The following is a 72,089-nucleotide window of genomic DNA, read 5'->3' as shown; positions in this document are numbered from 1 at the left end:
CTGACTTTAGTCCTGGCACTTAGTTGCACAAGTGTCACGGTCAGCAGCGGTGTTGTTATTTGATGCAGCGCGGCAGGAGCAAGGTCAAGATATTTCGGCGTGTCATGTGTCCTTTCCTGCTCAGGACTCTAAACAGGTGAGCAGTGACATGGGCAGAGCGCCATGCTGTATTCAGCGCGGGGTGGTAATGCGTGTGTAATTAAGGCGCGGCACAGCACATGACCTGCAGAATTTCTTGCATCCTCCAGTGACCACCTAGACACCGGCACGCCCATCCCTTTCCTTCCATTACCTCCCCTAGTGCTGCACCACAAGATGAGGGTAAGGCGAGGGGTGGATTATATCCATGGACGCCATGACAGAAGGGGGTGAACCATGCAGCACCCACTTCACGGGGGGGGCTCATCTTTGCAGGCTACCCTGCATGGTTTGCTGACTTTAGGTTGGCAGGAAGCTGTATCTGGCGGTATGGTACACTCAGGCCTCTAATTAGAAGGAGCAGGGAATCTTCCACTGCTGGGCAGTATACGATGAGCGGTTTGAACCCCCAACGCTTGGGAATCTCTTGGTACCGCACATGGTCATCACTCAACATCCAAAGTTGTATTGACCAGAGCAAGGGGGTGGCTATCATGTCATGGCCAAGACAGCAGGACATTTTCACCATCTCCCACTATCGGGAGCCCCCAGGGGGAAAACAGTGGGGGGGCTCGCTATTGAAGCAGAGGACCGGAGCACTGGCACAGGGAGGGCAGCAGCACAAAGAGCAAAGGCTGCAAGTTATTGGACATTGGGCATTCCCATGGTTTGTAAGGGCAGGCTACTGCTTGTATGGTTCTCTCCACTCCTGTAGCTTTTCTACACACAGGCCTGCTTCCAGGACACGTCAGCTGGAGTCTTACCCGGGGCCTACACCACGTTAGGGTGGGGACCTGGGCCAGCAAATGGGGACGACTTGCTCGGCATGCCCCCTGCACATGTTTTCACTGACTTTAGTGAGGCGGGGAAAGGTTGCAAGCATGCGCCGAGGGATGGGTCATTCGACACCATCCATTATGTTAACCTGGTTAGTATTCAGGCCAAGGAGCGAAGGCACGACCCCCGGGGGCCGGAGAGGGATTTGGGGTGGCAGGCTTTCCCTAAGCTTGCACAGGGTTGCTTGCACAGAGTTTGGGGGCAGGTTAGCAGGCCTCAGCTTTTCGCTGCGGGCTTGAGGTGTCTGTCGGGTCATTTGACCGAGTACAAATAGGCTCTATTCAGGCAGCTGGGGCGGGAGTTTGCCATTCCCAAAAGGGTGCTCTTGACCCACTAGTGCTGAAATAGAGGGTTAGGATCACATAGACCGACAACTGTCAGCACATTTTGCATTCATAGTTAAGAGGGTACAGGTACATCGCTCACAGGTTTACTCCATGTCCTCAGATACAGGTTGCTTGAGGAAGCTTAATATCCTTGGGAGTGGTCAGCTATCAAGGGGACTACTGTCCCAAGTTATGGCCAGGAATGCGGGCCGGGGTGGTACTCCCTTACTGGGGTGTTTGAAGAAGAGCAAACTCCAACCAGGCTCGGTTGAAGGGTATTCTGGTTGCACCAAGCTGGGGGATAGATGGATGGCCCAGTGGGTCTGGATGCCCTCTACTTGGCCCCTCACCCTTCGGGAGAGGGTTACTCTCTGGGTCATGCTGACACAAGCCCCTCACTAAATTGGGGATGAACGGGTACGGAAAGCATGATTAAGATGTCAGGCAATCCAGGCCCTGGCAGCACACCCTGTGTTCAGGGCGGACTGTCAGTGGAGCGCATCATGCCGGGGGACGATGGGAATCCCAATGTGTTAAAAGGCATCCGCCCGCAGCTACCCATGGGAGTGGCCAGACGACAGATCCGGTGTTTTATGTACAAGCAAATGTTGAGTAGACCAGAGGCACCCCTGTGAGAAACCTGAGGTTTGTTGGGGTGCAGTGGTAATAGGTAACTTATGTGCAAGCGGGACTAGTTGTATAGAATGGGGAGCTGTGCTCAACAAAGGGTGTTTAGCAACCTAGCATTTCTCGGCCTCGCGTAGGAGTGTTAACAGCGCCATGCCTAAATCTAGAGGGTGTTTTGAGGAATATGGGATACACCTGTCCAGAGTGGGAATGGACCTGTTCTTGCTTGATCTGGGGGAGGCCTTGGAATCAGCAGGGTGTAGGTAACTAAGCTTATCGTAGTGGGGGAGCACTGGGGTGACAGTGTCCACACCCAGTGCTGTGGCAGAGTTACAGAGCAATCCAGAGGCTGTAAGGTACAGAGGGGTGCCCTCTGCACGTGCACCACAAAAGTGCAAAGGCCAAATATCCACAGGGACGTCCTCGCGTTGGACCCTGGAGGAGCGACGGCACCCCGTTAGTCCTACGGGCGGTTGTGGACCTGAGCAACTGGGGCGTGAGTAAGGGGGTGGACTGGCGGTCCACCGGTGGGAGGGGCTATCCCCTCCCCCAAATCTGACAAACACCGGTTGGCTAGGGCCACGGTGTCATTTGGCTCATCAGGTGGGCAGGTGGAGAGGGGCTGCCTGCCCTGGGATCACCCGTATGATAACCCACCATGTTGGCATATTTGTTATGCAAATAAACCTGCAGCAATTGTCTCCACAAAGAATGTGTCTTGTATGATTATTTCTCTAGGATATTGCTGTTGCCGATATTGGCACTATACTCTTTGGCCTGTGGAACAGCCACGTGCATCTGAAGACACCCGGTGCTGTTCCCGTAGTGTTGCCTGACTCAGGGAAGAAACCTGTAGACATGTCCCACCTGCTCTGAGCGTCATTGGAATAGCTGAAGGGGGTTGGGAGGAGTTCATTTAGGTGGCGGGGGTTGGGGTTGACTTGATCAAGTCTGGGGCTTCACTGCCTAAACTCCTTTTCTGCTGCAGGGGCGGGGATGGGCTACGCTCCTGCCTGTTGCGTTGTGGCTCCTCCCCGGAACCCGGCACTTAGTTGGTGGGGGCCTTAACTAACGCTCGACCACGCAGCGTTAACAAAATGACAAGAGGACACAGGAGATCGGGTCTCGCAGCCGTCGCCGTACGTGAACAACCACGTCACATCCCGCCGGCTGCCTTTTATTTGCTAAGGTCACGTGGGGCAGTAAGGACCACCCTCCGGACAGCAGAAAGGAGGGGGCTAGCATGGGGCAGTGCGGACCACCCTTCCAACAGCAGAAAGAAGGGGGCTAGCATGGGGTAGTGCAGACCACCCTCCGGACAGCAGAAAGGAGGGGACTAGCATGGGGCAGTGCGGACCACCCTCCGGACAGCAGAAAGGAGGGGGCTAGCATGGGGCAGTGCGGACCACCCTCCGGACAGCAGAAAGAAGGGGGCTAGCACGACAACTCACCTTCCCCTGACGGGAAGCCTGAAGGATCGCACAAGTCACCCCTGTTACGTCACAGGGGCGACATTACATTCCTTCCCAAAACAAATCTCAAAACCCACGAGGCAATAACGGATACCAATAACATGCAGGCTAGGGAGTGGACCCCCCTCTCGGGCCGTGGCACTTGAGTCCCAGCAGCCAGATATACAACATGGGCAAAGCTAGGTAACAACAAGGAAACGTCCTACATTAAATGGTCCTTCAATCTGCAGGACGGTTCAGGATTCTGGCGAAGCCCATACGGGGTGCAGGAACGATGCCCCGATGGGTTACTGGAAGGCACCTCCGCAGAATCTCCCACCGTGGGAGCAGGGGCATCTGGAACCTCTGGCTCGATGATGGGTGTCATTGGTGACTCACTCATATAGCAGTCTCTCTCCCCAGGGTTTAGAGTGTCACTCAACACGGGTCGACTGATACCCCCTTCGTAGAGAGCTCCCTTGGAAGGTGAAATCTCTTGATGAAAGACATGTTCCTGGTGAGAGTCTCTAGACCTCGCTGGATGGTGAGTCTCGTACCCTTTTGATGAGTGATGGTACAAGGCTCTTGTTTGAATGGCACGTGAAACTTGCTACTAGCATGACAATTCTGCATTAACACTGCGTAGCCCACTTAGAGACTGGACAGCCGCGCTACGCGCTGGTGACTCGCCTGATCGTTTCTGTGCAGACTATGGGCCTGAACTCAACTTTCATCCACCCCATCCGGTTGCAATAGCGAATGATCCATGATCACTCAGCCCATGGACAGCTGCCCTGGGGCTCTTCTGGTTGTGGAGTGGGGTGTCTGGCGATATATTCGGAGGAAAGAAAAGATAGCCAGTTCCAGGAATTGCTGGCGGGCATGTGCAATGCGAATGACTTTGTTTAATGTTCGCATAAACCTCTCGGCCTTGTGAGTGATGCTGAGCGAGGACAGATAACTGGCCAATTCCTGGAAGGGTGGCCCTGTGCCAGTTTTCAGTTCTTCTATTAATCCATGGGTGGCCATTACTTTCTCTGGCTTCGGGATCACATCCCCAGCACTCAGTGATGGGATAATTTCTACTTCTGGATATTTTGAGTGGTCATCTATTAATACAAACATGTACTTCCTGTCAAGGAGGCTCCCAAAATCAAGGCTGGCGCATGCCCATGGGCGACGCAGCCGTGGTTCAGTTATCACTGGCACTGGTTCCCTGGCTTGACACCACCCGCAGGATCTCACCGCTTCCTGCACTTTCTCGTCTATAAGAGGAAACCACACCTTGGTCCTCAATCTCCTCTTTGTTTTCACCATCCTCTGGCGCCCCACATGGGTGAGTTCTATTACTCGGGATGTTGGGATAGTGGGGATGACCAGGCGATGGCCTCTGAGGAAACATCCTGTGGCATCCTCATTCAACTCTTGTTGAACGTGATATAAACCTTCCATTATCCGGTGAGCCTCTGGTGTGAGAGCGTCCTATCCCTTCTTGGCTTTTTGCCATTGATTGTGTTTCATGATTGTCACTGCCCTCTGGGGGCATTCGTCTCGCTGGGCTTCTTCTCGCAAGACATCCATGGACAGTGGAAGAGGACATGATCGGGCCATCACATAGCTGACATATGCCTCAGTGTCTTCAGCATCCTCTTCCTCCTCCTGCGTGGCTGCTCGTGGGTGCCGTGACAAGTAATCTGCAGGATTCTGCGACCCAGGTTGGTACTCCACCCGACAGTTGTACTCTTGCAACTGGAGCATCCATTTTTCAATCCTCGGGCAGTTTACTGGCAGTGCCAGCGAACAGTGGGAGAAGGGGCTTTTGGTCAATTGCTACGACAAAAGGGTGTCCATACACATACAGATGGTAGTGTCGACAGCCACAACGGATTACAACAGCCTTTTTTTTCAATCTGGGAATACCTCTGCTCCGTATCAGTTAGAGAGCGACTGGAAAATGCCACTGGGGTCCAGTCTTCCTCTCCTTCTCCTCTCTGCAGTAAGACAGCATCTAATCCCTTCGGGCCAGCATCTACGGCAATCATGGTGGTCTTCCGGGGGTCAAAGTAGGCCAAGGTGGTGTTGGACGATAGGGTATCCTTGATCGTTTGAAACGCTGCTTCTTGTTCAGGACCCCAAGACCACAGGACAGACCCCTTAGTTAGCTCTCGTAAGGGCTGGATGAGCGTGATGACGTCTTGAATAAACCGGCCACGGTAGTTGACAATTCCTAAAAAGCTTCAGACCGCCATCACAGTGGTAGGAGCGGGCGCTCCCTTTATGTCTTCTCTGGGTCAGGCGTCACACCAGATGCCGAGAAGACATATCCGAAGAACTGGAGCTTCTGTTTGAGGAATTCGCATTTGTTTCAGTGTAAGGTAAGTCCCGCCTCCTGAATCCTTTAGAGCACCTTGTTCAATCGAGCATTATGCTCGGCAATGGTCTTTGCGTGAATCAGGATGTCGTCACTGATGTTGACAATTCCTGGTAGGTCTGTTAACAGTTCCTGAATGGTGTTTTGGAACACCTCAGCGGAGCGCGATACACCGAAGTTGAGATGGGTCTATCTTCGCAGGCCCACATGGGTGGAGAAAGTCGTGATGTATCTTAATTCATCATCTAGCTGGTGGTATCCCGACCGGAGGTCAAGTTTCGAGAACCAGCATGCTCCGCTCAGCTCCCCTATGAGATCGTCCATCGTGGGCGTTAGATATCCTTCTCTCTTTATGGTGGCATTGGCCAGCCACATATCGACACAGATTCTCACCTCTCTTGGTGGCTTCAATCAATCAATCAATCAATCAATCAAGGAATTTATATCGCGCACTACTCACCCGGAAGGGTCTCAAGGCGCTTGGGGGAGGGGGTCTGCTACTGCTCGAACAGCCAGGTCTTGAGCTGTTGCCTGAAGGCGAGGTGGTTCTGGGTCAGCCGTAGGTGGACGGGCAGGGAGTTCCATGTCTTAGCCGCCAGGTAGGAGAAGGATCTTCCCCCGGCGGTGGCTCTCTTGATGCGAGGGACGACGGCGTGGGCGAGGTTCGCGGATCGTAGCTGGCGGGTGGGCGTGTAGAAGGTCAGGCGGTCGTTGAGGTACCTTGGGCCCAGGTTGTGGAGGGATTTGTGTGCGTGGGTGAGGAGTCTGAAGGTGATCCTCTTGTTGACAGGGAGCCAGTGCAGGTCTCTCAGGTGGCATGAGATGTGGCTGCGTCGGGGTACGTCCAGGATGAGTCGGGCGGAGGCGTTCTGGATACGCTGAAGTCTTTTCTGAAGCTTGGCTGTGGTACCGGCGTAGAGGGTGTTTCCGTAGTCTAGTCTGCTGGTGACGAGGGCCTGGGTGACCGTCTTCCTGGTCTCGGTCGGGATCCATCGGAAGATCTTACGGAGCATGCGGAGGTTGAGGAAGCAAGTTGACGAGACGGCGTTGACTTGTCTGGTCATCGATAGGGAGGAGTCAAGGATGACGCCCAAGTTGCGTGCATGGTCCGTAGGCTTGGGTGCGGTGCCTAGGGCCGGGGCCACCAGGAGTCGTCCCATGCGGAGGGCGACGGTCCCAGGATGAGGACTTCAGTCTTGTCCGTGTTCAGTTTCAGGCGGCTGATGTCCATCCATTTGGCGACGTCTTTCATCCCTTCGTGTAGGCTGGTTTTGGCGGTGTCGGGCTCTCTGGTGAGGGAGAGAATCAGCTGGGTGTCATCGGCGTAGGAGATGATGTTGAGGTTGTGTTGTCGTGCGATGGCAGCGAGGGGTTTCATGTAGATGTTGAAGAGAGTGGGGCTGAGCGATGATCCTTGCGGGACGCCGCAGATGACTCCGGTGGCTTCAGAGAGGAATGGAGGGAGGCGTACTCTCTGTGTTCTGCCGGAGAGGTATGAGATGATCCATTCCAGGGCCTTCCCTTGGATGCCAGTGTCGTTGAGGCGTTGGACTAGGGTGCGGTGGCAGACAGTGTCAAATGCTGCGGAGAGGTCTAGGAGGATGAGTGCCGCTGTTTCACCGTTGTCGAGCAGGGCTCGGATGTCGTCGGTGGCTGCGATAAGGGCGGTCTCGGTGCTGTGGTTGGCTCTGAATCCGGACTGTGATGGGTCGAGGGATCCGTTCGTCTCGAGGAAGGCGGTCAGTTGCTTGTTGACGATCTTCTCGATGACTTTGGCAGGGAAGGGAAGGAGCGAGATGGGGCGGAAGTTCTTGAGGTCGGTTCGGTTCGGTTCGGTTCGGTTTCTGGGTGACAACAATGGGGGAAACCTTCTTCATAATCCCTGCTGTCTCCAGCTTGGCCAGTTCCTTTTCCACCAAAGGCCTCAGGTGGAATGTTATCCACCTGTGATTTAAGGTGTTGGGGTCAATGTGCAGGTGTATTTCCTTCCCTTTCAACTTTCTGATGCCCTCGAAGACAGTTGGGAATTTGGCCAGGGTGTGCTGCACACTTTCTTGGTGTATTCCGAAGGTGAAGGTTATGATCCCGAGGTCTTCCGCAGCTCGACATCCCAACAGCATGCCATGCCCTTACTCTGTGACGTAGATCTGGGACACTATGGAGTTCGAACCATATGAGAGGTTGATCTTGGCCGTAAGCAAATACCTTGATAGTTGCGGCATCCAGGGGTGGAGCCGGCTTCAAGCTCTAATAGGTTTTCACTGACATGATATTAATGGTTGCTCCCGTGTCCATGACAGCAGTGTTATCTTGTTCCCACACGCACACCTGGCATTGTGGGAGGTGATTCACTGATTGGGCAGCTGTGCCTATGGTGAAGGCCGAATGGACAGTGTGCTCTCCTGCCTCATCATCGTCCATGTCGCTGTTTCCGCCCCTGACTTCTGGGATAATATTGACTGTGGGCCGGGAACCCCGACTTCTCCTGGATTGGCATACTCGCACAAAGTGGTTCATCTTGCCACATCCTGTGCACTTCTTTCCCTGCGCTGGGCATTCCGCTGGGCCATGAGGGATTCCTCCCCAATATTCGCACATCCGGACGTTCATGTTGTCCTTCCTGTGGGATTTGATCCCTGATTGGGTAATAACGGCTTTGACCGGCTTTGTCTTTACCGGGACGTGTAAGGCGGCTTCCATGTGGGCTGCTCGGGCCCGCGATAACTCCTTCATGCAACCTAGTGTCAGAATGTCTGCAAGGGGCTTTCCAAACTCTTCTAGAATTCTCTCCCAGAACTTGGCAGAGGCGCACCCTTGTATGATTTGCCCACGTATCTCCTTGTTTTCATCATGAAACCCGCAGGTGCTTGCGAGGTCCTTGAGGCGAGCATGAAACACATCTATTGACCCCTTGCTGGAGCGCTTGGCGAAATACGAAGTGTTCTTTCGTAGTCCTGGTTCGCCATAGGCTCAACGTGTGCAGAGAGCACCTCGATTAAGGTAAGATGGGTCTCGGGGGCTGCTTCGGTGAAGTCCTTTGTCCCGAGGTGTAGAAGCATTGCTCTCTTCTGTTCATTGGCTTCCTTGGTGGCTTTGATGAACAGAATAGGCCACTCTGCCCATTCCTTCCATCGGGGTGCTTGCGCTGAGGGGCCCTTCCACTATGAATGGTTCAAGGGGTGGTATGGTAGCCATGGTTTACACTCTGTTCACCTCGGGTGCCTTCGGTATCGACTGTTCTGTCCCCCATGTGCTGGGTCTCAGCTGTGAGCTTGCATTGTGGTGGTGGTGCAGCTGTGGTGGTATCTTGTTGTCCTCCCCTCGTGTGCACTGATGGCTGCTTGTGTCAGGCTGCAGGCGTCTCCTTCCCTTGCAGCAGTGAGCCCTGTGGGGGCAGGTGTCTCTCCCCGGGATGTGAGAGGTGCCCTAGGGGCAGTGAGGCTGAGCATCGGTACTGCTGGCAATCAGCTCGTCTCACTGCTGTGCCTTGCTTCTTCTGGGAAGACATGGCTTGGCAGTTCGGGCTGGACTGTTCCCATGAGGCACAGGGTCAGACTGATTTGCATATGGCCATGTCTGAGCTGGGGTGGTGTAGTGGGCAAAAGAACGATGGATTTAACCCAGATCTCTTGACTGGGGGAGAATGTCTGCATTGTCAGCATTCCGTCCATCATTTGTTTGTTGTAACGCTTTTCGCCCTAAGTGGGATGGGTATGCCCAGACGTGGGTCCCGTGCTCACTACGCCACTGGAATCAAGCTATCCTGGCTGATGACGGCTGATAGCCAGAAACCGGTCCTAGGATGCTAGATTCCGGTCCAGGGAAGACATGGCTTGGCAGTTCGGGCTGGACTGTTCCCATGAGGCACAGGGTCAAGACTGATTTGCATATGGCCATGTCTGAACTGGGGTGGCGTAGTGGGCAAAAGAACGATGGATTTAACCCCGATCTCTTGACTGGGGGAGAATGTCTGCATTGTCAGCATTCCGTCCATCATTTGTTTGTTGTACCGCTTCTTCTGGTGTCCTATAAGAGGCCCACCTGCTGCAGCTGTTCGGCGTGCTGATTCCTGGGCACGTGGGGGCGTGGGCTCCTCCACAAGCACCGTGGCACGAGCCACGCCTGCAGTGGACGAGCACGTGCGGCGCCACGGAGCCAGACTGGTGGTTTCACGCGACCACCCTTGTCACCAAGGCCGCATCGCGGCTCCGCTCCGGAGTCCGACGCTAAGCTGGTGGGGGCCTTAAATAATGCCCGACCATGCAGCGTTAATACAATGACAAGAGGACACAGGAGATCTGGACCTGCAGCCATCGCCGGACGTGAACAACCACGTCACGTCTGCCCGGCTGCCTTTTATTTGCAAAGGTCATATGGGGCAGTGCGGACCACCCTCCGCTAGCATGCCAACTGACGGGAAGCCTGAAGGATCACGCAAGTCACCCCTGTTACATCACGGGGGCGACATTACACCGCCCTCACCTCTTGCAGCTGCAGCTTGTAACAGGTCTGCTGTCTCTGGGCCAGAACTATCGGGTCTGGTGATTGTGGCCCCAGTCACTCCAGAGACACTTGTGAGTGCATGCATCAGAAATGGAAGCAGAGTTTTCACTCCAGCTACAATACCGCCACTCGTTGGAGTATTAGTGCAGCAAGGTCCCCCCTAGCACTTAGTGCAGTCTTGGGCAGTTTCTGCAGACAGACACTGTGCAGCGCGTATACTGAGGTGAGGGGCACAGGAAGGGATGGGTGGAATGCTTGACTTTATCTCAGTCACTGGTAGGAGGGGCTAGACTGTGAGAGATGCTCAGGTGTGAGAGCTGAAAGAGACATTTCTGAACTGGACAGTCATTTCTGGACTGAGACAGTCAGTGAATGCCTCATTTTCTGCAGACTGAGACCTTCACAGGGAGAGAGGAGGCAGCCAGCCAATGCCTCAGTTCCTGCAGACTGAGACCTCCACAGAAAGAGAGGAGGCAGCTAGTGAATGCCTCAGTTCCTGCAGACTGAGACCTCCACAGAAAGAGAGGAGGCAGCTAGTGAATGCCTCAGTTCCTGCAGACTGAGACCTCCCCCAAGGGAATAGAGACCAACGAATGCCTCAGTTCCTGCAGACTGAGGCTTTCACAAGGAGAGAGGAGGCAGCCAGCGAATGCCTCAGTTCCTGCAGACTGAAGCTTTCACAAGGAGAGAGGAGGCAGCCAGCGAATGCCTCAGTTCCTGCAGACTGAGACCTCCACAGAGAGAGAGGAGGCAGCCAGTGAATGCCTCAGTTCCTGCAGACTGAGACCTCCCCCAAGGGAATAGAGACCAACGAATGCCTCAGTTCCTGCAGATTTAGATCCCCACAAGGAGAGAGGAGGCAGCCAGCGAAAGCCTCAGTTCCTGCAGACTGAGGCTTTCACAAGGAGAGAGGAGGCAGCCAGCGAATGCCTCAGTTCCTGCAGACTGTGACCTCCACAGAAAGAGAGGAGGCAGCTAGTGAATGCCTCAGTTCCTGCAGACTGAGACCTCCCCCAAGAGAATAGAGACCAACGAATGCCTCAGTTCCTGCAGATTTAGATCCCCACAAGGAGAGAGGAGGCAGCCAGCGAATGCCTCAGTTCCTGCAGACTGAGACCTCCACAGAGAGAGAGGAGGCAGCCAGTGAATGCCTCAGTTCCTGCAGACTGAGACCTCTCCCAAGAGAATAGAGACCAACGAATGCCTCAGTTCCTGCAGACTGAGGCTTTCACAAGGAGAGAGGAGGCAGCCAGCGAATGCCTCAGTTCCTGCAGACTGAGACCTCCACAGAAAGAGAGGAGGCAGCTAGTGAATGCCTCAGTTCCTGCAGACTGAGACCTCCCCCAAGGGAATAGAGACCAACGAATGCCTCAGTTCCTGCAGATTTAGATCCCCACAAGGAGAGAGGAGGCAGCCAGCGAAAGCCTCAGTTCCTGCAGACTGAGGCTTTCACAAGGAGAGAGGAGGCAGCCAGCGAATGCCTCAGTTCCTGCAGACTGAAGCTTTCACAAGGAGAGAGGAGGCAGCCAGCGAATGCCTCAGTTCCTGCAGACTGAGACCTCCACAGAAAGAGAGGAGGCAGCTAGTGAATGCCTCAGTTCCTGCAGACTGAGATCTCCCCCAAGAGAATAGAGACCAACGAATGCCTCAGTTCCTGCAGATTTAGATCCCCACAAGGAGAGAGGAGGCAGCCAGCGAATGCCTCAGTTCCTGCAGACTGAGCCCTCCACAGAGAGAGAGGAGGCAGCAAGTGAATGCCTCAGTTCCTGCAGATTTAGACCTCCACAAGGAGAGAGGAGGCAGCCAGTGAATGCCTCAGTTCCTGGAGACTGAGACCACCACAGGAAGAGAGGAGGCAGCCAGCCAATGCTTCAGTTCCTGCAGATTGAGACCTCCACAGAGAGAGAGGAGGTAGCCAGCGAATGCCTCAGTTCCTGCAGACTGAGACCTCCACAGAGAGAGCGGAGGCAGCCAGTGAATGCCTCAGTTCCTGCAGACTGAGACCTCCCCCAAGAGAATAGGGACCAACGAATGCCTCAGTTCCTGCAGATTTAGATCTCCACAAGGAGAGAGGAGGCAGCCAGTGAATGCCTCAGTTCCTGGAGACTGAGACCACCACAGGAAGAGAGGAGGCAGCCAGCCAATGCTTCAGTTCCTGCAGATTGAGACCTCCACAGAGAGAGAGGAGGAAGCCAGCGAAAGCCTCAGTTCCTGCAGACTGAGGCTTTCACAAGGAGAGAGGAGGCAGCCAGCGAATGCCTCAGTTCCTGCAGACTGAGACCTCCACAGAGAGAGAGGAAGCAGCCAGTGAATGCCTCAGTTCCTGCAGACTGAGACCTCCCCCAAGAGAATAGAGACCAACAAATGCCTCAGTTCCTGCAGATTGAGACCTCCACAGAGAGAGAGGAGGAAGCCAGCGAAAGCCTCAGTTCCTGCAGACTGAGGCTTTCACAAGGAGAGAGGAGGCAGCCAGCGAATGCCTCAGTTCCTGCAGACTCAGACCTCCACAGAGAGAGAGGAGGCAGCCAGTGAATGCCTCAGTTCCTGCAGACTGAGACCTCCCCCAAGAGAATAGGGACCAACGAATGCCTCAGTTCCTGCAGATTTAGATCCCCACAAGGAGAGAGGAGGCAGCCAGCGAAAGCCTCAGTTCCTGCAGACTGAGGCTTTCACAAGGAGAGAGGAGGCAGCCAGCGAATGCCTCAGTTCCTGCAGACTGAGACCTCCACAGAGAGAGAGGAGGCAGCCAGTGAATGCCTCAGTTCCTGCAGACTGAGACCTCCCCCAAGAGAATAGGGACCAACGAATGCCTCAGTTCCTGCAGATTTAGATCTCCACAAGGAGAGAGGAGGCAGCCAGTGAATGCCTCAGTTCCTGGAGACTGAGACCACCACAGGAAGAGAGGAGGCAGCCAGCCAATGCTTCAGTTCCTGCAGATTGAGGCCTCCACAGAGAGAGAGGAGGAAGCCAGCGAAAGCCTCAGTTCCTGCAGACTGAGGCTTTCACAAGGAGAGAGGAGGCAGCCAGCGAATGCCTCAGTTCCTGCAGACTGAGACCTCCACAGAGAGAGAGGAGGCAGCCAGTGAATGCCTCAGTTCCTGCAGACTGAGACCTCCACAGAGAGAGAGGAGGCAGCCAGCGAGAGCCTCAGTTCCTGCAGACTGAGACCTCCACAGAGAGAGAGGAGGCAGCCAGCGAGAGCCTCAGTTCCTGCAGACTGAGACCTCCACAGAGAGAGAGGAGGCAGCCAGCGAGAGCCTCAGTTCCTGCAGACTGAGGCTTTCACAAGGAGAGAGGAGGCAGCTAGTGAATGCCTCAGTTCCTGCAGACTGAGACCTCCCCCAAGAGAATAGAGACCAACGAATGCCTCAGTTCCTGCAGACTGAGGCTTTCACAAGGAGAGAGGAGGCAGCCAGCGAATGCCTCAGTTCCTGCAGACTGAGACCTCCACAGAAAGAGAGGAGGCAGCTAGTGAATGCCTCAGTTCCTGCAGACTGAGACCTCCCCCAAGGGAATAGAGACCAACGAATGCCTCAGTTCCTGCAGATTTAGATCCCCACAAGGAGAGAGGAGGCAGCCAGCGAAAGCCTCAGTTCCTGCAGACTGAGGCTTTCACAAGGAGAGAGGAGGCAGCCAGCGAATGCCTCAGTTCCTGCAGACTGAGACCTCCACAGAGAGAGAGGAGGCAGCCAGCGAGAGCCTCAGTTCCTGCAGACTGAGACCTCCCCCAAGAGAATAGGGACCAACGAATGCCTCAGTTCCTGCAGATTTAGATCCCCACAAGGAGAGAGGAGGCAGCCAGCGAAAGCCTCAGTTCCTGCAGACTGAGGCTTTCACAAGGAGAGAGGAGGCAGCCAGCGAATGCCTCAGTTCCTGCAGACTGAGACCTCCACAGAGAGAGAGGAGGCAGCCAGTGAATGCCTCAGTTCCTGCAGACTGAGACCTCCCCCAAGAGAATAGGGACCAACGAATGCCTCAGTTCCTGCAGATTTAGATCTCCACAAGGAGAGAGGAGGCAGCCAGTGAATGCCTCAGTTCCTGGAGACTGAGACCACCACAGGAAGAGAGGAGGCAGCCAGCCAATGCTTCAGTTCCTGCAGATTGAGGCCTCCACAGAGAGAGAGGAGGAAGCCAGCGAAAGCCTCAGTTCCTGCAGACTGAGGCTTTCACAAGGAGAGAGGAGGCAGCCAGCGAATGCCTCAGTTCCTGCAGACTGAGACCTCCACAGAGAGAGAGGAGGCAGCCAGTGAATGCCTCAGTTCCTGCAGACTGAGACCTCCACAGAGAGAGAGGAGGCAGCCAGCGAGAGCCTCAGTTCCTGCAGACTGAGACCTCCACAGAGAGAGAGGAGGCAGCCAGCGAGAGCCTCAGTTCCTGCAGACTGAGACCTCCACAGAGAGAGAGGAGGCAGCCAGCGAGAGCCTCAGTTCCTGCAGACTGAGGCTTTCACAAGGAGAGAGGAGGCAGCTAGTGAATGCCTCAGTTCCTGCAGACTGAGACCTCCCCCAAGAGAATAGAGACCAACGAATGCCTCAGTTCCTGCAGACTGAGGCTTTCACAAGGAGAGAGGAGGCAGCCAGCGAATGCCTCAGTTCCTGCAGACTGAGACCTCCACAGAAAGAGAGGAGGCAGCTAGTGAATGCCTCAGTTCCTGCAGACTGAGACCTCCCCCAAGGGAATAGAGACCAACGAATGCCTCAGTTCCTGCAGATTTAGATCCCCACAAGGAGAGAGGAGGCAGCCAGCGAAAGCCTCAGTTCCTGCAGACTGAGGCTTTCACAAGGAGAGAGGAGGCAGCCAGCGAATGCCTCAGTTCCTGCAGACTGAGACCTCCACAGAGAGAGAGGAGGCAGCCAGTGAATGCCTCAGTTCCTGCAGACTGAGACCTCCCCCAAGAGAATAGGGACCAACGAATGCCTCAGTTCCTGCAGATTTAGATCTCCACAAGGAGAGAGGAGGCAGCCAGCGAATGCCTCAGTTCCTGCAGACTGAGACCTCCACAGAGAGAGAGGAGGCAGCTAGTGAATGCCTCAGTTCCTGCAGATTTAGACCTCCACAAGGAGAGAGGAGGCAGCCAGTGAATGCCTCAGTTCCTGGAGACTGAGACCACCACAGGAAGAGAGGAGGCAGCCAGCCAATGCTTCAGTTCCTGCAGATTGAGACCTCCACAGAGAGAGAGGAGGCAGCCAGCGAATGCCTCAGTTCCTGCAGACTGAGACCTCCACAGAGAGAGAGGAGGCAGCCAGTGAATGCCTCAGTTCCTGCAGACTGAGACCTCCCCCAAGAGAATAGGGACCAACGAATGCCTCAGTTCCTGCAGATTTAGATCTCCACAAGGAGAGAGGAGGCAGCCAGTGAATGCCTCAGTTCCTGGAGACTGAGACCACCACAGGAAGAGAGGAGGCAGCCAGCCAATGCTTCTGTTCCTGCAGATTGAGACCTCCACAGAGAGAGAGGAGGAAGCCAGCGAAAGCCTCAGCTCCTGCAGACTGAGACTTTCACAAGGAGAGAGGAGGCAGCCAGCGAATGCCTCAGTTCCTGCAGACTGAGACCTCCACAGAAAGAGAGGAGGCAGCTAGTGAATGCCTCAGTTCCTGCAGACTGAGATCTCCCCCAAGAGAATAGAGACCAACGAATGCCTCAGTTCCTGCAGATTTAGATCCCCACAAGGAGAGAGGAGGCAGCCAGCGAATGCCTCAGTTCCTGCAGACTGAGCCCTCCACAGAGAGAGAGGAGGCAGCAAGTGAATGCCTCAGTTCCTGCAGATTTAGACCTCCACAAGGAGAGAGGAGGCAGCCAGTGAATGCCTCAGTTCCTGGAGACTGAGACCACCACAGGAAGAGAGGAGGCAGCCAGCCAATGCTTCAGTTCCTGCAGATTGAGACCTCCACAGAGAGAGAGGAGGTAGCCAGCGAATGCCTCAGTTCCTGCAGACTGAGACCTCCACAGAGAGAGAGGAGGCAGCCAGTGAATGCCTCAGTTCCTGCAGACTGAGACCTCCCCCAAGAGAATAGGGACCAACGAATGCCTCAGTTCCTGCAGATTTAGATCTCCACAAGGAGAGAGGAGGCAGCCAGTGAATGCCTCAGTTCCTGGAGACTGAGACCACCACAGGAAGAGAGGAGGCAGCCAGCCAATGCTTCAGTTCCTGCAGATTGAGACCTCCACAGAGAGAGAGGAGGAAGCCAGCGAAAGCCTCAGTTCCTGCAGACTGAGGCTTTCACAAGGAGAGAGGAGGCAGCCAGCGAATGCCTCAGTTCCTGCAGACTGAGACCTCCACAGAGAGAGAGGAAGCAGCCAGTGAATGCCTCAGTTCCTGCAGACTGAGACCTCCCCCAAGAGAATAGAGACCAACAAATGCCTCAGTTCCTGCAGATTGAGACCTCCACAGAGAGAGAGGAGGAAGCCAGCGAAAGCCTCAGTTCCTGCAGACTGAGGCTTTCACAAGGAGAGAGGAGGCAGCCAGCGAATGCCTCAGTTCCTGCAGACTCAGACCTCCACAGAGAGAGAGGAGGCAGCCAGTGAATGCCTCAGTTCCTGCAGACTGAGACCTCCCCCAAGAGAATAGGGACTAACGAATGCCTCAGTTCCTGCAGATTTAGATCTCCACAAGGAGAGAGGAGGCAGCCAGTGAATGCCTCAGTTCCTGGAGACTGAGACCACCACAGGAAGAGAGGAGGCAGCCAGCCAATGCTTCTGTTCCTGCAGATTGAGACCTCCACAGAGAGAGAGGAGGAAGCCAGCGAAAGCCTCAGCTCCTGCAGACTGAGACTTTCACAAGGAGAGAGGAGGCAGCCAGCGAATGCCTCAGTTCCTGCAGACTGAGACCTCCACAGAGAGAGAGGAGGCAGCCAGCGAGAGCCTCAGTTCCTGCAGACTGAGACCTCCACAGAGAGAGAGGAGGCAGCCAGCGAGAGCCTCAGTTCCTGCAGACTGAGACCTCCACAGAGAGAGAGGAGGCAGCCAGCGAGAGCCTCAGTTCCTGCAGACTGAGACCTCCACAGAGAGAGAGGAGGCAGCCAGCGAGAGCCTCAGTTCCTGCAGACTGAGGCTTTCACAAGGAGAGAGGAGGCAGCTAGTGAATGCCTCAGTTCCTGCAGACTGAGACCTCCCCCAAGAGAATAGAGACCAACGAATGCCTCAGTTCCTGCAGACTGAGGCTTTCACAAGGAGAGAGGAGGCAGCCAGCGAATGCCTCAGTTCCTGCAGACTGAGACCTCCACAGAAAGAGAGGAGGCAGCTAGTGAATGCCTCAGTTCCTGCAGACTGAGACCTCCCCCAAGGGAATAGAGACCAACGAATGCCTCAGTTCCTGCAGATTTAGATCCCCACAAGGAGAGAGGAGGCAGCCAGCGAAAGCCTCAGTTCCTGCAGACTGAGGCTTTCACAAGGAGAGAGGAGGCAGCCAGCGAATGCCTCAGTTCCTGCAGACTGAAGCTTTCACAAGGAGAGAGGAGGCAGCCAGCGAATTCCTCAGTTCCTGCAGACTGAGACCTCCACAGAAAGAGAGGAGGCAGCTAGTGAATGCCTCAGTTCCTGCAGACTGAGATCTCCCCCAAGAGAATAGAGACCAACGAATGCCTCAGTTCCTGCAGATTTAGATCCCCACAAGGAGAGAGGAGGCAGCCAGCGAATGCCTCAGTTCCTGCAGACTGAGACCTCCACAGAGAGAGAGGAGGCAGCTAGTGAATGCCTCAGTTCCTGCAGATTTAGACCTCCACAAGGAGAGAGGAGGCAGCCAGTGAATGCCTCAGTTCCTGGAGACTGAGACCACCACAGGAAGAGAGGAGGCAGCCAGCCAATGCTTCAGTTCCTGCAGATTGAGACCTCCACAGAGAGAGAGGATGCAGCCAGCGAATGCCTCAGTTCCTGCAGACTGAGACCTCCACAGAGAGAGAGGAGGCAGCCAGTGAATACCTCAGTTCCTGTAGACTGAGACCTCCCCCAAGAGAATAGGGACCAACGAATGCCTCAGTTCCTGCAGATTTAGATCTCCACAAGGAGAGAGGAGGCAGCCAGTGAATGCCTCAGTTCCTGGAGACTGAGACCACCACAGGAAGAGAGGAGGCAGCCAGCCAATGCTTCAGTTCCTGCAGATTGAGACCTCCACAGAGAGAGAGGAGGAAGCCAGCGAAAGCCTCAGTTCCTGCAGACTGAGGCTTTCACAAGGAGAGAGGAGGCAGCCAGCGAATGCCTCAGTTCCTGCAGACTGAGACCTCCACAGAGAGAGAGGAGGCAGCCAGTGAATGCCTCAGTTCCTGCAGACTGAGACCTCCCCCAAGAGAATAGAGACCAACGAATGCCTCAGTTCCTGCAGATTGAGACCTCCACAGAGAGAGAGGAGGAAGCCAGCGAAAGCCTCAGTTCCTGCAGACTGAGGCTTTCACAAGGAGAGAGGAGGCAGCCAGCGAATGCCTCAGTTCCTGCAGACTGAGACCTCCACAGAGAGAGAGGAGGCAGCCAGCGAGAGCCTCAGTTCCTGCAGACTGAGACCTCCACAGAGAGAGAGGAGGCAGCCAGCGAGAGCCTCAGTTCCTGCAGACTGAGACCTCCACAGAGAGAGAGGAGGCAGCCAGCGAGAGCCTCAGTTCCTGCAGACTGAGGCTTTCACAAGGAGAGAGGAGGCAGCTAGTGAATGCCTCAGTTCCTGCAGACTGAGACCTCCCCCAAGAGAATAGAGACCAACGAATGCCTCAGTTCCTGCAGACTGAGGCTTTCACAAGGAGAGAGGAGGCAGCCAGCGAATGCCTCAGTTCCTGCAGACTGAGACCTCCACAGAAAGAGAGGAGGCAGCTAGTGAATGCCTCAGTTCCTGCAGACTGAGACCTCCCCCAAGGGAATAGAGACCAACGAATGCCTCAGTTCCTGCAGATTTAGATCCCCACAAGGAGAGAGGAGGCAGCCAGCGAAAGCCTCAGTTCCTGCAGACTGAGGCTTTCACAAGGAGAGAGGAGGCAGCCAGCGAATGCCTCAGTTCCTGCAGACTGAAGCTTTCACAAGGAGAGAGGAGGCAGCCAGCGAATGCCTCAGTTCCTGCAGACTGAGACCTCCACAGAAAGAGAGGAGGCAGCTAGTGAATGCCTCAGTTCCTGCAGACTGAGATCTCCCCCAAGAGAATAGAGACCAACGAATGCCTCAGTTCCTGCAGATTTAGATCCCCACAAGGAGAGAGGAGGCAGCCAGCGAATGCCTCAGTTCCTGCAGACTGAGACCTCCACAGAGAGAGAGGAGGCAGCTAGTGAATGCCTCAGTTCCTGCAGATTTAGACCTCCACAAGGAGAGAGGAGGCAGCCAGTGAATGCCTCAGTTCCTGGAGACTGAGACCACCACAGGAAGAGAGGAGGCAGCCAGCCAATGCTTCAGTTCCTGCAGATTGAGACCTCCACAGAGAGAGAGGAGGCAGCCAGCGAATGCCTCAGTTCCTGCAGACTGAGACCTCCACAGAGAGAGAGGAGGCAGCCAGTGAATGCCTCAGTTCCTGCAGACTGAGACCTCCCCCAAGAGAATAGGGACCAACGAATGCCTCAGTTCCTGCAGATTTAGATCTCCACAAGGAGAGAGGAGGCAGCCAGTGAATGCCTCAGTTCCTGGAGACTGAGACCACCACAGGAAGAGAGGAGGCAGCCAGCCAATGCTTCAGTTCCTGCAGATTGAGGCCTCCACAGAGAGAGAGGAGGAAGCCAGCGAAAGCCTCAGTTCCTGCAGACTGAGGCTTTCACAAGGAGAGAGGAGGCAGCCAGCGAATGCCTCAGTTCCTGCAGACTGAGACCTCCACAGAGAGAGAGGAGGCAGCCAGTGAATGCCTCAGTTCCTGCAGACTGAGGCTTTCACAAGGAGAGAGGAGGCAGCCAGCGAATGCCTCAGTTCCTGCAGACTGAGACCTCCACAGAGAGAGAGGAGGCAGCCAGCGAGAGCCTCAGTTCCTGCAGACTGAGACCTCCCCCAAGAGAATAGGGACCAACGAATGCCTCAGTTCCTGCAGATTTAGATCCCCACAAGGAGAGAGGAGGCAGCCAGCGAAAGCCTCAGTTCCTGCAGACTGAGGCTTTCACAAGGAGAGAGGAGGCAGCCAGCGAATGCCTCAGTTCCTGCAGACTGAGACCTCCACAGAGAGAGAGGAGGCAGCCAGTGAATGCCTCAGTTCCTGCAGACTGAGACCTCCCCCAAGAGAATAGGGACCAACGAATGCCTCAGTTCCTGCAGATTTAGATCTCCACAAGGAGAGAGGAGGCAGCCAGTGAATGCCTCAGTTCCTGGAGACTGAGACCACCACAGGAAGAGAGGAGGCAGCCAGCCAATGCTTCAGTTCCTGCAGATTGAGGCCTCCACAGAGAGAGAGGAGGAAGCCAGCGAAAGCCTCAGTTCCTGCAGACTGAGGCTTTCACAAGGAGAGAGGAGGCAGCCAGCGAATGCCTCAGTTCCTGCAGACTGAGACCTCCACAGAGAGAGAGGAGGCAGCCAGTGAATGCCTCAGTTCCTGCAGACTGAGACCTCCACAGAGAGAGAGGAGGCAGCCAGCGAGAGCCTCAGTTCCTGCAGACTGAGACCTCCACAGAGAGAGAGGAGGCAGCCAGCGAGAGCCTCAGTTCCTGCAGACTGAGACCTCCACAGAGAGAGAGGAGGCAGCCAGCGAGAGCCTCAGTTCCTGCAGACTGAAGCTTTCACAAGGAGAGAGGAGGCAGCTAGTGAATGCCTCAGTTCCTGCAGACTGAGACCTCCCCCAAGAGAATAGAGACCAACGAATGCCTCAGTTCCTGCAGACTGAGGCTTTCACAAGGAGAGAGGAGGCAGCCAGCGAATGCCTCAGTTCCTGCAGACTGAGACCTCCACAGAAAGAGAGGAGGCAGCTAGTGAATGCCTCAGTTCCTGCAGACTGAGACCTCCCCCAAGGGAATAGAGACCAACGAATGCCTCAGTTCCTGCAGATTTAGATCCCCACAAGGAGAGAGGAGGCAGCCAGCGAAAGCCTCAGTTCCTGCAGACTGAGGCTTTCACAAGGAGAGAGGAGGCAGCCAGCGAATGCCTCAGTTCCTGCAGACTGAGACCTCCACAGAGAGAGAGGAGGCAGCCAGTGAATGCCTCAGTTCCTGCAGACTGAGACCTCCCCCAAGAGAATAGGGACCAACGAATGCCTCAGTTCCTGCAGATTTAGATCTCCACAAGGAGAGAGGAGGCAGCCAGCGAATGCCTCAGTTCCTGCAGACTGAGACCTCCACAGAGAGAGAGGAGGCAGCTAGTGAATGCCTCAGTTCCTGCAGATTTAGACCTCCACAAGGAGAGAGGAGGCAGCCAGTGAATGCCTCAGTTCCTGGAGACTGAGACCACCACAGGAAGAGAGGAGGCAGCCAGCCAATGCTTCAGTTCCTGCAGATTGAGACCTCCACAGAGAGAGAGGAGGCAGCCAGCGAATGCCTCAGTTCCTGCAGACTGAGACCTCCACAGAGAGAGAGGAGGCAGCCAGTGAATGCCTCAGTTCCTGCAGACTGAGACCTCCCCCAAGAGAATAGGGACCAACGAATGCCTCAGTTCCTGCAGATTTAGATCTCCACAAGGAGAGAGGAGGCAGCCAGTGAATGCCTCAGTTCCTGGAGACTGAGACCACCACAGGAAGAGAGGAGGCAGCCAGCCAATGCTTCAGTTCCTGCAGATTGAGGCCTCCACAGAGAGAGAGGAGGAAGCCAGCGAAAGCCTCAGTTCCTGCAGACTGAGGCTTTCACAAGGAGAGAGGAGGCAGCCAGCGAATGCCTCAGTTCCTGCAGACTGAGACCTCCACAGAGAGAGAGGAGGCAGCCAGCGAGAGCCTCAGTTCCTGCAGACTGAGGCTTTCACAAGGAGAGAGGAGGCAGCTAGTGAATGCCTCAGTTCCTGCAGACTGAGACCTCCCCCAAGAGAATAGAGACCAACGAATGCCTCAGTTCCTGCAGACTGAGGCTTTCACAAGGAGAGAGGAGGCAGCCAGCGAATGCCTCAGTTCCTGCAGACTGAGACCTCCACAGAAAGAGAGGAGGCAGCTAGTGAATGCCTCAGTTCCTGCAGACTGAGACCTCCCCCAAGGGAATAGAGACCAACGAATGCCTCAGTTCCTGCAGATTTAGATCCCCACAAGGAGAGAGGAGGCAGCCAGCGAAAGCCTCAGTTCCTGCAGACTGAGGCTTTCACAAGGAGAGAGGAGGCAGCCAGCGAATGCCTCAGTTCCTGCAGACTGAAGCTTTCACTAGGAGAGAGGAGGCAGCCAGCGAATGCCTCAGTTCCTGCAGACTGAGACCTCCACAGAAAGAGAGGAGGCAGCTAGTGAATGCCTCAGTTCCTGCAGACTGAGATCTCCCCCAAGAGAATAGAGACCAACGAATGCCTCAGTTCCTGCAGATTTAGATCCCCACAAGGAGAGAGGAGGCAGCCAGCGAATGCCTCAGTTCCTGCAGACTGAGACCTCCACAGAGAGAGAGGAGGCAGCTAGTGAATGCCTCAGTTCCTGCAGATTTAGACCTCCACAAGGAGAGAGGAGGCAGCCAGTGAATGCCTCAGTTCCTGGAGACTGAGACCACCACAGGAAGAGAGGAGGCAGCCAGCCAATGCTTCAGTTCCTGCAGATTGAGACCTCCACAGAGAGAGAGGAGGCAGCCAGCGAATGCCTCAGTTCCTGCAGACTGAGACCTCCACAGAGAGAGAGGAGGCAGCCAGTGAATGCCTCAGTTCCTGCAGACTGAGACCTCCCCCAAGAGAATAGGGACCAACGAATGCCTCAGTTCCTGCAGATTTAGATCTCCACAAGGAGAGAGGAGGCAGCCAGTGAATGCCTCAGTTCCTGGAGACTGAGACCACCACAGGAAGAGAGGAGGCAGCCAGCCAATGCTTCAGTTCCTGCAGATTGAGGCCTCCACAGAGAGAGAGGAGGAAGCCAGCGAAAGCCTCAGTTCCTGCAGACTGAGGCTTTCACAAGGAGAGAGGAGGCAGCCAGCGAATGCCTCAGTTCCTGCAGACTGAGACCTCCACAGAGAGAGAGGAGGCAGCCAGTGAATGCCTCAGTTCCTGCAGACTGAGGCTTTCACAAGGAGAGAGGAGGCAGCCAGCGAATGCCTCAGTTCCTGCAGACTGAGACCTCCACAGAGAGAGAGGAGGCAGCCAGCGAGAGCCTCAGTTCCTGCAGACTGAGACCTCCACAGAGAGAGAGGAGGCAGCCAGCGAGAGCCTCAGTTCCTGCAGACTGAGACCTCCAGAGAGAGAGAGGAGGCAGCCAGCGAGAGCCTCAGTTCCTGCAGACTGAGGCTTTCACAAGGAGAGAGGAGGCAGCTAGTGAATGCCTCAGTTCCTGCAGACTGAGACCTCCCCCAAGAGAATAGAGACCAACGAATGCCTCAGTTCCTGCAGACTGAGGCTTTCACAAGGAGAGAGGAGGCAGCCAGCGAATGCCTCAGTTCCTGCAGACTGAGACCTCCACAGAAAGAGAGGAGGCAGCTAGTGAATGCCTCAGTTCCTGCAGACTGAGACCTCCCCCAAGGGAATAGAGACCAACGAATGCCTCAGTTCCTGCAGATTTAGATCCCCACAAGGAGAGAGGAGGCAGCCAGCGAAAGCCTCAGTTCCTGCAGACTGAGGCTTTCACAAGGAGAGAGGAGGCAGCCAGCGAATGCCTCAGTTCCTGCAGACTGAAGCTTTCACAAGGAGAGAGGAGGCAGCCAGCGAATGCCTCAGTTCCTGCAGACTGAGACCTCCACAGAAAGAGAGGAGGCAGCTAGTGAATGCCTCAGTTCCTGCAGACTGAGATCTCCCCCAAGAGAATAGAGACCAACGAATGCCTCAGTTCCTGCAGATTTAGATCCCCACAAGGAGAGAGGAGGCAGCCAGCGAATGCCTCAGTTCCTGCAGACTGAGACCTCCACAGAGAGAGAGGAGGCAGCTAGTGAATGCCTCAGTTCCTGCAGATTTAGACCTCCACAAGGAGAGAGGAGGCAGCCAGTGAATGCCTCAGTTCCTGGAGACTGAGACCACCACAGGAAGAGAGGAGGCAGCCAGCCAATGCTTCAGTTCCTGCAGATTGAGACCTCCACAGAGAGAGAGGAGGCAGCCAGCGAATGCCTCAGTTCCTGCAGACTGAGACCTCCACAGAGAGAGAGGAGGCAGCCAGTGAATGCCTCAGTTCCTGCAGACTGAGACCTCCCCCAAGAGAATAGGGACCAACGAATGCCTCAGTTCCTGCAGATTTAGATCTCCACAAGGAGAGAGGAGGCAGCCAGTGAATGCCTCAGTTCCTGGAGACTGAGACCACCACAGGAAGAGAGGAGGCAGCCAGCCAATGCTTCAGTTCCTGCAGATTGAGGCCTCCACAGAGAGAGAGGAGGAAGCCAGCGAAAGCCTCAGTTCCTGCAGACTGAGGCTTTCACAAGGAGAGAGGAGGCAGCCAGCGAATGCCTCAGTTCCTGCAGACTGAGACCTCCACAGAGAGAGAGGAGGCAGCCAGTGAATGCCTCAGTTCCTGCAGACTGAGACCTCCCCCAAGAGAATAGAGACCAACGAATGCCTCAGTTCCTGCAGATTGAGACCTCCACAGAGAGAGAGGAGGAAGCCAGCGAAAGCCTCAGTTCCTGCAGACTGAGGCTTTCACAAGGAGAGAGGAGGCAGCCAGCGAATGCCTCAGTTCCTGCAGACTCAGACCTCCACAGAGAGAGAGGAGGCAGCCAGTGAATGCCTCAGTTCCTGCAGACTGAGACCTCCCCCAAGAGAATAGGGACCAACGAATGCCTCAGTTCCTGCAGATTTAGATCTCCACAAGGAGAGAGGAGGCAGCCAGTGAATGCCTCAGTTCCTGGAGACTGAGACCACCACAGGAAGAGAGGAGGCAGCCAGCCAATGCTTCAGTTCCTGCAGATTGAGACCTCCACAGAGAGAGAGGAGGAAGCCAGCGAAAGCCTCAGCTCCTGCAGACTGAGACTTTCACAAGGAGAGAGGAGGCAGCCAGCGAATGCCTCAGTTCCTGCAGACTGAGACCTCCACAGAGAGAGAGGAGGCAGCCAGCGAGAGCCTCAGTTCCTGCAGACTGAGACCTCCACAGAGAGAGAGGAGGCAGCCAGCGAGAGCCTCAGTTCCTGCAGACTGAGACCTCCACAGAGAGAGAGGAGGCAGCCAGCAAGAGCCTCAGTTCCTGCAGACTGAGGCTTTCACAAGGAGAGAGGAGGCAGCTAGTGAATGCCTCAGTTCCTGCAGACTGAGACCTCCCCCAAGAGAATAGAGACCAACGAATGCCTCAGTTCCTGCAGACTGAGGCTTTCACAAGGAGAGAGGAGGCAGCCAGCGAATGCCTCAGTTCCTGCAGACTGAGACCTCCACAGAAAGAGAGGAGGCAGCTAGTGAATGCCTCAGTTCCTGCAGACTGAGACCTCCCCCAAGGGAATAGAGACCAACGAATGCCTCAGTTCCTGCAGATTTAGATCCCCACAAGGAGAGAGGAGGCAGCCAGCGAAAGCCTCAGTTTCTGCAGACTGAGGCTTTCACAAGGAGAGAGGAGGCAGCCAGCGAATGCCTCAGTTCCTGCAGACTGAAGCTTTCACAAGGAGAGAGGAGGCAGCCAGCGAATGCCTCAGTTCCTGCAGACTGAGACCTCCACAGAAAGAGAGGAGGCAGCTAGTGAATGCCTCAGTTCCTGCAGACTGAGATCTCCCCCAAGAGAATAGAGACCAACGAATGCCTCAGTTCCTGCAGATTTAGATTCCCACAAGGAGAGAGGAGGCAGCCAGCGAATGACTCAGTTCCTGCAGACTGAGACCTCCACAGAGAGAGAGGAGGCAGCTAGTGAATGCCTCAGTTCCTGCAGATTTAGACCTCCACAAGGAGAGAGGAGGCAGCCAGTGAATGCCTCAGTTCCTGGAGACTGAGACCACCACAGGAAGAGAGGAGGCAGCCAGCCAATGCTTCAGTTCCTGCAGATTGAGACCTCCACAGAGAGAGAGGAGGCAGCCAGCGAATGCCTCAGTTCCTGCAGACTGAGACCTCCACAGAGAGAGAGGAGGCAGCCAGTGAATGCCTCAGTTCCTGCAGACTGAGACCTCCCCCAAGAGAATAGGGACCAACGAATGCCTCAGTTCCTGCAGATTTAAATCTCCACAAGGAGAGAGGAGGCAGCCAGTGAATGCCTCAGTTCCTGGAGACTGATACCACCACAGGAAGAGAGGAGGCAGCCAGCCAATGCTTCAGTTCCTGCAGATTGAGACCTCCACAGAGAGAGAGGAGGAAGCCAGCGAATGCCTCAGTTCCTGCAGACTGAGGCTTTCCCAAGGAGAGAGGAGGCAGCCAGCGAATGCCTCAGTTCCTGCAGACTGAGACCTCCACAGAAAGAGAGGAGGCAGCTAGTGAATGCCTCAGTTCCTGCAGACTGAGACCTCCCCCAAGGGAATAGAGACCAACGAATGCCTCAGTTCCTGCAGATTTAGATCCCCACAAGGAGACAGGAGGCAGCCAGCGAAAGCCTCAGTTCCTGCAGACTGAGGCTTTCACAAGGAGAGAGGAGGCAGCCAGCGAATGCCTCAGTTCCTGCAGACTGAAGCTTTCACAAGGAGAGAGGAGGCAGCCAGCGAATGCCTCAGTTCCTGCAGACTGAGACCTCCACAGAAAGAGAGGAGGCAGCTAGTGAATGCCTCAGTTCCTGCAGACTGAGATCTCCCCCAAGAGAATAGAGACCAACGAATGCCTCAGTTCCTGCAGATTTAGATCCCCACAAGGAGAGAGGAGGCAGCCAGCGAATGCCTCAGTTCCTGCAGACTGAGACCTCCACAGAGAGAGAGGAGGCAGCTAGTGAATGCCTCAGTTCCTGCAGATTTAGACCTCCACAAGGAGAGAGGAGGCAGCCAGTGAATGCCTCAGTTCCTGGAGACTGAGACCACCACAGGAAGAGAGGAGGCAGCCAGCCAATGCTTCAGTTCCTGCAGATTGAGACCTCCACAGAGAGAGAGGAGGCAGCCAGCGAATGCCTCAGTTCCTGCAGACTGAGACCTCCACAGAGAGAGAGGAGGCAGCCAGTGAATGCCTCAGTTCCTGCAGACTGAGACCTCCCCCAAGAGAATAGGGACCAACGAATGCCTCAGTTCCTGCAGATTTAGATCTCCACAAGGAGAGAGGAGGCAGCCAGTGAATGCCTCAGTTCCTGGAGACTGAGACCACCACAGGAAGAGAGGAGGCAGCCAGCCAATGCTTCAGTTCCTGCAGATTGAGACCTCCACAGAGAGAGAGGAGGAAGCCAGCGAAAGCCTCAGTTCCTGCAGACTGAGGCTTTCACAAGGAGAGAGGAGGCAGCCAGCGAATGCCTCAGTTCCTGCAGACTGAGACCTCCACAGAGAGAGAGGAGGCAGCCAGTGATTGCCTCAGTTCCTGCAGACTGAGACCTCCCCCAAGAGAATAGAGACCAACGAATGCCTCAGTTCCTGCAGATTGAGACCTCCACAGAGAGAGAGGAGGAAGCCAGCGAAAGCCTCAGTTCCTGCAGACTGAGGCTTTCACAAGGAGAGAGGAGGCAGCCAGCGAATGCCTCAGTTCCTGCAGACTGAGACCTCAACAGAGAGAGAGGAGGCAGCCAGCGAGAGCCTCAGTTCCTGCAGACTGAGACCTCCACAGAGAGAGAGGAGGCAGCCAGCGAGAGCCTCAGTTCCTGCAGACTGAGACCTCCACAGAGAGAGAGGAGGCAGCCAGCGAGAGCCTCAGTTCCTGCAGACTGAGGCTTTCACAAGGAGAGAGGAGGCAGCTAGTGAATGCCTCAGTTCCTGCAGACTGAGACCTCCCCCAAGAGAATAGAGACCAACGAATGCCTCAGTTCCTGCAGACTGAGGCTTTCACAAGGAGAGAGGAGGCAGCCAGCGAATGCCTCAGTTCCTGCAGACTGAGACCTCCACAGAAAGAGAGGAGGCAGCTAGTGAATGCCTCAGTTCCTGCAGACTGAGTCCTCCCCCAAGGGAATAGAGACCAACGAATGCCTGAGTTCCTGCAGATTTAGATCCCCACAAGGAGAGAGGAGGCAGCCAGCGAAAGCCTCAGTTCCTGCAGACTGAGGCTTTCACAAGGAGAGAGGAGGCAGCCAGCGAATGCCTCAGTTCCTGCAGACTGAAGCTTTCACAAGGAGAGAGGAGGCAGCCAGCGAATGCCTCAGTTCCTGCAGACTGAGACCTCCACAGAAAGAGAGGAGGCAGCTAGTGAATGCCTCAGTTCCTGCAGACTGAGATCTCCCCCAAGAGAATAGAGACCAACGAATGCCTCAGTTCCTGCAGATTTAGATCCCCACAAGGAGAGAGGAGGCAGCCAGCGAATGCCTCAGTTCCTGCAGACTGAGACCTCCACAGAGAGAGAGGAGGCAGCTAGTGAATGCCTCAGTTCCTGCAGATTTAGACCTCCACAAGGAGAGAGGAGGCAGCCAGTGAATGCCTCAGTTCCTGGAGACTGAGACCACCACAGGAAGAGAGGAGGCAGCCAGCCAATGCTTCAGTTCCTGCAGATTGAGACCTCCACAGAGAGAGAGGAGGCAGCCAGCGAATGCCTCAGTTCCTGCAGACTGAGACCTCCACAGAGAGAGAGGAGGCAGCCAGTGAATGCCTCAGTTCCTGCAGACTGAGACCTCCCCCAAGAGAATAGGGACCAACGAATGCCTCAGTTCCTGCAGATTTAGATCTCCACAAGGAGAGAGGAGGCAGCCAGTGAATGCCTCAGTTCCTGGAGACTGAGACCACCACAGGAAGAGAGGAGGCAGCCAGCCAATGCTTCAGTTCCTGCAGATTGAGACCTCCACAGAGAGAGAGGAGGAAGCCAGCTAAAGCCTCAGTTCCTGCAGACTGAGGCTTTCACAAGGACAGAGGAGGCAGCCAGCGAATGCCTCAGTTCCTGCAGACTGAGACCTCCACAGAGAGAGAGGAGGCAGCCAGTGAATGCCTCAGTTCCTGCAGACTGAGACCTCCCCCAAGAGAATAGAGACCAACGAATGCCTCAGTTCCTGCAGATTGAGACCTCCACAGAGAGAGAGGAGGAAGCCAGCGAAAGCCTCAGTTCCTGCAGACTGAGGCTTTCACAAGGAGAGAGGAGGCAGCCAGCGAATGCCTCAGTTCCTGCAGACTCAGACCTCCACAGAGAGAGAGGAGGCAGCCAGTGAATGCCTCAGTTCCTGCAGACTGAGACCTCCCCCAAGAGAATAGGGACCAACGAATGCCTCAGTTCCTGCAGATTTAGATCTCCACAAGGAGAGAGGAGGCAGCCAGTGAATGCCTCAGTTCCTGGAGACTGAGACCACCACAGGAAGAGAGGAGGCAGCCAGCCAATGCTTCAGTTCCTGCAGATTGAGACCTCCACAGAGAGAGAGGAGGAAGCCAGCGAAAGCCTCAGTTCCTGCAGACTGAGGCTTTCACAAGGAGAGAGGAGGCAGCCAGCGAATGCCTCAGTTCCTGCAGACTGAGACCTCCACAGAGAGAGAGGAGGCAGCCAGCGAGAGCCTCAGTTCCTGCAGACTGAGACCTCCACAGAGAGAGAGGAGGCAGCCAGCGAGAGCCTCAGTTCCTGCAGACTGAGGCTTTCACAAGGAGAGAGGAGGCAGCCAGCGAATGCCTCAGTTCCTGCAGACTGAGACCTCCACAGAGAGAGAGGAGGCAGCCAGTGAATGCCTCAGTTCCTGCAGACTGAGACCTCCCCCAAGAGAATAGGGACCAACGAATGCCTCAGTTCCTGCAGATTTAGATCTCCACAAGGAGAGAGGAGGCAGCCAGTGAATGCCTCAGTTCCTGGAGACTGAGACCACCACAGGAAGAGAGGAGGCAGCCAGCCAATGCTTCAGTTCCTGCAGATTGAGACCTCCACAGAGAGAGAGGAGGCAGCTAGTGAATGCCTCAGTTCCTGGAGACTGAAGCTTTCACAAGGAGGGAGGAGGCAGCCAGCGAGAGCCTCAGTTCCTGCAGACTGAGACCTCCACAGAGAGAGAGGAGGCAGCCAGCGAGAGCCTCAGTTCCTGCAGACTGAGACCTCCACAGAGAGAGAGGAGGCAGCCAGCCAATGCTTCAGTTCCTGTAGATTGAGACCTCCACAGAGAGAGAGGAGGCAGCCAGCCAATGCTTCAGTTCCTGCAGACTGAGACCTCCACAGAGAGAGAGGAGGCAGCCAGCGAGAGCCACAGTTCCTGCAGACTGAGACCTCCACAGAGAGAGAGGAGGCAGCCAGCGAGAGCCTCAGTTCCTGCAGACTGAGACCTCCACAGAGAGAGAGGAGGCAGCCAGCGAGAGCCACAGTTCCTGCAGACTGAGACCTCCACAGAGAGAGAGGAGGCAGCCAGCGAGAGCCTCAGTTCCTGCAGACTGAGACCTCCACAGAGAGAGAGGAGGCAGCCAGCGAGAGCCTCAGTTCCTGCAGACTGAGGCTTTCACAAGGAGGGAGGAGGCAGCCAGCGAGAGCCTCGGTTCCTGCAGACTGAGACCTCCACAGAGAGAGAGGAGGCAGCCAGCGAGAGCCTCAGTTCCTGCAGACTGAGACCTCCACAGAGAGAGAGGAGGCAGCCAGCGAGAGCCACAGTTCCTGCAGACTGAGACCTCCACAGAGAGAGAGGAGGCAGCCAGCGAGAGCCTCAGTTCCTGCAGACTGAGACCTCCACAGAGAGAGAGGAGGCAGCCAGCGAGAGCCTCAGTTCCTGGAGACTGAGACCACCACAGGAAGAGAGGAGGCAGCCAGCCAATGCTTCAGTTCCTGTAGATTGAGACCTCGACAGAGAGAGAGGAGGCAGCTAGTGAATGCCTCAGTTCCTGCAGATTTAGATCTCCACAAGGAGAGAGGAGGCAGCCAGTGAATGCCTCAGTTCCTGCAGACTGAAACCTCCCCCAAGAGAATAGGGACCAACGAATGCCTCAGTTCCTGCAGATTTAGATCTCCACAAGGAGAGAGGAGGCAGCCAGTGAATGCCTCAGTTCCTGCAGACTGAGACCTCCCCCAAGAGAATAGGGACCAACAAATGCCTCAGTTCCTGCAGATTTAGATCTCCACAAGGAGAGAGGAGGCAGCCAGCGAATGCCTCAGTTCCTGCAGACTGAGACCTCCACAGAGAGAGAGGAGGCAGCTAGTGAATGCCTCAGTTCCTGCAGATTTAGATCTCCACAAGGAGAGAGGAGGCAGCCAGTGAATGCCTCAGTTCCTGGAGACTGAAGCTTTCACAAGGAGGGAGGAGGCAGCCAGCGAGAGCCTCAGTTCCTGCAGATTGAGACCTCCACAGAGAGAGAGGAGGCAGCTAGTGGATGCCTCAGTTCCTGGAGACTGAAGCTTTCACAAGGAGGGAGGAGGCAGCCAGCGAGAGCCTCAGTTCCTGCAGACTGAGACCTCCACAGAGAGAGAGGAGGCAGCCAACGAATGCCTCAGTTCCTGGAGACTGAGACCACCACAGGAAGAGAGGAGGCAGCCAGCCAATGCTTCAGTTCCTGCAGATTGAGACCTCCACAGAGAGAGAGGAGGAAGCCAGCGAAAGCCTCAGCTCCTGCAGACTGAGACTTTCACAAGGAGAGAGGAGGCAGCCAGCGAATGCCTCAGTTCCTGGAGACTGAGACCACCACAGGAAGAGAGGAGGCAGCCAGCCAATGCTTCAGTTCCTGTAGATTGAGACCTCCACAGAGAGAGAGGAGGCAGTCAGCGAAAGCCTCAGTTCCTGCAGACTGAGGCTTTCACAAGGAGGGAGGAGGCAGCCAGCGAGAGCCTCGGTTCCTGCAGACTGAGACCTCCACAGAGAGAGAGGAGGCAGCCAGCGAGAGCCTCAGTTCCTGCAGACTGAGACCTCCACAGAGAGAGAGGAGGCAGCCAGCGAGAGCCTCAGTTCCTGGAGACTGAGACCACCACAGGAAGAGAGGAGGCAGCCAGCCAATGCTTCAGTTCCTGTAGATTGAGACCTCCACAGAGAGAGAGAGGAGGCAGCCAGCGAAAGCCTCAGTTCCTGCAGACTGAGGCTTTCACAAGGAGGGAGGAGGCAGCCAGCGAATTCTTGAATCCCAGCAGAGTGACACAGCTCAAGAGTTTGAGACTAATTGTGGGATATTATACTATGCTCTGCCTCAGGACTGCCTCAGTCTCATGTGCTTGAGGGATTCCAAGGAGAGGAGCTCAGCTGAGATCTGGAAGGGGGACATGGGGGCTTATTTAGAAGCCTCTTGCGCTGTGTTACTTTTTCCCACATTAAAAGTGACGCACCGGCGGCGCAAGGGCTTGTAAATAAGTCCTGTGGTCTTGTTCGTGTGGCACCCTTCACTCTTCTGTGGGTCTCTCATATGCTATCCTAAAATGGTGCCGTTGTGAGGCCATATTAAGGAGATTTATGCCTCCAGTCTGCACACAACGTCTGGCTCGCGTCCTGAGAACAAGCAGAACTCTTTGAAAGATAAGTATCTCGACTTCCAACATACTTAAAATAATCCCTTTAATCAGAAATTCAGGTTATTTCTGAAGGTGTGTTTATGCCTTATTGAGGGAACAGAAGTGCTGCTGATGTGCACTGAAGTCAAGAAGAAACAAGCATTTGCAGTACAATAGGTCTCGCATTTACGTGTTTGAGCAATTGGCATTGTAAATGACAATGCCTTTTATAACGGATAAATAAAAGGCATTGTCATTTTTACAATGCCAATAGCTTAAACTCTCGCAAATGCGAGACCTATAGCTATTTGAAAAAGTAGTGCTCGGAGGCTGTAATTAAAGCCTACCGAACAACAACACTCGTAACAGTGGGTGTCCTCATGGGAGGTTACAAAATGAGACAAGGCGGTACTAAAGCGGGACTACTAAGCCTATTGACCAATGAAAAGCCACAGTTTACAGTGGGCAATGACAGAAGCCAATGAACAATATGGGCGGAGAGTGGGCAGAGCTTCAAGTCCCTACTTGAATACAGCATGCCCACGCTCAACCTAGAAACTGGTGACATTTCCATACAGTGAGAGTCCGTAAGAGACTGTGTACTGCCATACAGTCACAAAGCACTAAGGGGTATATTCACAAGAACGTGTGATAACTACCGCAAGAGTAGCGTAATGCAACTTTCAATATCGCAGCCCATCGCGGGAAAATAACCCTGTGACAATGTGGAATTCACAACAAGGCAGTAGCATGTGATAGTCTGCCGAAACCGCGGACAATGTCTGCGATAAAACCACCTCGAATGGAGATAAAAATACAAACCACAACACCAAAAAAACCTGCAATGGGCCAAAGCGCAATGAGGAAATCAGCGATAAGCAGCGCCAGGCCTGCAACACACACCTGGCGGGTGGGGAAAATCCGCATAAAAGCAAACACCCACACACAAACTGACCTACACCCAAGCACCATGGAGGCAGCCGGAACAGGCGCAGAGGACGAGCGCAACCCCACAAGCACCCTGGACGACCAACCTGGGACCTCGGGGACAGGGAAGGGCAAGCACAAGAAGACAAGGAAGACAAAGTTTAGCCCGCAGGCGAACAGGATCATAGTCACGGAGGTGATGGAACACCATCAACAACTCTTCGTCACCGCCAACGTGTCACTGGGTATCAAAATTGCAATATGGCTAGACATCGTCGACATGGTGAATGCCGTCGGAGAGCCCAAGATGACAATGGACGAGGTCAAGAGGTGATGGAATGACATCAAACGGAAGACCAAGGAGAAACTTTCCGCCAACCAGAAGGCAGCAATGTAGACTGGAGGTGGGGGCCCAGCGCCACAGCTCGAGCTGGATGACATGGAGGAGCTGGTAACAACAGTCATCAGTGTGGAGACTGTGGCTGGAGTCGGGGGACCAGACACTGCTCGACAGGACACAACACAACCGCAACAGCGTGAGTGACCACTAGGTACTGGGGGGACGGGTGGAGATGGGCACAATGGCACACATGCACAATCAAGCAAAGCACAGTGCACACCCACAGTTACTCAGGGTCATCGCCCAGATCTACAGACTGTCACAATGTACAATGCCATGCTGTCTGAATGTCAACCTGTACCATGCGTCTACACACATGTGGACACATTGTAATACACCATCTCCCCATCACATCGCAGGGGCACCGTCAACACCTCCTGCAGAGCAGTCCCAGCCACTCTTCACGGATGATGAGGAGGAAAACGCCAGCATCGACACCCAAACCATCCAAGACATCATTGACCTCATCCGCCACTCACCTCCAGGCTCAGGGCAGCCCAGCTACATCGATGAGACCTCACCCACCTCCCAAACCACCCAGCAGGAGGCACCCACAGCCCCTGCACCCTCCCAAGACCTCCAGGAACAACACATGGCCTTCCAACGCCGTGTGCTCGAGTGCCAGATGGAGACGGCTGAGCAGGTGCGGGTGGGCTTCGGCATCATGGCTGCCAAACTGGACGCCATCCTTGGGCGTCTATGTCCGCCCCATGGTCTCCAACGAGCCCTGACTGACATCGCTAGAGTCCTGACGTGGAGAGAAGAACACCTGTTCCCTCAGAGTGGCTCCAGCGATGCCAGCCATGAGCTGGCACACATACAGAGGCTGAAACCAGTTCTTTCAAAAGCATCTGCTGCACTATAAACAAGACAGGACAACACTTGACCACACGTCGGCGGTGCCTATGATTCCGAGCATTTGGGGTAAAACACGATTTTTGGCCCAATTTCCATTAAAAGTCAATACAAGTGGTGGAGACCATCAAGCTTTTACTGCAGCCTAGGCTTGTGCTCAAAGTCACCCCGAGACTGAGCGGTCATGTCACTCCCAGAAAACAACATGAGTCCCTCACCAGCCTATTATTGTCCTGGTTCTGTAGCAAGGACCATGACGAGGAGCAGCTAACTCCGGATCGCATTTAGAACCCACTTTGGAAGTGAAATATAAAGGTCGTCATAGTCTGTATGATTTAAAAGAGCTGGTATGAAAACAATTACACTTGCGTCACAATCGGTATGCCAGCATCCGTACCTGTATATCTGTGTTATTCACCTGGAGTGTACGCTCCACCCCATGAAGAGAAAGCTGTGGATGTGTAAGGTTAGTGTGTGGGCACCTCCGCCTATGGGTTATATCGCGTCAGCGTCACACTTCACCATCCTGAGAAGTTAAGGACTAAACACGCAAGGACATTTTACGTTGCTAGAAAACAACATCACATCTTCTGTGTTAACACTCCACTGGATTCAGCGTAATAAGACCGGACAGGACAAAAAGAGCGCTGGCCGTTTGGCCTCTCTTGCTTATCTCCTGGTGGGCAGCAGGCCTTAGGTCTACTTTCACGGCAGCATGGACTGCCATGACCCAAACATGCCCCCATGTCCCCATTTTACCCATCTCTTCCTGCAGGGTGGGGCAGACGTTAGTTTTCAGTCCACTCTGAATGTATGGCCAACTTGTGGAAGAGTTTGTGCGTACCCTTGTGTAGAACCAAGATCATGTGTTCAGGAGGAAATCCACACAGACATGAAAGACCAGTACAATGAATGAGATGAAATCATCCCCCTCATATATAGTGATGAACTGCGTAACCACAGAATGGTTTGTGAATGGTCTCAGAGTGAGCGGTGAAAGTTTGCCCATTTGTTGTTGTCCTTATCCAGCCTCATCATTTAAATCCCCAGATCTGTGTTCTCAATCTAGATTTTAGATATGTTGTATATAGGCATTTAATGTTGATTTTTGTCTGGACTTCCACTTTTGTATTATGGGCCATTTGAAATCCTCATTTGAATGGCCATAAAGTTACCAAAAGTGTGACAAAAAAGATTTGACTAGCTTAGAGCATCAGAAACTAAGGCTCCTCTTCTACTTCCCTGTTGCGCCTCTACATGTTAAATAACAGGAACACAGTGGTACACGGATTGTGTTTTCGCTACTGTAGTTAGTAATCATGTTTTGTTCCTATGGAGTTACCAGATCTAATAGATTTTTAGGTCTCTCCTACTAGATCGTCTGCACTGTCTGTTGCAAGGCGTATTGTCCACTTACAACTGGTTTAGAACCCGCCCATTGCTTACCATTGTTTGGCTTCATTGTCCCTCTCAGGCTTAGAGCCCGCCCATTGCTTACCATTGTTTGGCTTCATTGTCACTCTCAGGCTTAGAGCCCGCCCATTGCTTACCATTGTTTGGCTCCATTGTCACTCTCAGGCTTAGAGCCTGCCCATTGCTTACCATTGATTGGCTTCATTGTCACTCTCATTTACTTTCTTATTTGCTAACTTGTGAGGGCTTTACTTCCTATTTGTGCATCTTTCCCTCCCCCAGGAGCATGGACAAATTACTTATGTTCTTCTAGTGCTTCCTTTTCAGTCACTACTTTTTACTCTTTGTTTAAGTGCTCCATAAGAGTTCATGTGTTTTCCAGCTGGCTCCCTCATGAACTTCCCTCTCTGCTTGGGTAGCTTTTCCTCCACCCATGTGCATCTCCACACCCCCTCTATTATGTACTTGCCATTGTGTGCTTCGCCCTTTGCATTTCCTTCTCACCCATGTGCTTCTCTCCCAGCTCCAAGTTGCCCTCTCGACAGTTTACTCTCTCTCTCTCTCTCTCTCTCTCTCTCTCTCTCTCTCTCGGTGTGAATCCCCATGCCCTCAGTGTTGCTCCCCCACCCACATCCTCCATATTGCTTACCCACCCATTCTTGCTTGCCAGTGTTGCTTCCTCCAGCGACCCTTCGTTGACTGGCTCCTGCCATCTTGTTTCCACACCCTGTTGTCTATGATTTTTGACACTTTCTCCGTGTTGTTTCCCTCCCACGTGGTCAGTCAACTATATTTTCTTTCTGCTCAATGATGCAACTCAGATTGGTATACAAAAAGAAAAAAGGGCTTGTGTCATTTTGCAAGCATGTGCACGGTTGGTGATGTGACTGGCTTGTTTTCTCAGTCTTTTTTCAGCCATCCTGCACAGTATCGGGGATGAGCTACAGCATGGCTGAACGACTGGCAAAGCAAGAAGGTCCAAAAGACAAGACCTATTGACTTTGACAATCCTTGGTTTGCTTCTCTCTTAATTTACATGCTACATGGGATCCTCATGTATGATGTTCAGTATAAGGGCACAATCCACACCGGGCTTAACAGTGTTATTTTGAAAAGCAATCTTCAATCAAGTATGGACCAACCAGTCTCCAGGACTTCAGCGGAATTTGAACACAAAGCGTGGTTTGCCAGAGGTGCCCGGTTTAGTTTCCAGACTGCTGCAATCTTTATTGACTGCTCTCTTCGCTCGATTTGACAAAGTAGCAACAGGAGTCAGGCCTATACCCGTCATTTACATCGTTGGTATGTGACTCAAAAAGGGCCTGAATACTGAAAACTCTCCTTTTAGGTCTCGGCTAGACAGTGCATGCGCAGTCCCGAAGAGACACGTGGGCATGTTAGCAAGAACCTCGTTAAAATGATCACAGTTTTAGCATCAGGAAACTGCTGCTAAAACGGCGATAATGGGCTTGCTAATATGCGTTATAGAATTCCAATAGAAGCCCAGGTTAGATGTGCAGGACATCTAACCTGGGCTTCTATTGGAATTCTATAATGCGTATTAGCACGCCCATTATCGCCGTTTTAGCGGCAGTTTCCTGATGGCGATAATTTCAACGAGGTTCTTGCTAATATGCCCCTCGGTTTGTTCAATCTCTCTGCATCAGCCCGCCCACAAGCTTACCATTTGCTCGCTCCAACATCGTTCTCATATCTTTTGCCCCCATTTGTCCATGGCATGCATGTGTTTTGCCTCTTCTTGTGTTTAGCCCTCCCCCAGAGCATGGACCAAATACTTGTGTCTATCCACTGCTCCTGTTTTAGGATTTACTTTTTTCTTATTTTTCACCACTTCCACCCGCCCCATCCCAGTGGTTTCTTTCCCTCTACAGATTGTGTTCACGTGATAATTACTGGGAACACTTCACTAAAACAAATTTGTACATAATTGTATGTAGGTAAACGGCATGAAAGATACAACATCGCACAGCAGGAACCACGCCATAGTGGTTGGAAAACACAAGCAGTGCAGTGCTTTTATGTTTTTTAGGTAATCAGATTGCTTTGGGTTAGAAACGCAACAGTATTAACGGCATTTTATAACAGTTAGATAATAAATGTAAAAAAATGCACTCCAATAACCTACAGTTAACTCAAAGCATAATGTATGTTGTGTTTCTCTGAGAGGCGGATCAGTGACATCAACAGTTTAATGGCCTGTGGTCCCTTTACAGGCACATGACGTCCAAGGGTTTTGAGGGCAGGTATGGGTGTGCGGACAAGAAGAGTCCTCTCTCTCTTTCTCTGGTGGCAAGCAACTCTTAATTGCACAAAGAATGAAGCCCCGGGTTTTGGTTGATGTGCACCCTATAAAGCATGTCTTCAGCCCACCTTACATGTCACTGTACTGAAGAGGCGATGGACTATGAAGGGGCATGCGTTCTAGTGCTGAAACACTAGACTGGAAATACAACCTAAGAATTGAATTGCATTGCTAAGGTCCCCTACAGAACTGTGTGATCTTGAGTATGTTGGGCTTCCCCGGTGGCACAGCAATATCACCTCCCTCTGAGGCTACCACATATCGCCAACAGGCTCCCGTTTTAGGAGCTACTTTTGTATTCGTTTTTCAGCACTCCACACGAGCGCTTATGTTTTCACTCACTCCGTCTCCTCCCACCAGCCCCAATCCCAGTGGCTTCTTTCCCTCCACAGATCATGTTTCTTTATTCACCTCACCTGCTCAGCGCTCTGTATTTTATTATGATGTGTTTTTAGTCCCATAATCCCATGTAAATGTCTTTGATGTTCTGCATGTTTAATTGTATTATCTCAGAGTGTCCAAGCTTGTTGAAAATTGGGAATTGTTACTTTTTGTGTAATCTCCCTGTAAATGTCCTCATATGCCTGTTTGTGAGTCTTGTGTCACTATTTCAATTTTTATATCTGTTTTATATATGTTTTTGATCCTTATTTAAAAACACAAGCATTCCTGCAATACGAACACGAATGTCCTCTGCCTATTGAGATTCTCCCTCTTGACCAGTATGAATTCATAATTTATACTGACGGATCAGCACAACCCGCTACGTAAAGGGTGAGCAGTCTAAATATCGAAAATTTAATTTCAACCTACAATAATATCGAGTCTAGAATATCGAAGGGACAGAATATCGATGTCAAGAATATCGATGGACAGAATATCGACCCTAAGGTAAGTAATATCGATTTTTTTTTATATCGATGTTAGTAATATCGAAGTTAGTAATATCGATATGAAATATATCGATGTTACTAATATCTATGTCACTAATATCGATATGTATAATATTGCTATGTATTTTATTATGTATTTAATATGTATGTGTTAATTACTTTTTGTTAAGTGTTCAACTGGTTTTAAAATATATGTATACAATTTTTATATGTTAATAATGTTTTTTTTAAGTTAATTTTGTGTTTTAGTACCGTAGCGGGTTGTGGGTTTATAGGGGAATAGGGTGGGAAGTAATTTAATTATATGAATTTAATTATACATTTTTGGGAATTATAAATTAATTTTAAATAATTTTTGCGTTTAAATTCTGTAGCGGGTTGTGGGTTTATAGGGGATTAGGGTGGGAAGTAATTTAATTATATGAAATTAATTATACATTTTTAGGAATTATAAATTAATTTTAAATAATTTTTGCGTTTAAATTCTGTAGCAGGTTGTGGGTTTATAGGGGAATAGGGTGGGAAGTAATTTAATTGTAATTAAGTAATATTTTTATTTATTTATTGGTATTGATAATTATATTTTTGTTAATTAGGTATTAATTGGTAATTAATTTTTATTAATTGGTAATTATTTTTTATTAATTGATTAATTGATAATTATGTTAACTGTATTATTTTATTATTTGAGTGTTTCATGCGTTTATGGGGGAATAGTGTTGGAAGTAATTGAAATCTAATTAAGTAATTATTAAATTTGTTGCTGGGTATTGATAATTAATTAATTGGAGATTAATTATTAATTGGTAAATATTTTAAATTATAATATTTTGGTTATGAAAATTGGGTTATTGTTGATTAATAATCAATTGGTAATTAGATATGTTTAAATATTATTTATTGATATTTCTAATTACTATATTATTAAGTAATTATTAATTGGTAATTAATGTATAATCATTATTATTTTTGGTAATCAAAGTTTGATAATTATTTTTTGGTATAAAAAATGTAATTGTTTAATATTTTTTAATTGGTAATAAATATTCATTAATTATTATTTATTAGTATTTATTAATAATGTATTGCTAATTAATTATTTAGTGGTAGTTATGTTTTTAATAAATATCTATTGGTATTTGTAAGTAATTTTGAGTTATTTAATAATTACATTATTAATTATTTTAAAGAATTATTGTATTTATAAGTATGTTATTTTTAACTGCTAAGCTATCCAACACTTTCCCTACTGTTGCACTCTCTGGAGTTAGAATAGTAATTTTTACCCCTACGCAATCCAACACTTTCCCTACTGTTGCACTCTCTGGAGTTGGAGTAGTAATTTTTACCCCTACGCTATCCAACACTTTCCCTACTGTTGCACTCTCTGGAGTTGGAATAGTAATTTTTACCCCTACGCTATCCAACACTTTCCCTACTGTTGCACTGTCTGGAGTGGGAATAGTAATTTTTATCCCTACGCAATCCAACACTTTCTCTACTGTTGCACTCCCTGGAGTTGGATTAGTAATTTTTACCCTTACGTTATCCAACACTTTCCCTACTGTTGCACTGTATGGAGTGGGAATTGTAATTTTTACCCCTACGCCATCCAACATTTTCCCTACGGTTGCACTGTCTGGAGTTGGAATAGTAATTTTTACCCCTACGGTATCCAACACTTTCCCTACCGTTGCACTCTCTGGAGTTGGAATAGTAATTTTTACCCCTACGCTATCCAACACTTTCCCTACTGTTGCACTGTCTGGAGTGGGAATAGTAATTTTTATCCCTACGCAATCCAACACTTTCTCTACTGTTGCACTCCCTGGAGTTGGATTAGTAATTTTTACCCTTACGTTATCCAACACTTTCCCTACTGTTGCACTGTATGGAGTGGGAATTGTAATTTTTACCCCTACGCCATCCAACATTTTCCCTACGGTTGCACTGTCTGGAGTGGGAATACTAATTTTTACCCCTACGCCATCCAACACTTTCCCTACTGTTGCACTCTTTGGAGTTGGAATAGTTATTTTTACCCCTACGCTATCCAACACTTTCCTTACTGTTGCACTCCCTGGAGTCGGAATAATTATTTATACCTCTACGTTATCCAACACTTTCCTTACTGTTACACTATCTGGAGTGGATTTAGTAATTTTTAGCCCTCCGCTATCCAAAATTTTTCTTTCTGTTGTTTTTTGGAGCTGGAGTAGTAGTTTTATTGTCTCTGCTATTTAATATTTTATTTATTATTTTAGCTAATGTAGTATATAATTAATTTTAACAATATTTAAATTAAATGTAATTTTTTAAATTTGTTATATATAATTATTTAATTTTTATTTATGTTATTGTTTTATCTGTGTAATGTTTTGCAATTTTTAATATTTTTAAATAATTTATAATGTATTAAAATAATTATAAAAACATTATTAAGTAAGTATATATATTATATATTATATGTATATGTTTAATTATTTTTTTATTACATTATATTGATTAAATATACATTTTTAACATTATGAAATATATTTAATTATGTTTATTTTATTTATAAGTATTATTATGTTTATTTTACATATTTTTTGTAACCAAAAAAAATACGATATTTTAAAAAACGATATTTTTGACATCGATATTTTATTTTCGATATTTTTGTGCTTACCATGTTGTAGATAGGATGTCGATATTCTTGACATCGATATTTTTGTTGCGATGTTTTTGTAAGTCGAATTTCTGACTTTCGAAATTTTGTCAGAGATCCTACGGAAAGTAAGCAAGCTTACAGTGCAGCCTGCGCGATCGTTAAAGGTCGTATGCGAAATTGTAAATTCCGATCTCTAGGAGACTGTACAGCTCAGCGAGCTGAACTACAAGCGTTCAAATTGGCACTTGAAAATACGGATCACAAATTCCCCACACTTATAGTGTGCGATTCTTTTTACTGTGTTCAATCATATAATGAATATTTACAGAATTTGCTTCAAAATGGTTTCAAAGAGGCAAAAGGTGGCACAATCAAGCATAAAAACGCTTTGGGAGCAAGTTGTTCAGTTGCGAAACGGACTACAAAACACTCACGTGATACACACGCTGAGTCATCAATGTGATGGCGTTCACGTTGCAGGGAAATCATTGGCTGATGAAGCCGCGAAGAGGGCTGTGCAAACGGCTTCCGTAGCTGCGATCACTCGTTCAAAAACGAAAATATACAGTGAGATATTGTTGGCTGTCAATGCTTCAAGCAAAGGCAGTGGTGCAGCGTTACCTAAACAGTTTCCACTCAAATACTCATATATAATTGATGAGAACAACGTTCCGTTTGCTCGAATCCCTGGAGTGGGGGATAGGGTAATTCCAAATTACCCTATCTTTGATTTATGAAGCACATCTGGGGGAGGGTCTGTCACATCAGGGGATCTCTAAAACAATTTTAAACTTAAAAGAGATGTACTGGTGGCCTGGAATGAATACACTTATTCACATCTTCATCAATAACTGCATAGACTGCAATAGAGATCGCAGTGCAGAACGCCACCAGACACCAGGCTGCGAAGTAGCTTGCCGAGTACAGACACCATTGTTAGACAGCATTAGACTATCTACGTGCAGGCGTCCTCGTGGACGAATGCAATCCCACAAATACTATGTCAAGGTTCCTATGGATGTGGCCCCAGCGCTCGGCTGACGCTCAAACTGTTATAAAAGATTTGTGAGTCTTTATCGGCACATACGCAATGGCACACTACATTCTGACCAGGGCCCAGCGTTTAGCTCTCGGGCTTACAAAGAAGCCATGGCCAGTTTGGGCGTTGCATTGCGGTACTCCTCTCCATTCCATCCTGAGGGAAATTCGGTTGCGGAAAGGAAAAACCGGGACATAAAGCAGTCTATAACAGCTAGGCTATTAGGTTCGGGTGATGGGTGGGTCAAACATTTTTATGGGGTCCAAAGCTCATTAAACAATTTGCCAAGAAGTTCTCTAGGGGGGTCACTCCATGTGAGGTCCTATTTGGGACAAGAATGTGGGTTCCTGATCTCGAATGTAAAGGCACATTACAGAGGCTCAGCAATGGGTAACTGCAATACGGCGGTCCCGCCACAAGTACAGAGGCTCAGCAATGGGCAACTGCAGTATGATCGTACCACCACAAGTGTGGAGGCCCATCAATCACAAGTGTGGAGGCCCAGCAATGGGTAACTGCAGTAAGGAGGTCCCGCCATGAGTGCGACGGCTCAGCAATGGGTAACTGCAGAATGGCGGTCCCGCCACAAGTACAGAGGCCCTGCAATGGGTAACTGCAGTACGGCTGTCCCGCCATGAGTGTGGAGGCTCAGCAATGGGTAACTGCAGTAAGGCGGTCCCACCACAAGTACAGAGGCCCTGTAATGGGTAACTGCAGTATGTTGTCCCGCCACAAGTGTGGAGGCCCTTTGTGAATCGGGCCCTGAATGTTCTCCTCTACAAGTTTCAAGCCATGCTACGGGCATCTACACAGAAGGCTTATGAAGGAGGCTGAATTGATAGTTTGGCACCTGAAGTCTCACCATTTCACATAAAGGGGCATCTTGGCTTTGCTGAAAATAGATACAACAGCTTGATGTCCAGTCTGCTGGTATGGTCTTTCCAGACACAAACAAATGTAAGGGTTCCAAGATCATACGACAGTCAGACTTTCCTCCACTTCTTCTGAATATTTCTTCTCGGGGGCCAACAAGGTGCTGCTGTCATATTCAATGACTTACCAGGGACTTTAGGGTTCAGATAAGTGGCCTCGACAGCACCAAGGCCAACTGGACAGGCATCAATAATTTCCATGTGCAAGGTAGCGTTAAAATAGGTCATGTGAGATGCTCAGGGAATTCAAGGCCTAACTCGGGCTTCTCCAACGAGTAGCTAATGAGCTACTGGTAGCTCTCCGCTCACCGGGAAGGAGCTCTTCTGTGTGCAGCTTAGTCTACTAAATTAGACGTTTAATGAATATGCATTTGCCAACAATGAGAGTGTGTTTTCAAGACGAAAATGTGTTTATTTTCATAACGGATAAGCAGATATTTAGAAAATTGCGGAATTTCCAAAACATATTTAAAGCAGATATTTGAGTGATAAATCATGTGGTACTGGGAAGACTTTTTACAAATATTACCTGTGGTACCAGAGACGTTGCAGCTATGGCTGTTATGAATTACCCATGCAGAGGGTTTCCATATTGACAAAGCCTTTTTTACATTACTGCTGGGAACCACGCCTGATGCACGGATGCGATCGCTGGTAGTAACCTTGCATATGGGAACTGCGCCTGATGCACGGATGCGATCGCTGGTAGTAACCTTGCATATGGGAACTGCGCCTGATGCACGGATGCGATCGCTGGTAGTAACCTTGCATATGGTGGCCACTAATGTAATCTTGTTGGATTTGGACAATAATCCAACCATTATAATATTTGTAGCTCTCAAGAAGCTTCATTGAGCATAAGAAGCTTTCATTGCAGAAAAGGTTGGAGACCCAACTGTTCAAGTGCAGCAGATATTGCTAAGAGCAGCTATTGAGTTGACCTCTCTTGGTGAGGTCTTGGATTTACCAAAGCAAAATGTTGAATATATCTAGTACAGTGGCTGGCAATGATCCGAGGCAGACAGGTCAGCGGCAGGCACCTAATTGAGAGCTACCACCACTTTATCTGGGTCAGGGTCCCTGCCAATCCATGCATGAATGTTTACTGAAATTGTATTGACCTTGCCAAAAGGTATGGTGAGTTCACGCTACCGCAGACACAGATGTGCTTGTCTTCATGCCCTGTCACTATAATTCAGACATTTCAGAATACCCCTCATTCTTTTGATCCCTTCTTGGAGGGCCACCAGAGGAGAGTATAAAATAAAACCACTTGTGTCTGAACAGGTCCGTGTCTAGTAAAATAATTATGTAGCTAGAGAGCCAATGTAATCCTATGAGATCCAACTTGTGCTGACGCATCATGTCTTGAACACTAATGTGTAGGGTCTCAGAGTATGGCCTGGAACAAGTCTGACGTATGCAGATTTACACACCAGACTGACTCTTGGGCACATGAGCAGCCCAGTGTATGGGTCTTTCTACTTGCTCTGATGCCCTGCTACAGAAGAATGTTGATTTCAGCTTGCTGCTGCATATTGATAACCATGTCTGCAGTTTTGAACAACCGGTTTCACTTATTCAAAGGGTAAATTCATTTGTGACTTCTTCTATTGGTCTAATCCAGCGAACACATAAGGAAATAGATTTCCCACCATCTCATCGGGAGACGTTATTTAGGACAAGGCCGCAGCGGACCTGCAGGAAGGCAAAGCTTTACAGCAGACCTGAAACTTCATTTAGAGCAGTTATTTCAATGACACACGTCAAGAACTGAACGATGACATTCAAGGGTTAATATCAGCTTGAAGTAAACAAGAGTAAAGGGGCCTTAGATGAATATGGATCTTTGTGACAGTTCCTGTGTAAATGAGCAAGTTCAGCATCGTTAAGTCTGATGGATACATGTGTGTGCACCGAGCAGGCCTTCGGTCTGGTGGTTTATGCTGATGGCATGTTCAGCTCACCTCCCTTTCCATCAACAGAAACTAGTCTAACATTTGAACAAGAAAACCATCCTTGTGAAAGTCTTGGCACTTCCAGGGCTAATCTTTCAGGAGGATTCCAGTATATATTGAGGAGTGCCTGGCTTGAGACATGCTGTATCTACAATATGGGCTTCAAGCACCGCCCATCTTTTTGATTGATTCCTCTTATTGCCCATTGTAAATTTCGGCCTTTGTTTCAATACGCTTACTGGTCCCTCCTTTTTGACTTTTATAACCTCCCATGAGGACTGCCCCTGTTATGTATGCTCTTACTGTTAGCTGTAATAGTCTGTGAGCATTCTTTTTTTTGTTGTTTTTTTGTGGCTTGCCAGCTGCTCGTTTTCGTTCCCCAACAACGACACACTTTGCGCTTATCTTGTTTAATATTTACAAGGTTTTCATGCGCACTGGAAGGGAGTTCATCCATTGCCAGCTTCTGTCCCTATTTTGAGTCTGCCGTTGTTTAATTGTATTATTATGATAGCATTTGCTTTGCAAATATCTTGTTTAGTATTTAAAAGGAGTTCAACCATTGTGGGCATCTGTCCATATTTTGAGTCTGTCATTGTTTAATTTTATTGTTACAATCTGCTTTTATTTGTACGCACGGGGAGTAGACACACAAACCTGGTTCCCCAGTCTCAAAGTGAGCAGTTCTGCATGTTAAGCCACATCCCCTCGGGACACTAACTTGAAAAGCAAACATGTTTTGTTTTAATGAAAGGTTGCCTTTAGTGTCATAATGACGTCCTTTTGGGGATGTCTTGTCCATATTTTCTGAAGTGAATTTACATTTTACTCCGATGGTTCTTTGAACAGCAGTAGGTCGTTTCCTGGCAGTAGAAGGGTGTCTGTCCGCAGCAAACACTTGAATCACTACTTTGTGAGGTGCGTTTTTATTTCTTTTAGAGGGGGGGAGGGGAAGCTTGGATGTTTTGCCGGATTCTGAGGTTTCCGTCCAATCCAAGTCTGTGATAAACATTTGCATGGTCTCTTAATTTCCCCTTTTTAACCTATAGCCTTCTCTTGCTCAACACACAAGAGGGCGTGACCGATGTCCTACAGCAGCGGGGCATGCAGCCTGCCTGGTAGCCGAGGGCAGTGTGATAGCTCATCGCTGGTCTCTTTGTTGTATATATTCCCATATCACGCGCCCCTGGCCAAGTCTCTCCTCGGTAGACATTGGTGGCACCACTGCATGCGGTGCTGGACTGTGCACCTTGGCATGCCAGCTTTGGCACCACCATGGTCTTTAAAAGATGCATGTTGGCTCTGGTTGCAGTTGGGTAGTGTATTGTGCCTGGATGGTAGCCGTCCCAGCCCCCCGAAGGGACCTTCAACAGCTTCCGTTGAGGTCAGGATTAAGTTCATATTTTCACTCTTTGCAAGAGTGCTGCCTGTTTAACGAGCACCCTAGCTATGCGCCATCTTGGAGAGCACTTCTTTTCCATGTTGCAATTGACAGAAGGGAGAGGGGGGCAATTTAAGGCTGTCTCATCTGTCACTTTCCCTACTTTATTATGGTTTTTAAAACACTGTTGAGCTTGGCTGTTCTACGGTCTGGTTCTGTCTGCACCATCTTCCAGTGGTTGTTGGCTTGAGGCAGCGTAACAAGAGTATTCTGAAAGAAATGCTGCAGAACTGCACCTAAAAATACTAACGCGTCTTTAAATACCACTAGAAGGATTGCAAAGCTCTTGTTTCTAGACGTTCAAGACTCTTCCGCATAGCTTCTCACCACTCCTTCCTTTAGTTTCACTCTCCTGCCCGTTTTATTCACAAACTCTTCCAAAGACCCTGTTAATTCCAGCACCATTTTTTAATCTGCAGAAGAGGTTCAAATTGCAGGTCCTCCCTTCCCTCATGAAGCCCATCATCCACCCTTCCCTCATGAAGCCCATCATCCGCCCTTCCCTCATAAAGCCCATAACCTGCCCTTCCCTCGTGAAGCCCATCACCCGCCCTTCCCTCATAAAGCCCATCATCCGCCCTTCCCTCATAAAGCCCATCACCCGCCCTTCCCTCGTGAAGCCCATCATCCGCCCTACCCTCATGAAGCCCATCACCCGTCCATCCCTCGTGAAGCCCATCATCCGCCCTTCCCTCGTGAAGCCCATCATCCGCCCTACCATCATGAAGCCCATAACCCGCCCTTCCCTCATGAAGCCCATCACCTGCCCTTCCCTCATGAAGCCCATCACCCGTCCATCCCTCGTGAAGCCCATCACCCGCCCTTCCCTCGTGAAGCCCATCACCCGCCCTTCCCTCGTGAAGCCCATCATCCGCCCTTCCCTCATAAAGCCCATCACTCGCCCTTCCCTCGTGAAGCCCATCACCCGCCCTTCCCTCATGAAGCCCATCACCTGCCCTTCCCTCATGAAGCCCATCACCCGTCCATCCCTCGTGAAGCCCATCACCCGCCCTTCCCTCGTGAAGCCCATCACCCGCCCTTCCCTCGTGAAGCCCATCATCCGGCCTACCCTCATGAATCCCATCATCCGCCCTTCCCACATGAATCCAATCACCCGCCCTTCCCTCATGAAGCCCATCACCCGCCCTTATCTCATGAATCCCATCACCCGCCCTTCCCTCATGAAGCCCATCACCCGCCCTTCCCTCATGAAGCCCATCACCCGCCCTTCCCTCGTGAAGCCCATCACCTGCCCTTCCCTCGTGAAGCCCATCACCCGCCCTTGCCTCGTGAAGCCCATCATCCGCCCTACCCTCATGAATCCCATCATCCGCCCTTCCCTGATGAATCCAATCACCCGCCCTTCCCTCATGAAGCCCATCACCCGCCCTTCAATGAAGCCCATCACCCGCCCTTCCCTCATGAAGCCCATCACCTGCCCTTCCCTCATGAAGCCCATCACCCGCCCTTCCCTCGTGAAGCCCAGCACCCGCCCTTCCCTCCTGAAGCCCATCATCCGCCCTTACCTCATGAAGCCCATCACCCGCCCTTCTCTCATGAAGCCCATCACCCGGCCTTCCCTCATGAAGCCCATCACCCGCCCTTCTCTCATGAATCCCATCACCCGGCCTTCCCTCATGAAGCCCATCACCCGCCCTTCCCTCATGAAGCCCATCACCCGCCCTTCCCTCATGAAGCCCATCACCCGCCCTTCCCTCATGAAGCCCATCACCCGCCCTTATCTCATGAATCCCATCACCCGCCCTTCCCTCATGAATCCCATCACCCGCCCTTCCCTCATGAATCCCATCACCCCCCCTTCCCACATGAATCCCATCATCCGCCCTTCCGGTCCTTTGATTTCTAGGCCCTTTGTTATAGGCTGGTTCGGATTCTTCACACCGCCCTAGCTCGCTGACTCCACTAGGAACCATCTCTTTGTATTCAAAAACATCACCCCTTCTCCTCCACATCTATGAATTCTCACTCCTGCACCCTTCACAGAGAGGCAATCACACACTCCTGACAGCACTCTGACACCACTGAGATCCACACCACACTGCTTACAGCACTCACAATAGACAGAGCACATGCACTCTTGATACCACTGACAGCACTCTCACACTACTGACAGAGAACATGCACTCTTCTAATACTACTGAGATCACACCACACTGCTTACAGCACTCACACTACTAACAGAGCACATGCACTCTTCTGATACTAATGAGATCACACCACACTGCTTACAGCACTCACACTACTGACAGAGCACATGCACTCTTGATACTACTGACAGCACTCTCACACTACTGACAGAGCACATGCACTCTTGATACCACTGACAGCACTCTCACACTACTGACAGAGCACATGCACTCTTCTAATACTACTGAGATCACACAACACTGCTTAAAGCACTCACACTACTGACAGAGCACATGCACTCTTCTGATACTAATGAGATCACACCACACTGCTTACAGCACTCACACTACTGACAGAGCACATGCACTCTTCTAATACTGCTGAGATCACACCACACTGCTTAAAGCACTCACACTACTGACAGAGCACATGCACTCTTCTGATACTACTGAGATCACACCACACTGCTTACAGCACTCACACTACTGACAGAGCACATGCACTCTTGATACTACTGACAGCACTCTCACACTGACAGAGCACATGCACTCTTCCAATACTACTGAGATCACACCACACTGCTTACAGCACTCACACTACGGACAGAGCACATGCACTCTTGATACCACTGACAGCACTCTCACACTACTGACAGAACACATGCACTCTTGATACTACCGACAGCACTCTCACACACTACTGAGATCACATACCACACTGCTTACAGCATGCTCACACTACGGACAGAGCACATGCACTCTTGATACCACTGACAGCACTCTCACACTACTGACAGAACACATGCACTCTTGATACTACTGACAGCACTCTCACACACTACTGAGATCACATACCACACTGCTTACAGCATGCTCACACTACTGACAGAGCTCATGCAATCTTCTAATACTACAGAGACCACACCACACTGCTTACAGCACTCACACTACTGACAGAGCACATGAACTCTTGATACTACTGACAGCACTCTCACACACTACTGAGATCACATACCACACTGCTTACAGCACTCACACTACTGACAGAGCACATGCACTCTTCTGATACAACTGAGATCACACCAAACTGCTTACAGCACTCACACTACTGACAGATCACATGCACTCTTGATACTACTGACAGCACTCTCACACTGACAGAGCACATGCACTCTTCTAATACTACTGAGATCACACCACACTGCTTACAGCACTCACACTGACAGAGCACATGCACTCTTCTAATACTACCGAGATCACACCACACTGCTTACAGCACTCACACTACTGACAGAGCACATGCACTCTTCTAATACTACCGAGACCACACCACACTACTTACAACACTCACACTACTGACAGAGCACATGCACTCTTCTAATACTCCCGAGATCACACCACACTACTTACAGCACTCACACTACTGACAGAGCACATGCACTCTTCTAATACTACCGAGATCACACCACACTACTTACAGCACTCACACTACTGACAGAGCAAATGCACTCTTGATACACTGACAGCACTCTCACACACTACTGAGATCACATACCACACTGCTTACAGCACTCACACTACTGACAGAGCACATGCACTCTTCTAATACTACCGAGATCACACCACACTGCTTACAGCACTCACACTACTGACAGAGCACATGCACTCTTGCTACCACTGACAGCACTCTCACACTACTGACAGAGCACATGCACTCTTCTAATACTACCAAGATCACACCACACTGCTTACAGCACTCACACTACTGACAGAGCACATGCACTCTTCTGATACTACCTAGATCACACCACACTACTTACAGCATGCTCACACTACGGACAGAGCACATGCACTCTTGATACCACTGACCGCACTCTCACACTACAGAGCACATGCACTCTTCTAATACTACTGAGATCACATCACACTGCTTCGAGCACTCACACTACTGACAGAGCACATGCACTCTTGATACCACTGACAGCACTCTCAAACTACTGACAGAGCACATGCACTCTTCTAATACTACTGAGATCACACCACACTGCTTACGGCACTCACACTACTGACAGAGCACATGCACTCTTCTAATACTACCAAGATCACACCATACTGCTTACAGTACTCACACTACTGACAGAGCATATGCACTCTTCTGATACTACTGAGATCACACCACACTGCTTACAGCACTCACACTACTGACAGAGCACATGTACTCTTGATACTACTGACAGCACTCTAACACTACTGACAGAGCACATGCACTCTTGATACCACTGACAGCACTCTCACACTACTGACAGAGCACATGCACTCTTCTAATACTACTGAGATCACACCACACTGCTTACGGCACTCACACTACTGACAGAGCACATGCACTCTTCTAATACTACCGAGATCACACCATACTGCTTACAGTACTCACACTACTGACAGAGCATATGCACTCTTCTGATACTACTGAGATCACACCACACTGCTTACAGCATGCTCACACTACTGACAGAGCACATGCACTCTTGATACCACTGACAGCACTCTCACACACTACTGAGATCACATACCACACTGCTTACAGCATGCTCACACTACTGACAGAACACATGCACTCTTCTAATAAATACTACTGACAGCACTCTCACATAGTACTGAGATCACACCACACTGCTTACAGCACTCACACTACTGACAGAGCACATGCACTCTTGATACTACTGAGATCACACCACACTGCTTACAGCACTCACACTACTGACAGAGCATATGCACTCTTCTGATACTACTGAGATCACACCACACTGCTTACAGCACTCACACTACTGACAGAGCATATGCACTCTTCTAATACTACCAAGATCACACCACACTGCTTACAGCACTCACACTACTGACAGAGCACATGCACTCTTCTGATACTACCTAGATCACACCACACTGCTTACAGCATGCTCACACTACGGACAGAGCACATGCACTCTTGATACCACTGACCGCACTCTCACACTACAGAGCACATGCACTCTTCCAATACTACTGAGATCACATCACACTGCTTACAGCACTCACACTACTGACAGAGCACATGCACTCTTGATACCACTGACAGCACTCTCACACTACTGACAGAGCACATGCACTCTTCTAATACTACTGAGATCACACCATACTGCTTACAGTACTCACACTACTGACAGAGCATATGCACTCTTCTGATACTATTGAGATCACACCACACTGCTTCCAGCACTCACACTACTGACAGAGCACATGCACTCTTGATACTACTGACAGCACTCTCACACACTACTGAGATCACATACCACACTGCTTACAGCACTCACGCTACTGACAGAACACATGCTCTCTTCTAATAAATACTACTGACAGCACTCTCACATACTACTGAGATCACACCACACTGCTTACAGCATGCTCACACTACGGACAGAGCACATGCACTCTTGATACCACTGACCGCACTCTCACAATACAGAGCACATGCACTCTTCTAATACTACTGAGATCACATCACACTGCTTAGAGCACTCACACTACTGACAGAGCACATGCACTCTTGATACCACTGACAGCACTCTCAAACTACTGACAGAGCACATGCACTCTTCTAATACTACTGAGATCACACCACACTGCTTACGGCACTCACACTACTGACAGAGCACATGCACTCTTCTAATACTACCAAGATCACACCATACTGCTTACAGTACTCACACTACTGACAGAGCGTATGCACTCTTCTGATACTACTGAGATCACACCACACTGCTTACAGCACTCACACTACTGACAGAGCACATGTACTCTTGATACTACTGACAGCACTCTAACACTACTGACAGAGCACATGCACTCTTGATACCACTGACAGCACTCTCACACTACTGACAGAGCACATGCACTCTTCTAATACTACTGAGATCACACCACACTGCTTACGGCACTCACACTACTGACAGAGCACATGCACTCTTCTAATACTACCGAGATCACACCATACTGCTTACAGTACTCACACTACTGACAGAGCATATGCACTCTTCTGATACTACTGAGATCACACCACACTGCTTACAGCACGCTCACACTACTGACAGAGCACATGCACTCTTGATACCACTGACAGCACGCTTCTAATACTGACAGCACTCTCACACTCTTCCAATACTATCAAGATCACACCACACGTCTTACAGCATGCTCACACTACTGACAGAGCACATGCACTCTTGATACCACTGACAGCACTCTCACACACTACTGAGATCACATACTACACTGCTTACAGCATGCTCACACTACTGACAGAACACATGCACTCTTCTAATAAATACTACTGACAGCACTCTCACATAGTACTGAGATCACACCACACTGCTTACAGCACTCACACTACTGACAGAGCACATGCACTCTTGATACTACTGAGATCACACCACACTGCTTACAGCACTCACACTACTGACAGAGCATATGCACTCTTCTGATACTACTGAGATCACACCACACTGCTTACAGCACTCACACTACTGACAGAGCATATGCACTCTTCTAATACTACCAAGATCACACCACACTGCTTACAGCACTCACACTACTGACAGAGCACATGCACTCTTCTGATACTACCTAGATCACACCACACTGCTTACAGCATGCTCACACTACGGACAGAGCACATGCACTCTTGATACCACTGACCGCACTCTCACACTACAGAGCACATGCACTCTTCCAATACTACTGAGATCACATCACACTGCTTACAGCACTCACACTACTGACAGAGCACATGCACTCTTGATACCACGGACAGCACTCTCACACTACTGACAGAGCACATGCACTCTTCTAATACTACTGAGATCACACCATACTGCTTACAGTACTCACACTACTGACAGAGCATATGCACTCTTCTGATACTACTGAGATCACACCACACTGCTTACAGCACTCACACTACTGACAGAGCACATGCACTCTTGATACTACTGACAGCACTCTCACACACTACTGAGATCACATACCACACTGCTTACAGCACTCACGCTACTGACAGAACACATGCTCTCTTCTAATAAATACTACTGACAGCACTCTCACATACTACTGAGATCACACCACACTGCTTACAGCACTCACACTACTGACAGAGCACATGCACTCTTCTGATACTACTGAGATCACACCACACTGCTTACAGCACTCACACTACTGACAGAGCATATGCACTCTTCTAATACTACTGAGATCACACCACACTGCTTACAGCACTCACAGTAGACAGAGCACATGCACTCTTCTAGATCACACCACACTGCTTACAGTACGCTCACACTACTGACAGAGCACATGCACTCTTCTAATACTACCAAGATCACACCACACTGCTTACAGCACTCACACTACTGACAGAGCACATGCACTCTTGATACCACTGACATCACGCTTCTAATACTGACAGCACTCTCACACTCTTCTAATACTACTGATATCACACCACACTTCTTACAGCATGCTCACACTACTGACAGAGCACATGCACTCTTGATACCACTGACAGCATTCTCACACACTACTGAGATCACATACCACACTGCTTACAGCATGCTCACACTACTGACAGAACACATGCACTCTTCTAATAAATACTACTGACAGCACTCTCACATACTACTGAGATCACACCACTGCTTCCAGCACTCACACTACTGACAGAGAACATGCACTCTTGATACCACTGACAGCACTCTCATACTCTTCTAATACTACTGAGTTGACACCACACTGCTTACAGCACTCACACTGACAGAGCACATGCACTCTTCCGATACTACTGAGATCACACCACACTGCTTGCAGCACTCACACAACTGACAGAGCACATGCACTCTTGTAAATGTTGTAGACTTGTAAATGTTGTAGATTTGTAAAGCGCACAGCTGCCCCAGCAACGGGGCGTCCCGGCGCTGTAGACCGCTGGGGAACCCGTCCTGGCTATCCCTGTGAGATGATCCCTTTCTGGGTATCTCCAAGGTGAAACCAGGCATCCCTGGCGTCTGTGGGGGGCCGTTGTAGAGATGAGGCAAGCTTAATGCCCAGAGTTGCCGAGTGTGTTCCTGGTTAGAGTAGGTACCGAGGCGAGAATTATCGAGTCCGTTTTGACCCTGGTCCACAACCCTGCCGCGTCGGGAATTGAACCCTGGTCCCTGGCCGATTCTCTGCTTACGGGTCTGCCGCCTCTAACCAGTGAGCCACACCTCTCCATACTGATACTACTGACAGCACTCTCACACTACTGACAGAGCACATGCACTCTTGATACCACTGACAGCACTCTCACACTACTGACAGAGCACATGCACTCTTCTAATACTACTGAGATCACACCACACTGCTTACAGCACTCACACTACTGACAGAGCACATGCACTCTTTTAATACTACTGAGATCACACCACACTGCTTACAGCACGCTCACACTACTGACAGAGCACATGCACTCTTGATACCACTGATAGCACTCACACACTACTGACAGAGCACATGCACTCTTCTAATACTACTGAGATCACACCACACTGCTTACAGCACTCACACTACTGACAGAGCACATGCACTCTTGCTACCACTGACAGCACTCTCACACTACTGACAGAGCACATGCACTCTTCTGATACTACTGAGATCACACCACACTGCTTACAGCACTCACACTACTGACAGAGCACATGCACTCTTGCTACCACTGACAGCACTCTCACACTACTGACAGAGCACATGCACTCTTGCTACCACTGACAGCACTCTCACACTACTGACAGAGCACATGCACTCTTGATACCACTGACAGCACTCTCACACTACTGACAGAGCACATGCACTCTTCTAATACTACTGAGATCACACCACACTGCTTACAGCACTCACACTACTGACAGAGCATATGCACTCTGCTAATACTACTGAGATCACACCACACTGCTTACAGCACTCACACTACTGACAGAGCACATGCACTCTTCTAATACTACTGAGATCACACCACACTGCTTACAGCACGCTCACACTACTGACAGAGCACATGCACTCTTGATACCACTGATAGCACTCACACACTACTGACAGAGCACATGCACTCTTCTGATACTACTGAGATCACACCACACTGCTTACAGCATGCTCACACTACTGACAGAACACACGCACTCTTCTAATACTACTGAGATCACACCACACTGCTTACAGCACTCACACTACTGACAGAGCACATGCACTCTTGATACCACTGACAGCACACTTCTAATACTGACAGCACTCTCACACTCTTCTAATACTACTGAAAGCACGCCACACTTCTGATACTGCTGACAGCACACACTCTTAATTCTACTGACATTCCAATATTACTAACAGCACACCCTTAATAGTATTGACAGCACTCTTCAATACAACACAGGGGATGGTGGCAGTTCATGAACTCACATATGGAAAGGTTCATGCACGGCTCAATTAGGCTTTGTAAATTCAGTGCATAGGTCTCAGCAGGAGATGTGTTAAGTTTGTCATCTTATTGTGGAAAGCATAAATCACCCCTGATGCCAATACTTTTGGCTGTCCAATACTGTAGTGATTCAGTCACACACAGAATGTTCTAGTGTGGTTGTCTCGCATCAAATAATAGTACAATAGGGCAACCTAATTTTCCCCAAGGAACTGGTTAAGACAATAGATTCACAGAAAATATCCCTTGATTAATTATCTACATCAAGAATATTTACACATATTTTAGTCACAGACATATACCAAAATATATATTTTTTTCCTTTATTAGTATTTAATTAATTGACTGCTTTTTAGGTGTAGCCTAGCACAGCGTGCATGCGCTGCTCTAGGAGAGGGCCTCTTAGAATCACTCCAGACTTTCAACTCGTGCGTGTGGTGACCTCCAGCTTACGGGAGCGAGCAGGGGCGGCCAAGGTGCCATCTGCTCTGGATCATGTTTCCGAGGCTCGTTTTTACTTTCGCGGCCGCGCTTGTTGCATTTCCAGACACGTATCAATTCTACCATTTTGGGTGAATCCGTTTTTCATGGGCGCACTTTGTTTCACTTTCTGGCCTAGTTACCCTCCAATCTCTCTCACTCTAGCTTTTAAATAAAAACAAAAAAATTATGACAACTTTGTTAAGCTGTAACGGGAAACCCTTAAGCACTACTGCACTGTGCAGCCTTCAGTCGTTCACCCTCGAGTCACAGGTGACCTTTGGAAAGCATGAATTCATTATACTTGAGCTCGATGAATATGCAGTTTATTGTACAAATATCAGCGATGCAATGGTGTAAGGGCGCAAGCACCACAGAATAATTAAGTCTGGTATGTGCACATATTGTAATTAGCAGAGGCTTGCATGAGCAGCACGACTAGTGTGCCATTTCTCTTCCAGTTGTTCCTGCAGCGTTATATTCCTTTTGTAATTCTCCTTGAAGGTCACAAAGTGCTTTAAATGGGCCGGTACGGAGTACCTGCACTTCTGAGCAGGCAGGGCTAGAATGAAAAATGAAAAGACATTCTTAATACAAGTCAAATAAGTATTTTACATATTACTAAATACTTGCGGGCAAAATGTGATGTGTTTGGTGAGGTTGGGGGTTGGTGCTAGTAAACTATTGATGTTTGACAGGAATGCCTCCTAACTATTCGTTTAGAGAGTGGCTTTGTGTTTTCTGTAAGGTGCAATTAAAGCAATAAACCCCGGTGCTGATTTAATGATTTGCGCCGAATCGGACACGTCCCCAGAATGATTCTGCTTGTAGTGAACATAGTAAAGCAAGAAACGAAAGCATCTTCCTGTTGCAGGGTATCAAATAACTAGACCACTACAGAATAACGTTGGAGACACGTTTATTGTCTCATTCACAGGAGCCCAAGACTAGGTCCCTGCATGTCCAGAGCAACAGCCCGACTCACTCCAACCGTCCTCTGACGAGATGGAACGTCGGCCAGAAGTATACATAGAACTAATGCTGTGCATCTCGTGACGCAGCCAGATATGCCCAGCCACATTATACATACTACACTTCATCCAAGCATATGTTGACTGCGCACCTTTAACAGTATTTACAGATTTCTTGTGCTGCTGCATTGTGAATGCAAATAATTAGGATACGTTTCGCTAGATTGCAAGAGCTCTGTTGTATGAAAATAACTTTGTTCTGATCTTGTTTTTTCCCATCCTTCTTCTGACCTGCTATGTACAAAAGAAATACACATTTCACAAAAAGCCGCTGAGGAAATTCAAATACGGCCCCATCTTTGCTTGTAACACCATTACGCTGTTGCCCTCACTCAGGCCCCTTCAACCTTCATAGCGTTTCTTTAACGTTCTATACTGTTGCACATATTACACGACCTTTCCTGTTTCCCCGAGCTAAGTCCATTCTGAGACCCGGCTCGAAGCAACTAATCCCCCAGATAACCATCTATTGACCCTTGGTGACCGTTCTCGGCCTCTCCAGTTGTTTTACGAATCACCATCTTCAACCCGCAAACACGTCCGGTCGTAAATTAATTTAACCAAGGAATGGCTATGCCACCTGACCTATAGGGTCGGGTAGAGAACACGACCTTAGGGAAGGAATTTCTATTACCCATTATCCTGTATCTTGTACAAAGAATGTTTTCTTGTGGATGATTTGTATTTTTATTGCACATTGTGGGGGTTGTTGCTTTAGGGGATTCAAGCGCTACAAAAGACTGTGGGCCACGGATTGAAGTGGCAGTCTCCTGAGAACCTACCGTGGATGTACTTCTAGGACAACTGTACCTAGCTGCAGCTAATAAATTGAAGATCCTATGCCAGACAGAGTGTTCTGTGTCTCTGTAGTTTGGAAGGCGAACTCAGAAGATTTCAGGCGTACCCTGCGCCGCCAGGCTTAATGAGCCTGGTTCTTCAATCTGGTGACCTCTGTGAGGCCGCTTCAGAGGTCGTGGGTCCAGCCCGAGGATCCTGAGCAGCCCCGCAGCGAAATTCCGGAGGACGCGCACCACGTGATCGACCCCTGCATGTCGTAAGTGGACCGAAGGTTTTTTACCGTGTGGCTTCTCCCTTCCAACGGCTGAAAAGACCTGCCGCCCTGACTGCGGCCACGCTTTGGCTCCCTTGGTAATTTGTATCGCGAGACATCAGACGGACCTCTGTTGGCGTACGGAAACATCTGGTTAAGTTAAGTATAGTGGGTACTCCTTTGTCTTTGTTTTGTCTTTGTTCGACTTTTGCAAAAGCCGAAACCGAGGGGTGAGTGCAGTTTTTGTACTATAAAGTGACTAATTAACCCCTTGAAGTTTGTAAAGAAACTATTGTGGTAGCGATGCCTGGTTTCTGTAAGTTTTGAAGATGGTTTTGTTGTAATCGCGATAGGGCTTCCCGACTGGAGGACTCTTGTCCAATTCCTCCGGCCGGAACTCCCACTTATGAAGTATATTCTAAACATGGTATTGGCCCCATAGCTTTTAATGAGGCATGGGTTCGCTATACTAGGAAAGATGGTGTTTTACGATGGCCACAGAACGGCAGTTTTGAGCTCAATATCTTAGATAATTTGGAGGAAACTTTGTTTAAGCGAAAAGCCCGGCCGGCTATGTTTGACTCTTTTCGCCTATGGCGTAAGGAGGCCAAACAGAAAGAAATAAAACAAGCTAAAAGAGATAGGAGGGATATGTCTATTTTACAAGTTGCGCAACTGTTTAAAAATAATGAAACCGATCCTGCGATTGAGGTCTCAGATAGGCAACGTCGTATGGCAATAGATAAATGTTATCCAGTGTTGCCAACTTCCCCTACGGAGAAAAATGTGGACCCTGAGAAGGATCCTTTAATGTCCCATTTGTTGAGATTACCCCCGCCCTATGCGCAGGGAGCTAATGTACCTTTTGGATTACCGCCTGCCCCCGGAGCGAATGCACCTTTATTATTAGCACCTGCCCCGCCTGTTCCGCCTGTTGTCCCACCTGTCGCTCCCCAACCGGTTCCTGCACCCCCACCACAGCTTTCTCCGGCATTGCCAAGCTCTCCCTTACCTTCGGCTCCCTCCGTAAATGTTACACCCTCTTCTGCCCCGCCTAATATTCTGTCTCCTGTCCTAATGACGAATTCTCCCTCCGCTCGTAGGTGAATGATTGATACCGTTTCTGGCCTTTTGTCCCCTCTCTTTGGGACATTTCAAATGACCCCTGTTCCTCCTCATAGACAAACTCGTAGTCAGCTCCCAGGTCCAGAGAAACGGGAAGTGCTAGATCTTCAAGCTCGAAGGTGGATCACGAATGGCCCCCAGTATAGTGTGCAAGATATTATGGTCACCTTTCAGCAGTGGGAGGCGCCAACGCAGAGATATGTTTTCGATACTATGTGTAACATTTTAAGTCAAGAGTGGGAGGATATGGGATTGGGACGAGCCCCTCAGGGCCTGCTCGATGTACAGGCCGAGTTTGATAAAGGGCTGATTGTGGGCGCAGAGGTTGAGGACGCGGTAGGAATGCTTGTCACTTTTAGAATGATGCTTGCCTGCCGGTCCTTGCCAAAACGCGATTCGTCCATCAGGCGAAAATTAAAACACTATCCCATGAGAGAGGTTCCCCCAGTGTGGAGAGAGGAGGTCGCAGCTCAGGGTGGTAATCCTCTTATACCTGCTCACTTTCAACGTGTGTGGGTACACGTTCCGTGGAAACGATCTGAGGTATTAGCCCTTAAGCAGTCGTTACCGGACCCCCATAAAAATCCTGCTGGGTACTACAAAGAGTTGTCCCAAACTGTCGATGCATGTATTATGAATTTGGCCGATATAGACATGCTAATGGGTAATGTGGTCCCACAACCATTATGGGCTAGGATTCGGAAGGAGGACCATGTGAGGGAACTGGGGGGTGATTGGGCTGCCATACTCGCCGCGGACAGACTCCAAGTGGGTGGTGCCAAACCTGAGGCTCTAATTACAGAACTCCCAGCTAGGATCATTGCCTTACTGAAAACTATGATGCCACCTCTGCGAGTTAATTGGGATAAGTTAGCAGCTTGTAAGCAGAAAGCGGATGAAAACGTCTCTGATTTCTTCTCGCGTTTCGAGGAGACGTTCATCGGTTATAGTGGTCAGGATATGAGCACGGAAGGTGGCCAACGACTGTTTGTAGACAAATTTGTGTCAAATTTGGTTCCGGAAATATCTAATCCGAAAGCGCGTGGGCTGTCTCCTCTTCGGCCCAGATATTGGCTACTGCCCAGTATTATGAAAATAGGGATAAAGAGGAAAGAGAGAAACTTGATAAAAAGACCAAAGAGTTGAAAACAAAAGTTCTTTTGCAACAAGCTTATCCTCCTCGCCCTGCCCAACGTGAATATCAGCCGTCTCCACAATTCCAGAGACAGTTGCAGAGGTCTGGGCCTTTCGTTCCCCGACCCCCACTGGGCCAAAATCAATGCGCTTACTGTAAAGAAGGAGGCCATTTAAAGTATAATTGCCCGGTTTTGTTCCAGCGCACGAGCGGTATTCCCGCGTCACGAGGCCAGGGTGGTTATCAGTCAGCACCAAGAGGTAGAATACGAGGTATGCCGCCTAATAACCAACGTTCCATGCCCCTTGGAAACTCCACGAATTATTTTGATCAGCAAAATGCTCAGTCTACCAACTATTACAACAGTGATTACTATACTGAGGATGAGAGTCAGAATTCCCAACCTAGCTAGGACAGCCATGGACATAGTACGGGAGTAGTATCAGTTCCAGTGGACCAAAGTGGGCCTTATGTTGATGTGGAAGCACTAGGTGTTACAGAGCCATTCCTATTAGACACTGGTGCAACAAAGAGCTCTATGATTCACTCTAAACTCCCTGGGGCACCTTTGTCTGGCTGTACAAATGTTTCTGTAGGTTTTTCTGGCGCCCCAGTTCAAAACCCGGTTTCGTGCCCTTTGCCCATTTCAATAGGTCCTTACAAATTGGAGGCCCCGCTCCTTTTAACAACCGGTTGTGGTGAAAATTTGTTGGGCTTGGATTTATTGAAGAGATTGTATGTGACATTACACTGTTCCCCTTCTGGTGTACGTCTTACCTTAGGTAAGAAATTGGCCTCACCGATGTACTTCAGCTTCCCCCTGAATTACAATCTCTTCCAGCCACCCTCTGGGCCACCGGCCCCAATGATGTGGGCCTCCTGCGGATTCCTCCCTACATTGTAACGCTCAAGCCTAATACTAAATTTCCTCGCATTACACAATATAAAATTTCCAGTGACGGCGAAAAAGCTCTTTTGAATATAGTTTATGATTTGGTACAAAACGATGTGGTCGAAGAGACTAGGGGAAATGTATGCAATAGCCCTGTTCTGCCTGTTTTTAAACGAACCAACCCTTCCCAGCCACCTGTCTATCGTTTTGTGATTGATCTCAGAGAGGTCAACAAGATTGTGATACCTCAATTCCCTGTTGTCCCGGATATTAATGCCCTGCTGACAATGATACCAGCCTCAGCTTCCTGGTCTTCCGTCATTGACCTCAAAAATGCTTTCTTCAGAATTCCCATTGCTGAGGAAAGTAGGGATATTTTTGGCTTCTCCTTAGCAGGCCGAAGCTTCCGGTTCAAGCGAGCTCCTCAAGGCTATTGCGAGAGCTCCTCCATTTATAGTCAAGCATTGAAATCACAGCTCGATACTTTGTGTTTACCACAAGGGGCCACTCTCATTCAATATGTGGATGACCTGTTGGTTGCAGCAGATTCTGAAGACACTTGTAAAAAGGCTACCATTTCACTGTTACGCCACTTATCTGACCACAACCACAAGGTTTCACCATCAAAATTGCAATATTGCTGCCAAGAGGTTACCTACCTAGGTCACCTCTTGTCAAAGGAGGGACGGCGATTGACCCCAGAACGTATCCAAGCAATTGCCCAAATGCCTATTCCATGTACGCAAAAAGAGGTCCGTGCCTTTTTAGGTATTACCTCTTATTGTAGACAATGGATCCCCAATTTTTCCCTCCTGGCAAAACCCTTGTTGGCACTCACTCTTAAAGATACACCACAACCGCTTCCATGGACTGCGGAATGTCAAAAAAGTTTCACTGATTTACGCAGTGCCTTGTGCTCTGCCCCGGTTAGGTACTCCTGATTACAGTAAGCCTTTCACACTCTATGTTCATGAGAAAGAAGGTTGCGCGTTATCAGTTTTAACGCAACGATTTGGGGACAAGCAACGCCCCTGTGCCTATTTTTCGGCCACGTTAGATCCAGTGGCCAAGGCATTGCCTAGCTGTTTGAGGGCTACAGCAGCAGCGGCAGTTTCCATTCGCCAGTCTGCTGGATTGGTATTAGATAATACCCTTATGGTCATGGTACCGCATGCTGTAGACACCCTCCTAAATAGAACAAAGACCCAACACCTCATGAGTGCACGCCTTTCGGGTACGAATTGACGCTCTTGGCTAGCCACATACACATTAAGCGATGTAATAGCTTGAACCCGGCAACATTGCTGCCAATTCCAGTAGAAAATGTCACCCAGGAGCAACACGACTGCTTCCTCCGCACGGAGGAAGAGACAAAAGGCAGAGTTGATTTAAAGGATACTCAACTCCCGGACCCGGATGGGACCTTATGGGTGGACAGTTCTTGTTTTAAGCTTCCCAATGGTGAAACGACCTCAGCCTATGCAGTCACTACCTTATACACTGTTGTAGAAACAGCGTGTATTATACATAACTCAGCCCAGGCAGCTGGCTGAAGGAAAAAGGGTGAATGTGTATACTGATAGTCAGTATGTGTTTGGAGTGGCCCATAGTTTTGGCCGCCTGTGGAAGGAAAGAGAGTTTCTCACATCCCATGGCACTAAGATACAGCATGGCCAATTGGTAAATGACCTCCTTGAATCACTCACCTTGCCCACTCAGATAGCGATTGTGAAGTGTAGTGCACATAAGAAAATCACTGATGATGTAGGTCAAGGAAATGCTTTCGCAGACCACATAGCGAAAGAGACAGCTAGAGACACTACAAGCCGCATGTATGTTGTGGGCTCTGCTAGATGGGTTGCACAAGGAGGGATGTGTGAGAATACTGTGGACAGTGTGAAAACGATCCAGGCAGAGGCCACAGAGAAAGAATTGAGTACGTGGAAAGAAAGTATAGGAAGATTGGATGCGACAGGTTGCTGGACAGACTTGTCAGAACATCAACGCTGGTTGTTACCAGATGCTTATGTACTCCCAGTAGTTACCATGGCACATGGTCCAGCCCATATTAGCGCTAAAGGTATATGCAAGCTTCTGGCTCCGGTATGGAAGAATGTAGGGATCCCTAAATGTGCAGACAATCTAGTTAAGCATTGTATTGTATGCTTGATGCATAACCTGGGGAAGGGAACACCAACACCAGCAGGACACTTTGCTCCCCCAACTTACCCTTTTGAGGTTTTACAAATAGATTACATCCACATGGAACGATGTAACAATCTGAAGTACGTTCTTGTTGTGGTATGTGCCTTCTCCCGGTGGGTAGAGGCCTATCCCCTGAAAGATAATACTGCTCTATCCACAGCAAAAGTCTTTTTGAAGGAGTTTCTGCCAAGATTTGGGTTACCAAGAATTATTTGGAGTGACAACGGAAGTGAATTTGTGGGTCAGATCATGCAGAAAGTATGTACAGGCCTTGGCATTCAGCAAAAATTCCACGCAGCAAACCATCCTCAGTCAGCAGGTTTGGTGGAATGCTATAATGGCACCCTTAAACTGGCGAAAATACAAGCCAGCACGGGTCTTGCCTCGCCTGATGCCTTGCCCTTGGCTCTCTTATCCACCAGAACCACCCATTCCCGTATGGGACTTAGTCCTTATGAGGTTGTCTTTGGACGCCCTGCAAATGTTTGGGGAGTCCCAAGGCCAAAGAAATACTCAGAGATAGAGCATCCATTGTTGATTGACTATTTACATGATCTAACCACCAAGTTACGTGTCCTTCACCAACAGGTACAAGATACTTTGTCCCAGGCTTCAACGGATCCTGGTCACACCATACGGCCGGGAGACTGGGTCTGCATCAAAAACTTCCAGAGGTCAAAGAACTTGGAACCTCGCTGGAGAGAACCTCGTCAGGTGCTACTGACGACGCGTACTGCAGTAAAGGTGGTCGGCAAAAAGAACTGGGTACATGGGGTACATTGCAAGAAAGTGCCCCTACCATTGCCTTATGATCAATGGGTTCATAAACGAATTAGTGACTCTGAAACCGGAAGAGTACCAAGATTTGGACTATTCAGCGATGCGCGCCTAGACTTTGCCGGAGCAGGACAAGACGACGACGAGGTCCTCCAGACAGCTATACCACCGGCAGTGAAATTGGACACTACTAAACCACATCTCCTTTTCCAAGAACAAACTGTACCTGGTTCCCAGAGGTACGATTTGAGGCCCAGACTGAACAAAATACCTCAATAGTGCTTGATTGACTTTGTCTTTATCCCGATTTCCACATGATTGCAGGGCCGTGATCGTAAGTCTCAGAATTGTGACCCAAGATGTGGCTCTAGGCCTGTGGGACTTGTAGGAAAATAAAAAGAACTACAGACAATCACAGCTGAGTGAAGCAACCTCCCGTCACGGGCAACCTTTAGAGATGGAAATGACTGTTAACAAGGGAATGGACAAAATACAAACAATGAGCACAAAGCATTGTAAATTACTGCATAATCGTTTTATAGTGGTTTTAATAATATTTATTTTGATATGTATTGTATTGTCTTGTATAGGATGGGGACTACACATAGTTTTTACACAGCCTATTCCCAAAGTTACCGTTGAAATGCATACACATGTCGCTCTACCCCCTCATGTTGAGTCAAGAAGGAGTGAATTCCGCAACACATTTGTTTCCATGCTACACCAACATCAATTGGCCACTAATGCGACGAACTGTTGGGTTTGCGGTCTTCTGCCAAGTTCGGTGAATACTGGAATGCCATACATTACCCTTCCTTTTTCATTTAATGGCTCTTGTAGTGCATGGTGGGAATTGAGCGCCAGTTGGGTATTTTCTGGAGATGGGGATACTCGAGAAGTAAGGAGCTTGGGAGTACATCTATACCATTTATGTTGGCGGGACAGAAAAAGGATATATGGGACGGATAGTGAGAAGTCAGAATATGCTGATCGCCAAACCAAATCTACGGATTTGTATTTTCTGCCCTCTAATAGAACCTCTCAAAAAGGACAAACTTTTCTAGTGGTACCTGGACAAGCACCATTCTGTATTAGGAAAGGAGGGTTAGAATATAAAGGTACAAGCAATTCCCAACATATTGTGACATTGAATGGGACAGATTGGCCTCGCATGGTTCCCTCACTTAATACATACTTCGTGTTTGGAAATAAGGCTTACACTTCTCTACCTGGTAATTGGAGAGGCACTTGTTATATCGCTTGGTTGTTGCCCCCTACATATAGCAGATGCCAAGCATCATTTACAGAAAAGAGGGGTGGCGTCTGGCCAGGATACGTCAGGACAAGAAGTCGGGGATGTCTTGAAAGGACTCCTTCCGTTCTGGGGCTCCATAGCCAACAGTAGAGACATAAGACAACTAATTCGATTTGTAGAAGCCACTGTCAATGAAATAGCTGGAGCTTTGAGTAACATCACTGCAGAACTCGCTGCTGACCGCCTCGTCATGCTTCAGAACAGGATGGTATTAGATATCATCCTTGCTGACCGTGGGGGCGTATGCAGGTTGATCGGATCTAGCTGTTGCATTTTTATTCCAGACAACGCCCCTACAGTATACCAAGCCATCTCTAAGCTACATAAGATCGCTGAGTCCGTTCACCAGGATGAAGGGAATTGGTCTCTGATGGGATGGTTTGGGGGACTACTGTCTACATGGGGTTGGAAGATTCTTACCTTTGTTGGAGCAACTTTGGCTATTCTCTTCTCATGTTGCCTTTGCCTACAATGTGGTCCAGCTATATGCGGACTCTGCGCCACCCTGTGTGTTCCAAATCCGGTGGCACAGAAAGCGGCGGACACAAAGGTAATGCTGCAACAACAGCTTGCAGATTTCATGACTATTGAAGTCGATTCAGATTAACAACAGCCTCTGGCTTCTTTGCCTGAGTAATGGCAAAAGGAGGGTCTGAGGAAATTCAAATACGGCCCCATCTTTGCTTGTAACACCATTATGCTGTTGCCCTCACTCAGGCTTCTTCAACCTTCATAGCGTTTCTTTAACGTTCTATACTGTTGCACATATTACACGACCTTTCCTGTTTCCCCGAGCTAAGTCCATTCTGAGACCCGGCTCGAAGCAACTAATCCCCCAGATAACCATCTATTGACCCTTGGTGACCGTTCTCGGCCTCTCCAGTTGTTTTACGAATCACCATCTTCAACACGCAAACACGTCCTGTCGTAAATTAATTTAACCAAGGAATGGCTATGCCACCTGACCTATAGGGTCGGGTAGAGAACACGACCTTAGGGAAGGAATTTCTATTACCCATTATCCCGTATCTTGTACAAAGAATGTTTTCTTGTGGATGATTTGTATTTTTATTGCACATTGTGGGGGTTGTTGCTTTAGGGGATTCAAGCGCTACAAAAGACTGTGAGCCACGGATTGAAGTGGCAGTCTCCTGAGAACCTACCATGGATGTACTTCTAGGACAACTGTACCTAGCTGCAGCTAATAAATTGAAGTTCCTATGCCAGACAGAGTGTTCCGTGTCTTTGTAATTTGGAAGGCGAACTCAGAAGATTTCAGGCGTACCCTGCGCTGCCAGGCTTAATGAGCCTGGTTCTTCACCGCTGTGTTTAACTCTTTACAGTGTTTCCGCGTGCTGGGTGGCTGTGGACTTGGGCCTGTCAGCTGCATTCTCAGGTGCTACCTCGGGTTGTCTTTCAGCACACAATGCATCATCATGTCAATTTGGATGCACTTTAAGCAACTATTTAAAAACAAATGCAAAAACACACAAGCACCGCAAATAGCAGCTGCTCAAGTTCCCATGCGCTCACTCAAATGTTTTTTTTTTTTGCCAGGAATTGTGCATAATAGGGTGCTTTCGTCGACAACTGTGCATTATAGTGCACTTTCAGGAATTTCCTATAACCGAAATTTCACCTTGCTCTGGTGGTGACCCTTTCATTTACGACTGTTATAAACTAACTTCTAGAAACGGTGTTGAGCACAAGTTGGACATGCTGCGTGTTTAGTGAGGGGCACTATCTCACCATGTACTATCAAGTGGCTTGAACATAGACTGAGTGGTTAATGCATCCAATCATAAAGCATCTTTTTTTGCATAAAAAATGTCTGAAGGTTACGGTTATAGTGTGTAGGGGTTGAGTCTCTTAATAATACTGTCCCCAAGATGGGGGAGTTTTTGCTTCCTTATCTTCAGGAAACCTCTGTATCTTGGTTACTAGATTGGGACATGATAGGCGCTACTATTGTGTTATGCTAGTGGAAGTCAGCCTTCTATAACCCAGACTCCTGCGGACCTCTAGGCCCAGTGCCATATGAATGTAGGTGTCTACCAGTAAAGTGACAACAGCATGAAGTTCCGGGTCGACGCAGCAAGTTTGTAGCTTACTTTCAGAAGATACCTCGCATGCGCTGCTCTAGGAGAGGGCCTCTTGGAATCACTCCAGATTTTCAACTTGTGCGTGTGGCGGCCTCCAGCTTGCAGGAGCGAGCAGGGGAGCGCAGGGTGCAATCTGTTCTGTATCATGTTTCCGAGGCTCGCTTTCACTATCACGGCCGCGTGGACACACTTGTTGCATTTCCAGACATGTATCAATTCTACCATTTTGGGTGAATCCGTTTTTCACGCTCTCACTTTGTTTCTCTCTCTGGCCTAGTTACCCTCTAATCTCTCTCTCTAGCCTTGTCTCCCTTTTGTACAAGGAATCTAGCTTATGTTAGGTCTTCATTTTGCCCCTTTTCTAGCTCCATTTTTATTTGCCTCCGTTTTAGTCTTACCCCTTCCAGCATCTGTCTTGTTTTTTCTTTTAGACTTCGTTCTCTGACTGCCGCCTCCATTCCTAACCTTTCTTAGCCCTACCCGTCTCTGATTTGCCCCTACACATACTCACCTTCTTTCACTCTTTCTTTTATACCATTTAATGTAGTTTGGTCATTTTTTTCTTTAGTATTTTTCCTCATTTTCCACATTTGTCACCACCTTTGCTCTCACACTATTAATCTGTTCATCTGTCTATTTTATCACCGCTCGTAATGTTTCCCATTTAATACACTGGTCTCCTTTCCTTTGTGTCTGGTCATCACTCAACCATCTCCCCATATACTCTACATATAACCCTGCCTCCTTCCTTCTTATTCTCTGTACTATTCCTTCCTTTCAACTTCCTTTTTTTCCCCAATCTATTCCTTCTTTTCACCTTTATTTCCTTCCATCCTCTTTATCCCCACACTATTCCTGCTTTTTGTATCTCATTCCTTCTTTTTTGTCCCTCAGACTATTCATATTTACGTCATTCTTTCCTTCCTTTTATCCTCAGCACAAATCCTTCATTTCGCCTTTCTTTCACTTCTTATTTCTTTGTCTCGCCCTTTCGCGCTGTGTATCTTTTATCCTCTCGTTTCTTTTCACCACCCTATATTTGCTTCTACTCACCTTGCTTACTTTGTTTCTCCATTTCTATTTTGCCTTTTATTCCTTCATTTGTCATTCGCTAGCCTTCGGTCTCTGTTCTCTTGTACTCTTCTGTCTGTATCCATTTCCGTCACTCCGTCCCTTTCTTTTCCTCTCCTCTGTCTCGCCTTATTTTTCTCTGCCTCCTGCTCGCTCTCTCCCTACCCCCACCCCTATCCCTGTCAGTGGCCTTCCTCCTGTGTATGCATGTGCTGGATGGCAAAACACTTAAAGGTCCCAAAGTCGAGACCTATTGGCTGTGCCAATGCTTGATACATAGGCTGCCCAATACTCTTGTGATACAGTCACACACAGAATGTTCTTGCATAAAGGCACTTGTATTTCTGTCTGTCTGTTAAAAAGAATTGGAATGTACCCAGAAATGTTTCCTGACAAGCATGTATTCCTGAATCCGACTGCATGTCCCAGTGTGTAGTAATTGTACAGGTCTCCAATACCGGATGGCACAGCCCTCAGGATAATGAGCTGCATGGCCAAACACTTGTAAGGTCCCAAAGGCAAGACCTATTGGCTATGCCAATGCTTGTTCTCCTAAATGTTGAAGAATATGGTTTCCACATGCTTGACTGGTGTCCAAACGCCCCACATTCACAGGACTCATCAGCTGCCAGACATGCAGTAGCAGGATGGAGCTATCATCACTTCAGCATAGATTCCTTCTAGGCTGCTATGTAGGAGGCATCTTGAGAGAGGCGCACTATGGTGTCCGTCTCCTCGGATGAGAAAGGACTACTGCCAGAACCTCAGGAGCAAGCACCTCATGCCAAAGGAGCTCTTGAAGAGTGCGAGGTTTCTGTAATACTTTAAGAGAAATGTAACTGTGCGACTTCTTCCTTGGTGCAATTGTCAGCACTTTTCTCTCTCGCACAGGTGCACACCAAAACGAGTCAGCAGATTCCCTGCTCTTTGCAAAATGGAAAATGTAGCACTAAAACAGGCTGGTGGTGCAGGCCATCTCAGAGTTGGATACTGAAGTGATAGTTAATGCAGGCAGCAGACATTTTTTGTCAGAGATAATTTGTAATATGAAAGCCTCTAGGGCAGGAGGCCCAGATGATCTTCCATCAGTGATAAAAAAAAAATTAAAAAAATCCAAGGAATTGGGATCCACCCTGTGTAGGTTCTTTCAGTGCGTAACGCTGGCTGGCAGAGTCTTGAAAGTGCGCAATAGTGAAGTGCATTCATAAAAAGGGCAAAATGGATCAGCCAGCTAACTACTGCTTATTTTAAAAGTTTTATATAGCGCTAGCTTGACCTGTAGGTATCAGAGCGCTTTACAAACATACTGTAAGGAAAAACAGACAGAAAATGCATTACATAGTAGGCAGGCAGTAAGGAAGCAAAATCAGGGATAGAAAAAAATACAGCACGGAAGATAAGGTGGTTAACACAGTCCGGTCACCAACTATCCTTGAATGTCAAGAGAGAGGAGTAACCTCGGATATTGAAGTCTAGGTTAGTAGACGATGGTCAGGAAAGTATTTGTTAAGGAGATGGATTTTCAGGTCCCTTTTGAAACAGGAGAAGGAGGGGTTGCATCTGAGGACTCTAGGGAGAGCGTTCCACATCTTGGGAGCGTTGCCAGAGAACGATCGGTATTGTGTGGTTTTCTTTTTCAGTTTCAGAGGAATAAGAAGGAGTGAGCTGGAGCTTCTCAGCGTTCTGGATTGACTTGCTCTTACCAGTTTGTTGTTCAGGTAGTTAGGGGCCGGAGAGTGAAGGGTTTTGTGTGTGATGCAAGCCAGTTTGTAAATACACCTCCCTTCCATGGGAAGCCA

Source organism: Triturus cristatus, chromosome 8 (genome assembly GCF_964204655.1).
Source record: "Triturus cristatus chromosome 8, aTriCri1.1, whole genome shotgun sequence".
Taxonomy (NCBI): Eukaryota; Metazoa; Chordata; class Amphibia; order Caudata; family Salamandridae; genus Triturus; species Triturus cristatus.
The sequence above is the reverse complement of the archived record's forward strand: the minus strand, read 5'-3'. Positions refer to the sequence as shown.